Raw genomic sequence first — 72089 nt, forward strand, 5'->3', positions numbered from 1 at the left:
CTCCAATACTGTGGCAGCCAGCCCCGAGTCTGGAGACTCCCTTAACGGGTAGGCTGAATATTGCTGCCGACTGTGCCCCTGTGGAGTGTCCTGTTGACCGGGCTCCCATTGATGACCGCTTATGTTCACCCGCATATTTGGCTTGTTCGGGACTCTGTTACACCAGCGGTGAGTGGCCTCTCTTATTTAAGGAGACACAGATAATTCAGTTAAAAGGAAGAGTTATTTGCTACATATATTGAATTACTATACCCAGCCACCAGTATCACGAGGAACTTTGTCATCCAATAAAGGAACCTTATTAATTTCATTAGTCTTTTCAGCTATTTGACTATATTTTATTTTATATTTTACTTATGTGTCCAAAAACCTCTTGGTACCGGATATATCTCCAATATCAGATTCCATGATGTATGTATTCAATGATCTCCACAGTGGAAAAATAGTCCAGAAACAGAGTGAAAGTAGCAGTAAAAAATAACTGATCCAAAAATCAATATGCGTGGTGCAGCCTGAATATACAATAAACTTGCATATAATACAAAAAAGAGAGATATGTAGGACGCACACATTACTTGAAACAATCCATTTCAGGGTGCTTGGATAACATCTATTGATAGTAGCATGGCCCAACAAGGGACAAATCCAGCACACCAATTGAAAACATGTTTAATGAAATAATCACCATCAGGGGTAAAAACCAGCCATTGGACAATGATACTTAGCGCATAATGTCCAACACAGATAGCCTCCAAAGGGCTCCGGGAGACAGGCTCATAACCCGATAAGTCCCGACAGCAGCCGTTTCGCACCTCCTTCGTCAGGGGACTGTCAAGTTACAATACCACAGGCGCCAATAAATAGTGGTGAGGCGATGGTTCCGGCTGTTGTGCCATTTCCGGTGGTTCCTGGTGTCATGTGCTGGTTCCTGGTGTCACGTGCTGCTCCAGAGACACGGGGCTCCCGAAGGCTGCATGGCGCGGCGTTTGACCTGGTATAGGTGAGCTCTATTGGTGGGTTATTGGTAGGGGTATTTATTGGCGCCTGTGGTATTGTGACCTGACAGTCCCCTGACGAAGGAGGTGCGAGGCGGCTGCTGTCGGGACTTATCGGGTTATGAGCCTGTCTCCCCGACCCCTTTGGAGGCTATCTGTGTTGGACATTATGCCCTAAGTATCATTGTCCAATGGCTGGTTTTTACCCCTGATGGTGATTTTTTCATTAGACATGTTTTCAATTGGTGTGCTGGATTTGTACCGTTTTGGGCCATGCTACTATCAATAGATGTTATCCAAGCACCCTGAAATGGATTGTTTCAAGTAATGTCTGCGTCCTACATATCTCTCATTTTTATATATATAAAATAGTAGATAAACCACTCTGTGTGCGGTTGTGCTGATAAACGCATGCCAAGTCATACGTATATCAACGCAACTACACACCAAGGCGGTATATCCATCCCATAAAATGGTCTCTGTTGTGACAAAATAAGTAGGAAAAAAATAGTTCAGAAAAGGCTGTTTAATTTGAATTATTTTTAGTGAATAAACATTTAACTGTATAACAATGTATTTGAATAAAATATTATATACTAATAACATTTTTCTGTCAGAAATGTATATTTCTGAGAGGTGGTGATGTACTGCTGTCCAGGGGCAGATTGGGAACTAAGGACCTGATTCAGACCCGCTCGCAAGATGCGATCGCTCGCTGGCATAAAGGGGCCGGATATTTAAATTAAGCGCTCACACTGCGTCGTGTAAGGACGCCCACTATGTTTTAGCGAGCTACGGCAAAGTGTGCTCGCAAATGTCTGAAGACGCCCCCTTGCCACTCGCAACACCCGGTTGCCTTAGCCTGCCGCAAGCACAGCGATCAGTGCTGGCTGACATACTTGCAGGTGACGTGTACAATGACGCTACTTTGCTAATTATGCACGCCCTTTAAACGGCATTTTGGCAGCCAGACACGACTGCGTTCGCACATCCACTCCCCTGTTCACAAGCCCTTCCCCTGTTACCACCCACAAACGGTGCTATCTGTCAGTCAAAGCAACAACCTGATAGTGGCTTACGAGCTACCAAAATCAGATCGCAATGAATGGCTTGCGCACGCGCACTGCGAATTATACGCATGCGCAGATGGGCGAAATTCGCACAGAGCGAGTGATCGCGCCTTAGCGTGTGGGTCTCAATCAGGCCCTAAAAGTGGCCCTGGAATAATTTCTAGAAGTGGCCCCATGCGGGCAACACCAAATCAACTGTAGACGGAATTAACATTAAAATAGGCGGGATTAATACATCAATATCATAGATAGATAGATCTATCTATCTATCTATCTATCTATCTATCTATCTATCTATCTATCTATCTAATCTATCTCTGTTCCATCCATTGAACAGAGGGCCTGATTCAGAGCGCTCGCTCTGAATCAGGGTGTTGGTTTTTTTTTTTGTGGACCCGGCCTCCTGGCCACTTGTTAAGCTGTGGGTGATAACCCACAGCTTTTGCGAGCAGCCAGGTGATGGTCGCGATGGTCGAGACCATCGGGCTTGCGACGAGACCCTTGTGGTAGGGTCTCGTTCCCCCAAGCCCCAGTGAGCTTCCTGCTCACAAGTGATGTCAGTAGGGCCGCCCTCAAACAGCAGGCATTCCTTCGGGAACGCCTACGATTGTCCAGCCACCCCCATCTCCCCGCCTACAAAACGGGGTGAGCTGTCAATCAACATCCGCCCCGTTTTGTTGCAAGCCCCGGAGCAAGTGGTTTCTAGCTCGCTCCGGGGCGAGCGCACTCGCGGTGCGTGCGCACTGCCTGGCTATCGACCCACTTGCGAGCGCATAGCGCTTGCAAGCGGGTCTGAATCAGGCCCAGAATCTAGAGCTGCGGGTGGATGTTACAATGAAAAAGCAAATATCGGATTGGCTGATATGGCATAAACCATAAGGATGCTATTACATTACAACAAAAATGCACCTTAAAGCCCAAAAATAAGGAAGAGTTTGTAACTTTCCTCTCAGCCAATAGAAAAGTATAAAAGCTGACCATAAAACCTCTGCAGATTTGTAAAAGTGGCTGGGCAGGCAGTGAAGGAGTTACTGAAAGCTCTCCATCCGCTCCCACCCTATATATCTCTGGGGGCATATGGGGGCATCCTCAAATGTCAGCGGCTGCAGGGAGGGGATAGCTGCAATTCCTCCCAGAGACAGGATAGCACGGAACACACACAAAGAGGAGGGGCAGTTACAGGGAGCAAGGGGAAGGCAGTTGAAGAAGGGTAGTTACAGGGAGCAGGGGTTGCAGTTAGATGGAATAGGGGTTTTAGTTGCAGGGGAACAGTCACACTCTGCGGTAGTGGGAGGTGCGGTAGTGGCAGTTACAGGTTCCAGGAGTGAGTAGTAGCTACAGGGTGCTGTGGTGAGAGGTGCAGTGGTGGCAATAACAGGGTGTAGGGACAGAAGATACAGGGTGCAGAGGTGGAAGGTACAGAGGGTCTCATTCAGACCCGCTCGCGAGCGCAGGACGCTCGCAAGCGGGTCGATGGTACCCAAATGTGCATGCGCATGACGGAGGGAGCTCCGTCGTGCGCATGCGCGAGACCCGCATAGCGACACCCAAGCTGTCACTCCGGGTCTCGCACCAAAGGGGGCGTGCTGTCGATGGTGAGTGACAGCACGCCCCCTTTGGTGGGCGTGGCTGCCAGACAGAGGCATTCCCATGGGAACGCCTACCGTCTGGGTCCGGCCCCACTGACATCACTAGTGATGTCAGTGGGAGTGATTTTGGCTCTGATAGAGCCAAAATCACTCCAGTGCTTGCGGCAGCGAGACCCTACCGCAGGGTCTTGTCGCAAGCCCGATGGTCGCGATGGTCTTGACCATCGCGACCATCATCATGGACGCTCGCATAAGCTGTGGCTCGGCTTCCAACAGCAGTCCCTGCGCTCACGCTGTGTCCACATATGTGATGCTGCGGGTGCAGGGGGTAGAAGCTGGGCAGCTTATAGCTGGTCACTCGGAAGGTTCCGGCAAGGTCCAATATGAGTCCTCAGACCGGCAGCTATCTGCCGCGGTAACCACGCTCATGAGATGAGGAAGTACCAATGACCTATAGGAGATACACACAGAGGATGGGCAGTTACAGTGAGGAGGAGGTTGAACAATACTTTAGAGGGGGTGCAGTATCACAGCTCCAGGCACCAGGCCATGAACAGGGTCCCTGGTATCTTAAAGATAAGGGCACTGCAGGAGCCAAATTTTAGAAATCCCACAGCGAAAGCAGCAAAAGGCATGATGGAAACGGCCAGAGAGTGAACCAACACAGTTCTCAGAGGCTAGAGAGATCCGTGCAGAGCAGTAGGAGACCAAAGGGGAGATCAGCGCCGTACAGGGTCTGGGGGCAGAGGCTGCAATACATAGAGGCAGAGATGACAGTAGTCAGCCAGGACCCACAGCGGCAGGCAGCGTGCAAATGTAGCCGCACGCCCATGTAGGTCCACGCAACAGTGGGCGAGCGGCAGGGTCAGACACAGGCAGAAAGCAGTAACTAGCTATCGGCACCCTCCACAGATAATCACCGCCGTGACACTGCAGTGGCCCTTCCCTACACAGCAGCAGAAGGCCGCAGGTGTCAGACGGCACAGGGAACATCACTCACCAGGACCACGCAGATCAGGCATTGGTAGAGGCAGTCAGTCCGGCAGGTCCACAGGGGTGCAGGTAAGACCTCTAGCTGGCACACTCCAGCTCCACGTTGCTGCCGTCCACTGTCAGTGAGGCGGTGATGTGCTGCTGTCAGTGAGGCATTAATGTGCTGCTGTCAGTGAGGCAGTGATGTGCTGCTGTCAGTGAGGCGGTGATGTGTATTACTGTCAGTGAGGCAGTGATATGCTGCTGTCAGTAAGGTGGTGATGTGTTGCTGCCAGTGAGGCGGTGATGTGCTGCTGTCAGTGAGGCTGTGATGTGTATTACTGTCAGTGAGGTGGTGATGTGTTGCTGTCAGTGAGGCGGTGATGTGCTGCTGTCAGTGAGGCGGTGATATGCTGCTGTGAGTGAGGCAATGATGTACTGCTGGCAGTGATGTGTATTACTGTCAGTGAGGCGAGATGTGCTGCTGTCAGTGAGGAGGTGATGTGCTGCTGTCAGTGAGGCGGTGATGTGCTGCTGTCAGAGAGGCAGTGATGTGCTGCTGTGAGTGAGGCAATGATGTACTGCTGTCAGTGAGGCAGTGATGTGTATTACTGTCAGTGAGGCGGTGATGTGCTGCTGTCAGTGAGGAGGTGATGTGCTGCTGTCAGTGAGGCGGTGATGTGCTGCTGTCAGTGAGGCGGTGATGTGTATTACTGTCAGTGAGGCAGTGATGTGCTGCTGTCAGTGAGGTGATGATGTGCTGCTGTCAGTGAGGCAGTGATGTGCTGCTGTCAGTGAGGCGGTGATGTGTATTACTGTCAGTGAGGCAGTGATATGCTGCTGTCAGTGAGGTGGTGATGTGTTGCTGTCAATGAGGCAGTGATATGTATTACTGTCAGTGAGGCGGTGATGTGCTGCTGTCAGTGAGGAGGTGATGTGCTGCTGTCAGTGAGGTGGAGATGTGCTGCTGTCAGTGAGGCTGTGATGTGTATTACTGTCAGTTAGACAGTGATGTGCTGCTGTCAGTGAGGCGGTGATGTGCTGCTGTCAGTGGGGCGGTGATGTGTATTACTGTCAGTGAGGCGGTGATGTGCTGCTGTCAGTGAGGCGGTGATGTGCTGCTGTCAGTGAGGCGGTGATGTGTTGCTGTCAGTGAGGCGGTGATGTGTGTTGCTGTCAGTGAGGCGGTGATGTGTATTACTGTCAGTGAGGCGGTGATGTGCTGCTGTCAGTGAGGCGGTGATGTGCTGCTGTCAGTGAGGTGGTGATGTGCTGCTGTCAGTGAGGTGGTGATGTCTTGCTGTCAGTGAGGCGGTGATGTGCTGCTGTCAGTGAGGCGGTGATGTGTATTACTGTCAGTGAGGCGGTGATGTGCTGCTGTCAGTGAGGAGGTGATATGCTGCTGTCAGTAAGGCAGTGATGTGTTGCTGTCAGTGAGGCGGTGATGTGCTGCTGTAAGTGAGGCTGTGATGTGAATTGCTGTCAGTGAGACAATGAAGTGCTGCTGTCAGTGAGGTGGTGATCTGCTACTGTCAGTGAGATGGTGATGTGCTGCTGTCAGTGAGGCGGTGATGTGCTGCTGTCAGTGAGGCAGTGATGTGAATTACTATCAGTGAGGCGGTGATGTGCTGCTGTCAGTGAGGTGGTGATGTGTTGCTGTCAGTGAGGCGGTGATGTGTGTTGCTGTCAGTGAGGCGGTGATGTGTATTACTGTCAGTGAGGCGGTGATGTGCTGCTGTCAGTGAGGCAGTGATGTGAATTACTATCAGTGAGGCGGTGATGTGCTGCTGTCAGTGAGGTGGTGATGTGTTGCTGTCAGTGAGGCGGTGATGTGTGTTGCTGTCAGTGAGGCGGTGATGTGTATTACTGTCAGTGAGGCGGTGATGTGCTGCTGTCAGTGAGGCGGTGATGTGCTGCTGTCAGTGAGGTGGTGATGTGCTGCTGTCAGTGAGGTGGTGATGTCTTGCTGTCAGTGAGGCGGTGATGTGCTGCTGTCAGTGAGGCGGTGATGTGTATTACTGTCAGTGAGGCGGTGATGTGCTGCTGTCAGTGAGGAGGTGATATGCTGCTGTCAGTAAGGCAGTGATGTGTTGCTGTCAGTGAGGCGGTGATGTGCTGCTGTAAGTGAGGCTGTGATGTGAATTGCTGTCAGTGAGACAATGAAGTGCTGCTGTCAGTGAGGCGGTGATCTGCTACTGTCAGTGAGATGGTGATGTGCTGCTGTCAGTGAGGCGGTGATGTGCTGCTGTCAGTGAGGCAGTGATGTGAATTACTATCAGTGAGGCGGTGATGTGCTGCTGTCAGTGAGGTGGTGATGTGTTGCTGTCAGTGAGGCGGTGATGTGTGTTGCTGTCAGTGAGGCAGTGATGTGCTGCTGTCAGTGAGGTGGTTATGTGCTACTGTCAGTGAGATGGTGATGTGCTGCTGTCAGTGAGGCGGTGATGTGCTGCTGTCAGTGAGGCAGTGATGTGAATTACTATCAGTGAGGCGGTGATGTGCTGCTGTCAGTGAGGTGGTGATGTGTTGCTGTCAGTGATGTGTGTTGCTGTCAGTGAGGCAGTGATGTGCTGCTGTCAGTGAGGTGGTTATGTGCTGCTGTCAGTGATGCGGTGATGTTGATGTGCTGCTATCAGTGAGGCGGTGATGTGTATTTGTCACAGAGTGCCGGACACCGGCACACACTTACCGGGTCCGGCGGCACTGGTTTGCGAGGGGACAGCGGACGGGGGGTTCCCGGCATCTGCCGCTAGTCCCTGCCGCTTGTTCCTCTCTCTGATGCAGGCGGGTGCGGCTCCCTACGGGCGAGCAGGCCGACGTGCTAGGGATTTAAACGGCCATACACGCCCCTTTTAGTTATGTCACAGGAAGTGACTAGGATAGCTGCCTATATAAGGGGGACTCTGTGAACACTCCAGTGCCAGAGTATAGGCTCATTACCATACTCCAGCGTTCCGTGCATATCCTGATTACCGATTTGACCTTGGCTTCGTTTGTGACCCCGATTCTGTCTGATGCCTGGCTCTGCGTTGATATCTGGTTCTGACCTCGGCTATTCCCTGTGACCTGCTTAAGCCTGCTCCCTGGTACTGTCTCGTCTGTATTGGTTACTGACCCGGCTTGTCAACTACGCTAAATCTCCTGCACTCTGTCTAAATACACCAGTGCCTGTATAGGGAAACCTAACCTGAGGGCTGCGACCTGTGTGTCGGACGCAGCCAAGCCCATACCTTCTTGCGAGGGTCCCTGGTGAATACCGCTGGCACATTAGACTCCGCGCCTCTGGAATAGGTCCAGCCAATTCCCTGCATACGGGTTGCATCCACAATCCACCCGAGAGTTGTGACAGAATACTCTGGCCTAAAGAATATGGATGCCGCTGGTAATATTTCACTTCGAGATTTATTGTAAAACCTCCTTGTTAGAGTCCAAAAGCAGGAACAAGACCAGGCCCAAACTATGCAGTGCCTTCAGACGGTTATGCAACGGGAGGGACCTGTTCATCCACCTCCGGTGCAACCCGCTCCTTCTCCTGTGGTGTCCGTACAAGCTGCAGGTGCTTCGGCGCCATTACGAATTCTGAATCCCACCAAGTATGACGGGGATCCCAAAGGCTGTCGAGGATTTTTTAATCAATGTTCCATTCAGTTCGAAGTCCAGGCTGCAAACTTTTCCTCCGAGGACGAAACTGGCTTATATTGTGTGGCTACTGTCCGGACAGGCGTTGGCCTGGGCATCTCCATTATGGGAGAGAAATGATCCTCTGGTAAATAATAGTACTGAGTTCATAGCGGCTCTTTGGAAAAGTCTTTGATGAGCCCGGACAAGTGTCCTCTGCAAGTTTGGCCATTCTACAATTGAAACAAGGCGACCAGACTGCGGGGCAATACAAGGTACAATTCCGAACCCTTGCCTCGGAATTGGGGTGGAACAATGAGGCCAAGCCCATACCTTCTTGCGAGGGTTCCTGGTGAATAGACTCCGCTCCTCAGGAATAGGTCCAGCCAATTCCCTGCATACGGGTTGCATCCACAATCCACCCGAGAGTTGTGACAGTATTACTGTCAGTGAGGCGGTGATGTGCTGCTGTCAGAGAGGCAATGATGTGCTGCTGCCAGAGAGGCAGTGATGTGCTGCTGCCAGAGAGGCAGTGATGTGCTGCTGCCAGAGAGGCAGTGATGTGCTGCTGTCAGTGAGGCAGTGATGTGCTACTGTCAGTGAGGCAGTGATATGCTGCTGTCAGTGAGGCGGTGATGTGTTTTACTGTCAGTGAGGCGGAGATGTGCAGTGATGTTTATTACTGTCAGTGAGGCGGTGATGTGCTACTGTCAGTGAGGCAGCGATGTGCTACTGTCAGTGAGGCAGTGATATGCTGCTGTCAGTGAGGCGGTGATCTGTATTACTGTCAGTGATGCTGAGATGTTCAGTGATGTGTATTACTATCAGTGAGGCGGTGAGGTGCTGCTGTCAGTAAGGCGGTGATGTGCTGCTGTCAGTGAGTTGGTGCTGTGAGTGAGGCTGTGATGTGCTGCTGTCAGTTAGGTGGTGATGTGTATTACGTCAGTGAGGCGGTGATGTGCTGTCAGTAAGGTGGTGATGTGCTGCTGTCAGTGAGGCTGTGATGTATATTACTGTCAGTGAGGTGGTGATATGCTGCTGTCAGTAAGGCAGTGATGTGCTGCTGTCAGTGAGGCGGTGATGTGTATTACGTCAGTGAGGCAGTGATGTGCTGCTGTCAGTAAGGCAGTGATGTGCTGCTGTCAGTGACGAGATGATATGCAGCTGTCAATGAGGTGATGTGTTGCTGACAGTACGGTGGTGATGATCTGCTGTGAGGCGGTGATGTGCTGCTGTCACTGAGGAGGTGATGGGCTGCAAGGTCATCCGCCGCAAAGTGCCCGACACCGGAGGTCTGCATAAAGAGACCTCCTGCACTGCTGCTTGGCGATCGCCCTCCACCCACACCCTGGCGGTAATGGAATGCGCTCAGGGGGAGCGAGAGGGGCGGCAGTGCAGCACAGGGCACACTGCCGTCCAGATACGGCACTAAGTTTCTGCTGTCATTGAGACAGGGATGTGCTTCTGTCAGTGAGGTAGTGTTATGGATTGCCTGAGGAAGGTGGCCCCAAATTCTTGTCTTGCTTTGGGCCCAGTGAGGTGTAAATCCACCTCTGGGCTTGAGGCACGTTCTCAGGGGCAGAACTATGGAAGACTGCCGCGGGGCTCCAGCTCTGAAGGGGCACCACCTCCATTGTCCACAACATATTCACCCCACTTAGGGCTGTAACTATGTACCCGGAGTGTACCGTCATGGCCGCCCAATACATGGCACCCCTTTTCGGCACCCGAGAAGCCACCATACACTAGTGGAGAGCTCCATGTCAGACCATCAGCTGCTGCCTTCCTCTAGCTATAGCCTGTCTGCATGTGAATTGCTACATTACAGTGTCAGTGTCTGGGGGGGGGCACCAAATTATAACTTGCGCCTGGGATGAACTTAAACCACTGCACGTTCTGTCAGTGCAGCTGCACAAGGGCACCAGGACAGAAACCTGGCAGGAGTTATCGGTATAAGGGGGGGGGGGGGTTTGGTGTGCTGAGAAACCTAGCCCTGACCTGACCACCACCATCTAATGGTAAAAACTACCATCGTGAGAAAAACATTAAATTATGTTATGGTTACTTATGGTCTGTAATCATCAATGTCGTTCCCTACACTGCATTCAGCAAATCCAGATTGTTGGAAGCAGGATCAGATACAGGAGCTGGAACAGGACAGCAAACCACTGTGCCTGTACAATATAGCATCATGAGTGCAACAATTTATATGCGTAATTCCTGTGTCTTATGGTGCATACACACGATCAGATTTTTCCTTCAGATATGAACGATAACGATTTAAAAATCGTTCAGTCGTTCATATCTGAAGGAAAATCGTTCATATCTGACATGCCTGAACGATGGACGATCAACGATGCGCGTTCCCGTTTGTCAGATAACGATATCTGACATCTGATGGGTTTGCAGTCAGACTTGGAAAATTCCATTCATTTTAATGCAGTCTAAAATCGTTCAATAGTTCAAAACTTTGGTAAAATCGTTCAAAACGTTCAATCGTTCATCTGACAAGTCTGACAAATCTGACCGTGTGTACGCTCCATTACAGAGCATGACCCTCTCATGCTGGTCACGTTCACCCTGGAAGCAAGGCTCGGAGACTCCCCTCTGGAAACCCTGCGTCCATTACCCCGCAGCCCACACCATTCCCTTGTACACTGTCCGCACTTTTTCCTCTGGAGTCCATGACAATGACCTATATTTAGTTTGAATTTTGTGTGTGCGTGGCCAGTGATTGACCCGTATGTTATGTAACTGGCTTTGTGGCTGAAGAACGGACGAGGGTACCCATTAGCCCCAGCGTCGGGCACGTGTTCCAAAGGCACATACACTAGTCCGAATCACACACAGTAACACGGTGTGCATGTGACGTTGATGGGCGTGACTAGGTGGCGGTGGGGCGGGGCGTCAGCAAGCTATTTGTAGGCGGCGATCCAGCTCTCAAAGACAGCTGGCGGCATAGGGGCGGAGTCTCTGGCGGAGGGCAGGATCCTGAGCTAGTGGCTGTTCTCGCGAGCGTGTCCCGGCTGCTCCGCTCCGCCTCCGCCTCCTCCTCCTTACTCGGCGCTTGAGGGAGAGAGAGAGCTCCCGGTGCGGGGAGGAGACGCTGGACAGCAGCTGGAGGAGAGCGGGGAGCTCGCTGGTCCGAGCCATAGACCAGCACTGACCTCAGTAGGGGGTCCGTCCGTATACCTCCCCCACCCGGGGAGTGCCAGGGAGGGTCACGGCCCCGGTGAGTAAAGCTTATAGTTGATGGTTAGTATAGGTGGTGACCTGGCCGAGCCCTGTGCTCATCCTATAGGCCAACGGCACCGTCTCCTGCAGTAGCCTTGCTGCCCCGGGCAGCATGGGATGAGGAAGCACCTGGGCACGGCGCAGTGCAGCTCCATTCTGCAGGGAAGCTGCTGGGTGTACACTGTGGTTGGGGTTGCCCTGCCTGGTGCTCATGGGGGTTAGCTGCCCTGCCTGGTGCCCCTAGGTACACAAGTAGAGCTTATTCAGTGTGTAGTCTATACATGGAGCATGCCTTTCTATACATGTATGTGGTGTCTGTCAGACATGTATTATGAGATGCTAGTACTTTCCTGTGGCCTCACCTGTCTTCACATAACTGAGATATGAGATTGGACATATGTGTTCTGTATTTGTTTCCAGTGCTTGTTCTATATGGGTAACTATTTCACTTTTAATTTTTGTAATCGCTGCTGCTTGGCCAGGCCTTCATCTTACAGACTCCGCTGCTTGCTCTTTATTTTATCTTATCAATAGTCTCTAACCTGAATTGTTTATTTTAGGATTGGTGGCTGCTTGCTGATTAGATAATAGAACCTACATTTACTTTATGTTCAAATGTCAATATGGAGCATGATAGTGACCATTTATAAACTAGTTGAAGATTAGAGCAGCTACAGAAACTATATCTATCTCTTTTTTTTTTTTTTTTTTTTTTATTTCTGCCAATATTTAAGCTGGGTACATATTAGATGTGTTCGATGATTTGCCAGTTTTTGACCGATTGGAACGACAAGTTGTGAAATGTGTGTGCTCTTGCATGTCATTTTGTTGCATCTTCCGATCGGCCTGCAAGATTCGAGGAATGACACCATGCTTGTGAATGCAGTGGGGGAACGACCTATTGAGCGCTTGTACACCAGATCCTGTAGAGTGTATATATTGTTTGGTCGCATCATTCATTGCTGGTACACACACTGGGCACGATTCAATTAAACGCGAAGTGAATAGCGCCGTTGAATGAGCTCCCGAAGCTATGCAATCCATCGCAATGTTGGATCCGGGTAGGCTCTTTCTCGCGCCTTAAACAGGGTGTTTAGGCGTGAGAACGGGCATTCTCCGACTAAACGTCCCGGCTCGATGCTGTTTTCCCGGCGCTAAGGTCAGAAAACAGCACTGCGCCTGGACTTTTGTCGGATATCTGCTCGCAACCCCGGTGGGTTGCGATAAGAATTCCTAGTCGTGCTTAACAGCACATGAATTGAATAGCTCCGGGAGTTGATTCCTGGCACTATTCAATTTGCGTTGAATAGAATCGTGCCCGTTGTCTGATGTGTACCTAGCTTTATGCCGCATATCTGCTACACTATATCTCTCAATGAGCGATATTGTGTAGCATGTCTACGGCAGTGGTGTGCTCAATATCCTTAACGACATTGATCGCACACACTGAACGATATCATTCAGTGCCAGCACCCTCCCTCATCCCCGAACCTGCACAACTTGACGAAGTAGTCAGGTTGGACAGCATGTTCAGGCGATGAGTGACGTCTTCAACGACCAGCGGGAGTGTGCGTCACTGGTTGTTGATGACTTATCCACTGGCCGATATAATGAACGATTGAACAATATCGTTAATTATATTGGCTAGTGGATACGTGGCATTAGTCTTCTTTTCTGGAAAGATTGCTGACCTCATCTTTTTGTTGCATTTGACTAATGCAGATATTAAGGGATGGATGTATAACATTTAACCCAGGTTCTAATGGTGGCAATTATTGTAGTTTGCCCAGTTAACTGTTCAGTAGTTGCTATTACTTCCCTCTATCTCCTTTCAGTGCTCTCATGTTGATTTTATTCTAATATGGTTAATTTAATAGCTTGGGGCAGTAGTTCCCAAACTTTCTTGAATCACAGCCCTAGAGTATTGACTCTTTTTCACAGCACCCCTAGACCAAATAGAAGGGGAAGGGGGCTTAGTCCAAAGAAAATACTAAATACAAGGCATTAGCAGACACCATTTCTCCTTTTGCTGGAAGAGAACATGCAATGTGTAACACAGGCCTATTGCCATGCGCAATGAAAATGTTGATGTCACAGCTACTTAATGGCTGAAACCTCTATGTAACAACTTTTTAATGCCATAGTACCATTCAGAACCTCAAATTTGGTGGGTGTTGTAAGTTTGCTTTCTCAATAGACCTGTAGTTGCGCAACCTTCAGTGCTTAATGCTGTCTTGTATTACTTGTTCTCGTATATTGACGTAGTCAGGTAATGTTTTGTGCAAGACAACTTTGCTGTGGTCAATTCAATTTGGGTGCAGGTTGGGTTCTGTGAGCCGTTCTCACTGTGTTCTTGCTAACTGCATTTGCTATTCAATACCAAACTCGTGTTGCTTTTTCCGAGGAACTTTGCTGGGTTTTTGTGCGCACCCACTTTAAGCATATGAAATGGTAGTGAAAATCTTTAAGGTAAAAAAGGTTGGTCCGGGCACCCCTCCCAAATAATAATGTTGCACTTGGAGGGATTTAAATAGCATCATTTGGACAATTAAGACATGCCGGTTTTCATGCGACTTTCTCTAAAAAGCTCAAGAAGTTAAATGTGGGTCATGTAGGTAGAGATGCTGTATTAAGAGGGGTTTTAGAATTTGGAGATGGGAGCTAAAAAGCTTTTACTTTCCACTATTTTCAAAATGGCATTAACGCTGAGAATCCCTTTTTTAGAGGGGTTTTTTTTTTTCTGTACCCTAAAATGGTGGAAACACTTTAATTTGATAAATGCTTGCTACATTTTTCCACCCTTAATAATAAAAAAAAAAAGTTCAGAAATCATACATTTGACACCTTTCAGTACATATGTCTACTGACAGCCTTCTATATGGTCCTGCTATCTGTTTCCACTTTTTGGGAATCCAGGGTGGCTTCCCCACTTTTTCATGCATTTCTCCTAGGTTGCTTTTTGTAGAAAAGTCTAAAATTTTTGCATTTCTTGGGTGTGAGCATTCACACGATGTATACTAGTTTCATGAATCAAACTCGCTCCTAATTACATTGACCCATAAACTTAAACTGTCCTAGGCCAGAGTTAAAAAAAAAAAACAAAAACCATGGCTGAAAAGCACAAGAGACATTTAGGGCGCTATTCGTTTGTTAGCGCACTTGAACTCCCATCTAAAGTGACAGGAGATTGCGGAGCGCTATTCAATTGATGCCGATGTTCGTACCCATAGAGGTTGGGTTTAGCCGTGTAAAAGGGCTACCCCTGACCAAAGTGCTGGGCGTTATCGCGAAAAGTGCCATTTGGGCACCCAAACGGGTCACTTTTCGCCCATTGAAATGGTGTGCTGGCAGCTGATTGCTCCCACCAGGAGCAACAATTGAATAGCTCCGTCGGGTGCGAAGGGGGGTTGAAATAATTGAATATTGCCCCAAGAGAGAATCAATTGGGTTGGTTAAGTTAGCTGTGAGGGGATAAGATGCCATTGCAACAGTTTGTAAACTCTGGCAACAGCACCTCATCTTGCCCCTGGCTAGCAGATGTTTGGTCTGAGCCGTATAAGGCTACAAATAAAAATCTAGTCCAGAGCTACTGTATATTCAGTACTTGTGGAGCAAGCCGACTCGCCCTAAATTAATTTCTTCCAATGTATATAGTAAAAGCTATAGGAGAGCATGAATAACTCTGTTATCTGAAGGTAGAACCTTAAAGCTACAATCTTATGTTTATAAGGCATCTGTATGTTGGGTGGTTGCTTGAACAGTTTGTTTCATCAGGAAATTACTGGATGCTGTCATCTTCAACAAATTTGTTAATTTACCAGTCTCGGGGGTCGATCCAATTAGACTCTCTTGCTGTGAGTCCGTTCAAGTATCGCAGCTATATACTTGCTGTCGCACCGGACTAGTTGACTTTTTTTTGTTTGCAGACCCATTAAAAAAAAAGTCTGGGGTGAGATGAGGTGTTGCCAACGCTGTCCATGCTGTTGCAATGGCCTCTTACCCTCGTGGCTAACTGAATCGAGCCCTCTGACTTTAGGTGTTTGCATAAACTTTCCTTTTTGGCAGCAGTGTTTTCATTAGCAGGATGTTTAAGTCTTTTATGTTTACAAGGGCCATCATATCCAAGTATCTTTGTTATGGAATATTAATGTTAGCATGTAAAGCACAATTGGTTCAGACAGCATAGTAGCTTCCTGATTGTAGAGCTATGGTAACTGTTTACTCATACATAAGCAATGTCACTTAAATATTTTGACGTTCTTTTTTTTTTATTTTTATACTTGACCTAAATGCTTGTTCTAAAGAATGTTGCCAATGAGAGCAGACTACTTTAAGAACACCTTCTTTCTACACCCTGTGACAGAAGCAGTCTTGTGATGTGAAACAAAATTTGTGACTAGACAATTTACCACTTAACTGACTGTTTTTCAAAAACCACCCAGAAGTCCCTGGAGCTACTCAATTCAGCGCGCTGTTAAGTCCAACTTAAGTCTGAGAATGCCAGTGTTTAGTCGTGCTAAACTGCGTTCTCCAACTAAAGTGCTGGCCGTGAGGGTGTTAGCGCAGCGCTAAGCTGGCAATCAGCCTTGTGGCTGGCACATTAATCTGATTTTCGCTCGCACCATCAGGAGGGTGTAAGAAGAAATCCTTTAATCGGCCTAACAGCGCGCTGAATTAAATCTCCCGAACTGTCCATAGGCTCCTATTGTAAAATTAGCTTCTGCCCCAGTGTCAAATTTCCTGGTCACAGTAGATCCCCAGTGACATACCTATGGAGATGATAGTGGCACAACCTACCCACTAGTGTCTATAGGTCCCACAGCATTTGAACCCCCTCCCCCAGTGGCATTGCCCCCTCTCTCCTGAAGCAGAGCACGGTGGGTACAGCCCCCCCAGTAGCACAAGATCACTCTGTTGGCCCCCCTCTCTCCTGAAGCAGCGTGTCGGTGGTACCGATCATCGGTCACCCATGCTGCAACTGATCTCTGCACTTACAGATATCTGCTTACATTGCTCAGAGGGGGACTAGGTTCCCTTCTTTGCACTTGTACTTTTTGGCACCGTATCCTGGGGCATGATTCCGGCATTGATGATGGCCATCATAGACCGCAACATCTGTGCCTGGGGGCCCGAAGGTGGTCCGTTCGAAACATGTGGAGACTGGATCTGCTCTGAAACTACTGGGGGATGCAGCAGCGGACATGGTTGTGATGCGTTGTCAGCAAAAGCCCAGCTGGCTGCATTCTATGCGACCATGCCAGGTAAGTGGTTGGTAATATTGCAAATATTTGCCTTAATTATCTTTAGTGTTTTTTAGGCTTGATGCAGATTATTGAATGTCAGTCTTTATTGTATGTAGTACTGTAGCTTCTCTTTAATGAGACAAGCTCAATCTATAGTACAACATATTAACTTTTCATCCTTAAATCATTGTGTATCAGGTGATTTAGTATAAAATGTGTAGCTCAGAGCATCTCTTCTCAATCTGTGTCCCTACACCTTAAGTTCCCCATACATATGCGACGGATCGTCGTGATGTAGCGACGGGAGCGGAAATGCCGATCCGCCGGTCGGAAATGCAGACCGGGGACCATCAATGTTCAGCGAGCCGTCACAGTATTGCTGAAATTTCATTTTAAATTTCTCCAATTTGACAATCAATTTTTTGATCGTGATTGTCACATCTGTGAAATCCAACATGTTGGGTTTATGCGATCTTGCAATGCCGGGTTGCAGGATCACTGCAATACATCGCAAGATGGATGGGGGCCTTTAGTCTGTCATTAGTTGGTCCCCGGGTTGTCACGTGCAATAACAGCCCACTGTTGCATGCGACTCCCTAGGGACCAACTCATGACGGGGGGGGGGGGGGGGGGGAAATAGGCCAGGCCTGGCAGGCTGTGCTTTGGCCAATTAACAGAGAAAGGGGAGGAGTGAGCTTTCTCGCTCTAGCCAATTAGAGCAAGGGTTTTTTTCCCCACTACTTCATGGGCTACTGCATTGGCTTGTCAAAACAAAGTCCCATCCACCCCTTGGCTTCCTACAGCCTCAGAGGAGGTGGGAGCTGGCAGGCATCTGCAGCAATGCAGACACCTCCGCAGAATGACATCTGCCATGGAGAGGAGCTGGTATCGGGGCACGCAGTAGGATGGGAGACTCCTAAGTAATGAATAGGAAAGGAGTCCTAAGTTCAATAAACTACAATGGTTGGAGAACGTGGGGAAAAGGGGTGTTTGGTATGTAAAAAACATCAGGAAGTGTTATTTGCGTACAATAAGGTTAATTTACATTTTATTTTTATATCTTTAATTTTTTGTTACTGTTGTAGATGTGTCATGGCAGAAAAGGTGCGTACACTCTGGGCGATTAGGAAAGTTAGTACGATTACGACATCATAAACAGTCGTTCCTGATCCTAGCGTTCCCGCTAGGCTGTTTCTGAAAGGCAGAAAGCACACTGCCCTCCAGCGCGGCGCCCCTCTGAAACAGCCTGCAGGTTCTGTCCTCCACCTGTGGGCTGCAGTGTCCCGTGGGTGGGGAAACTGGCAGAGCAGCAGTAACCGCCGGTGAATGGACATGCACCCTTCATCCATTCAGTGACTGCGGTGCTTGGATGCTGCCCGGCACGCCCCCAAGAGTGACGAAAAGGGGGCATGTCACCTGTCATAAAGACATGCCCCTTTTTGCGCACGGGCACTTCCGGCGCGTGCAGATGTGCCCTGCCTGCTGTCAAACCTAGAGTGAACAATATGATCCCCTGTAGTGCCTACACTGAACAATCAGTTGTTGAGTGCAGGCACACTCCATCATTCCTGAACATGGCCAGTCTGTCGTTATCTGCAGATTGGACTGCATGTTCAGGAGATGGACAATGTCGGTAACTACCAGCAGGAGCGTGCATCGCTGGTCGTCTTCGACATTATAGTGCACAATTACTGAGCGATTCCGATGTCTTAATCGTGCAATCGCTCAGTAGTATCGCCAAGTGTGTACACACCATTAGAAACACTGGTTTAGAGAACTCCTCCTTTAATTTTCCCCCTTGTATAGTAGCATATTAGTGGATGTCTATATCTATGTATCCGTCCATGCATCTGCGCTCCTTAAGATGCGTACACTCTAGACGACGTGGCTACGCCGCAATGTGACCCCCCCCACCAACTGGCCGTTCTGTCTGTTGCCTGACTGCACGATACGTCGGCCCCTTCCGCATCCCGCTACATTGTCGGCTGCCACGTCAGCCTGCATGTAGTACTGACCTGATGATGCGGCTGACAACCACAGGGGAGCGGGCACCGCACAACACGGTGCATACGCATATAACTGTTTTAACGATTAGTCCTTCTGATCCGTCGGAATCTGGCAAATCGTTAAAAAAAAAAAAAAAAAAACTCTAGTGTATACGCACTTTTAGGGTAGACACTCGGCAATATTTAGGCCAATCAGATGATTTCAAGCTGCTTGGTCTGATGGTTTAAAAAGAAATCTCATCACAACAGCAGGGTAACTAGTTTATGGGTGGAGTAGCTCTTTAATTCATACTTGCTGCATAGGTATTTAATGTCATATTCACATATGGGGGCAGAGCAAGCGCTCTGTGGTATGAAGGATGTACTCTACTTTTGTACTTAGTGGGGGCGATTCAAGTGTTTTTTTTGGTCGTGCTAATTAATGAGCGCCCAGTTTGATATTCAACTGTTCTGGGCGCTCATTAATTATCGCCCTCTTTGCCGCCTAAAAGACAAGGTTTAGCTGTCTAAAATGGCTGAACCTGTCTTAATTTCTGAGTGTGCAGAAATGCTGGCGTCAGCGGCTATCGCGCCCTGACAGAGCAACAATTGAATTGCTCTGTTGGGCATCTTACAAAAAAAGCCGCCAGCAGAACATTTGAATCTCCCCCCAGAATGTGAGAAAATGATGGATAAATATGTAGATCAGAGTAGGTGTGTAACAAGCTACACACCTACTCTGATCTACATATTTATCTATAATTTTCTCATATACGAAGTACAAAAGTAGAGTACATCCTTAAGGGGGCAGAGCAAGCGCTCTGTAGTATTGTGTATATACTTTTATGTTAAGGAGGTTAGGACACCTTTGAGCCAGCAGCTAGTGGTATTTCCATAAAACTCCCCTTTTGGGGAAATTCTGTGAGCGCTAACTCCTGTCTAAATACCATTTAATGTCATATAGCTTGCATATGCGATATTTGTTTGGACTGTAGACACTTGTATCCAGATGCATTGCACCCAAAATTGTATCCTAATGTTGTACATGAGTTTGTTAATGTTTTTCAGATCTCTTCTAGTTTTCAGTTGAGAGATGCACCTATGTCGGTTTTTTTCTATTTGTTTCTCAAAAATGTAGATTTCACCACAACACTTTTCTGGAAAATCATGTAATTATCAGACAACATTGAATAGTTGTGGAGTTTCCAGGCATAGATGCAAGCAGAGCCTTAGAACGAACATGCGCTAATTCCAAAATAGTCATGCAGAGGCGAGAAGTGAAATAGGCATTAAGGGGGTTGTTCAGTTCTTAGGAGTGATATCTGTTTTGGACACACGTCTAAAGTGGCGGGAGCTCTTCAATTATTTGTGACAATGTACAGGAATAGCTGTGTAAAGTGGCTTCCCCTGTTCATAGTGCCAGTTAAGGCCCACAAAAGCCAGACATGCTGCATTTAAGGCGCATAAAATACATTCCCCCCCCCCCCCCTTTCCTAGAAGACTCACTGATTATCCTCAGCGAGATATATATATATATATATATATATATATGTGTGTGTATATGGATGGGGCATGCCTGATGCATGGCAATTGCATTACGCATGAGTGACTGCAGGCCAAAAGATCCCTCTCTGAAAAATATTGGAGTAATGCAGCCCGTCTGTTACAATGGGCGGATGCACTTTAAAAGGTAAGCTTTTCGGAGCCTGGTAAATTGCCCATGATCGCAGTCCCCATAGACCGATATTGGGGCTGCTTTTGTGAATAAAAGCAGAGGGACTGCAATAGATGACCTCATAAATGGGCCACGCTTCTTAAAAATTTGGCAAGCCTCAGAAAATGTTTGTTTACAGTACATTAACAAATATATGGTTTACTAAACAGATCCCCCATATTGGTAAATGTATCTCCTTGAAACTTTCATTCACAGGACTTGTTTGCTACACCTCTTGGCTGCTTGAATATTTAGAATGAGCTTGATCATTGCTGCATTAGTGAAATTAACCCTCAAATAAGCAATAAGGCATAAGTGTTAAGTGCCATAGTGGGGAGTAAGGAGTAGATGAAAGTATACGTAAGGAGAAGCACAAGAGGGTAGATTGCCCTGCTCATGAGTTTACATTCTAGTGGTGAGGAGCAGACAAACAGGTGTGACACAGATTGAGACAGTGTAAGGAGCATTTAGTAGCAATTTAGGATGAGATCTGCAAGGCTTTGATGTAGTGGGTCTTCAAAGCCAATTTATAGAGAGGTGGAAAGTCTGATGGGGATAGTTCCAGAGGTAGGGCGCAGCACGGGCAAAATCTTGGAGGTGGGAGGAAATCTGTTTGCAGGAGAGGTGGCATTCATTTGGTGATCGAAGAGGGTGGGCGTGGGAAGGGAGATGAGGTCAGATGTGAATGGGTGAGGGCTAAGTGAGTGTAAGAGCCTTGAATCTGGTACTGACGAGGAGCCAGTGGAGGACTTTATTTAGCATGCTCATTTGTACTATATCTACACAATGATGGTTAATGCTAGATCTATCACTAGTTTTATGGACATGGTTCATTGTTAAGCTGGGCACAAACTATACAATTATCAGGGCAATCAGCCGATAATGACCGGCCTGATAAGTGTATAGTGTATGACTGAGCGTTAGCCAATAAGCCGCTTCAAACACACTTGTAAAGTTCAAGTCAGGAACTGATTTGCTGCACACATGATTTCATTCCCAACCTTTCAACCCTGTTGAAGAGCTATGTAGGAAGTAAATACTGAGCTAGAAACTGCTCAATGTGTACAGGTGCACACCGATCTGATAATAGCAATGTCATATCGGTGCGTTTATAGGATTGAGAAAATTGCTCTGCTAGGGTGTACAAAGCATTAGCATGCATCTGCCCCGGGAGGTTTTCCACAAGAATAAATCTGTAGACTTAATGAGGGGGAATTCAATTGTTTGCGCAGCTGTTATGGTGCGTACACATGGTACGATCAGTCGGCGATAACGATATTGCTGACTCATCGTCCTGCACCTTCCCGGTGTGCTGGATGATCGTTATCGTTCATCCAGCACACCACCAACCCGCCAGCGAGAGTCCCTATGTAACCTGGTTGATATCGATCAGGTTGGCCTGCATGTACAGGCAATGGTCGAGATCGTTATCGTCCATATGTGCTCGCGCATCGCTGGTCGTTGGGCATGAAAAAAATGAACGCTCACAATGTGTTAGGTTATTGTGCATGTTTATCGTACCGTGTACGCACCATTAGTAATATGCGCTGGACGGAGTCCTTAAATTGTTGCTCCAATCATGCACTGTTTCCGCAGGTGAACAGATTTCTGCTTGCACCCTCCTGAGGTGACAATCGGCAAACAATGAAAAATCAGTTTTCGAGTGCCCACACTGCTGTTTGGGCGTACTAATGAGGACTTTGCACTGGTGATTTTGGGTGTGTGATGCATGACAAGGCATGGGTGCAAAAAAAAAACATTTTTGACTGGAGATCGGGTGCAAAATAACAATTGAATCACCCCCTATGACTCTTTGGGGGATATTCAATTCAGTGTGAATTGAATAGCGCTAGGAGGGAGCTCCTGGAGCTATTCAGTTCAGTGTGCTGTTTTGTCGGCTGAGGGTGCGAGAAGAAATCCAACTAAAGTGGCTGCTGCTTTCTGGCTTAGCGTGGCGCTAACAGCCTTGCGGCCCATGCTGTAGTCGGAGAATGGCGATTCTTGACTAAACACACAGGTTGTCGCCAGAACCAGCTTTCTCCAACTACTTTCTGACAAAGTAAACATTGTGGTGAATTGAATAGCTCCAGGAGCTCCCTCCCTACGCAGTTGAATCACATTGCACTTTTCTGGAAACATGGCTTTTTCCCTGTGCTAATGTAATTAGTCAAACATGAGTTTAAAAAAAAAAAAAAGCCTTGAGTGAAAGCAGGCATTATTACAGCTAAAGGTCTGTTCCGGCTTGGTGTGCGTTCTGGGGAACAGGCTTCAGACAGGATGCAAATACTCTTACATTGTGAGTCTGAAAGGCATTCTTAGCTTCCCCTTATGCTTAGTAATGCTTGCAGGTGTCTGGGTATTTTTCCCTGCTAGAGCTGTGGCTTGTTTTGTGGTGAAATTAAATTTCCTTATGTCCTCACTGAATGAACCCAACAATTCACATTATGGTTTTCGTATATCTCATTATAGGCCAGGTTGCTAGATGCTGTGACCGAAGTTGCAGCCTTGTTACATCTGTCTTTTTGGCTCTCCTCTATTATCCTCACCTCCAAACACAACCCCCCCTTCTCCTTCCAATTTCCTCTAATCTGTCCCCAACATGTTCTGTTTCTGGGATGGTGTTAGGGTGCTGTTAAGCCAGGACATTTTCCTCCTGTCAGCATCTGCAGTGCCCAGCCCCACTGGTGGGGCCTCTCTACACGCAGGTGATAAGAAACCGTCCTGTCCTAACAGCGCTGGGGAGAGTAGACAGAAGCAAGGCTGTGTTGGAGAGTCTGCCAACCAATAAGCTGAGGGAGTGGGGCCTCCCTGGAGCTTGAAAGGCAAATTATATAATGGGTCTTTTATTATTTTATTACACTTTATACTATGTTTATGGAATTTTTTAGCTTTTCTGTGCCCTTTTTAATTTGCCATGGCTTCTATAGCCAGTGCAGCTATGCACTATGGGCCTGATTCAGAGATGGACAGAATTGCAGACCTCCTTGCTGCGACCGAGGGGATCGCGATGGTTGCCCCTTTGACCAGGCTGCAGTAGCTAAAGCTTAACAGGTCCTGGCCGCTTGCAAAGCCAGGAAGTCTGCGTCCATGGACACAGTCCCTGACTTGAGTACTCCCAGAAAATGGGGTAGACGTGCCCTTTTCCGGTAACGCAGGCTGTTCCACACTGCCCTCCAAACACTTCTGCCTGTCAAATCAGGCAGAGACTTGATGTGCAAGATCGCAGAACGGCTCCTGCGCAAAGTACAAAAATCGTAGATGTGCACTAACTTTCGGTTAAGCGTCCATGTGCATGGGCTCTCATGAAATGGAAATCAGACTAGGAATTCTTATTAGGCCACAAGTAATCTGTTTAGTGTCAAAGGTGCAACGTGCCAGGAGTGCTGCTACAAATGTGCCCTCAAGCGAGACTCCTGATGCGAGAGCTGCGCAGAGTGGGCTCAGTCCCTTTTGCTCTAACGTGCATCTTATTTGGAACGCGATGCTACTAAACCGCTTTAACAGTTCATTGATTTGATATTTGACGTGTATGTGTGCGACTGTCTGAAATCAGATTCAACCTCAGTCTCGCACAGATATAAATGTTGCAGTGTCTTGTGAAAAATCGCTCTTACGCAAGCAGTCGCAAGGGACTTAGTACGTTGAGAAGGGCTGTTTGGCGTGTCCCAATAAAGTGTATGAGGTCACAGCTATGCACTGGAATAATGTTTCAAAATACTGAACCTTAAGCATTACAGCTGCTGCTACATTGTCTTATGATGGCTGAATCATGGGGGATGTGGTTGAAACAGCTGGAGTGCTAAATCTCAACGCATAGGCCTGGTAAAGTGTAGCCTGTTGAGTGCTCTTCCACATAATTGAGTGTATACTAGCCGCCACAAAACGAACTGACTTCTATGAAGTTCAATTTGCTGGCTTTCTGTCTAATCGATGCTCTCATAAGTTAAAATAGATGTCTTTAATGATGGGCGTATAAACTTCCTTGAAGGATTATCCAGGACACTATTCTTTCTAGAGACACAATTTTAAAGTTGCTCTTAAACATTTTAGTACATGCAGCACTAGACAGCCAAGGAATTGATTTTATAGCTGTTGTAGTAATGTGCTTTTCCCTAAGAATAAAAAAAAATGTCCTGGGCCTTCTAGGAGCCTTTTTGTCATTACTGCACAGACTGTGTAATGGTTAGCATTACTACCTCACAGCACTGAGGTTGTGGGTTCAATTTCCCACCACGGCCCTACCTATGTGGAGGTAGTATATTCTCCCTGTGCTTGCGTGGGTGTGCTCCGGTTTACTCCCACTTTCCAAAAATATGCTGGTAGATTAATTGGCTCCCAACAAAATGAAAATTGACCCTTATGCTGGGTACACACTGCCCGATATATAGGCCGATCAATTGATCAGCCAATATATCGTGCCCCCTATTTGTTAGTGTGTACAGATGTCTGTGAATGACTTAGTTCAGACATATCGCATTTTCTGTGCTGCACAGCCGATGAACAGATGTCTGCAGACGTATCTGTTCATCTGCAAGTGTGTACAGGCAGTCAGCCGATCACCCGTACACAGGAGTGCCGAGAGGGAGGGAGGAGCCGCGAGCGGGTATTAATTACCCAGGTCTGGCACCACTCCTCATCCCTCTTAGGTCACAACAGCAGTGTGCTGGGCTGCACTGGGAGACTGTCCGAGGCTATTAAAGCAACACCCGGAGAGTCTCCTATGCCAAAGGAGGGGAGCAATCACACTGATCGCGCCCCCCATTTGCTGAGGGGCCCACAGCAACCCCCTCCCCAGCGTGCAGCGCAGCAAATTGATTTTTTTTCAAAGGGGGTGTGGTCACGAGTTCTGCGATTAGGCCATGCTTCCTACCTGCACCCAGGCCGACCCGCTGCAGCATGCAGATGATGGTCGTTCAGTGTGTATGAATGATCATAATCTGCAGATATATCGCTATAGTGTGTACCCACCTTTAGTGAGCAAATGGTAGAGCATTTTCAGATTGTAAGCTCCACTGGGGCAGGGACTAATGTGAATGGGCAAATATTCTCTGTAAAGCGCTGTGGAATGTGTGCGCTATATAAATAACTGGTAATAAATTAATAATAATAATTACTGGGACACGGCGGCAGTGTAAAGCCTGATTATGGCGGGCAAGGACTGACCAGACTATAAAAGGTCTTCAACCATGTTTGTAATTTAAGCACTTTATGTTAATGTAAAGATCATTTTTATAAAAAAAAAAAAAAAAACTAACTTTACTTGTATTTTAGAAGTCCCTGCAAACATGACTTTTGTGACCAACATGTATGAAAAGTGTACCAGCTGCAAATGCCTAGTGTCTGATGTATGAGGGGGAATCCAATTAAATGTGATGTTGAATAGCGCCTGGTATGAGTGCATGGAGCTTTTCAGTTGGCCGCACTGTTAACCTGCAACTAGAGCATGTCTGCTTGCACCCTCCCCGAGATGTGAGCAGAAATCTGACTAAACTAGTGCCACACTGCTGATTGCGGGCGTGCACTACCAACATTGCAGCTGACGCCTATGTCGGAGAATGCAGGTTACCGTGACTAAACACCTGGCTTAAGGTGCTATAACCTGCCTTCTGACTTAAATGCGGGCACGATGGGGACAATTTAATAGCCCCAGGAACTCATTCCCGGTGCTATTCAGCACCGCAGTAAATTGAATTCCCCATGATTTGCTGAAATCTATGAAAGCCAATTCACCCTTAAACATACTAAGGAGGCATTTTCAGTGTATCTTAAACCATCTTCATATGCATTGGCATTGAGTTATTTTAAATACACCACTAAAACACTTCCATTTCACTCAAAGTTAAAATGCATATAAACAGCAGGGACAGGTTATTTGCCCATGGCAATAATCCTAAGCATGAGCTGAGTTTTTTATAAAATATATCCTGCAGTGTTCCCTCTTTATATCACAACCTCTTCATAACCCTCACTTCTAATAGTCTGTCCCATGATAATTTCAGACTGCTTCTTGAAAAGAATCCATATTAAAATGGTTAAAGGGATTCTTAAATGACTTTCAAACCTACCACCCATAAGTCATTGAGGATTTGCTTACCTTGGTGATTCCAGCAATGACTGCAGTATGCATGCTCTTTGTCTACCAGAAGCATGGAGACTTTGATTTACAAAGGTTGATGTGTATACAGATACTTATTATATAGCTATCTGGACTAAAAGGTTAGTAAAGTGTATCCAGATTGTTGGAGCAGTTATTGGCAGCCAAAAAGGACTTAATTCTACTGCACCATGTGATGTCTCTTCAGAGCGTGTCCGCTCACAGCTTCAAGCAAGTAGGCCGGGCTTATTGGGAATCCAGAACAATACCACAGGTTACAGTATTGTAGCTGACATAGAAAGCTGTAACATTAAGGCAGCTCAAAGATACACTCCTCTCCATATAATCCCCCTACAAGTTAGCTAACCTTCTCTTACCTTTCAGATAAAAGCTGTGTTTCACAGTAGTTTCAGCTAGGACACTTTATAAGATGTGCAATACAAAATAGTGATTGCTCATATCAGCAGTTTTTTTTGCCATGTGCTGGTAAAGGGAGGGGGGTTTACTCCGGACTACAGAAAGTTTCCCTCCAGCACACTGCAAAAAAACAGCAAAAAGGGTTGGACACTGCATGATGGAAATCCAGAGGTCTTTGTTGCTTATATTTGCAAATACATAGTTAAGCGCCAGGCCAGCGTACCTAATGCTACATAATAGCGTCCACTCTGGGTCATAATGGCATACTTTTTGTTCCACATGATAACACATACATAACTATATTTAAGTTGACAGCCAACTCAACTAGGAGGTACGCAAGAAACCTCCAAATAGCACTACAGGAACCAGCACACCTTCCCAATGCTTGTCCCATTCCTGCCTCTCAGAACAGCAATGCAAAATAGAGCTTTCTCATATCAACCTAATGGTTTTTCTCCTTCATACTTCATGGCAGCCTTAAGGGGCCTATCCATTACCCGACTTTGAACGATCTGACCAAAACCAGGAGGTCTTGGTCGCATTGTTCAGTCGGGTAATGGATAGCCGGCAAGGACCAGCGATGCGCGTGCACGCTGGGTCCTTGCCGACCCAGTCTATCTACTGAAGATGCCCGTGAACCTGACACCCGTCAGGTTTGGCATGTTCAGAGATGGGTCGGGCTCCTGCGCTGAATGACGTTCAGTGCGGGCACCACACCTGTGACCAGGTCGCCTAGTGGATAGGGGCCTTTACCCTTGAGATTACATCCCTTAGATTAGACAGTTTTTTTTTTTTTTTTTTTTCCCTCTAGGGACTGCCCACTCTGGGTATCTAGGTTCCCCCCTCCTCATTTTTGTCCAGCAAAATGCACCTCTGGTAGCCGCAGCTGAGGGGGGCAGCACCCTGGGGAGAAGTGGAGGCTTTATCTAATGGGTTCCTGTGGTGCCCGATATGGTTACTGATAGTGGCATATCTTTGAAGAGGGGGCTGGTGAGTGTCTGGTGGTTCCCCCACTACAGAGTCCACTAATTGCACCATTCCCTGCTGTTAGTACAGGAGCTGAGCTGGAGACTGCTCGCGGTGGGAGGAAGTCCCACTGATGCGGCCATCCCAGCTACCCAGTGGCTCCCAGAAGGAATTGTGCAGGGGACAGGAGGTTAAAATTGCGACACGCACCGGAACATAGTTACTGAGGCCTCCAGTTCACACATTAGCGGCTGTTGGTGCCTCACAAACAAGATGGATAAAGAGCCTTCTTCCCAAACAGCTTTGTGCTCATAAAGGGTATATTTGTTTTATGTTAGAATAGGGTCGTTTTTAAGTGTTTATTCTACAGTGGTTCTCCAACTTCAGGAGCTAGGAAGAAAACCTGCAAAAAAACATCTATCAAGGTTTTGCCCTACATGTGATATCTTTTTCTGCTAGCAAAAATGCTGAATTTTGTGATAATTGTCAGAAGGAATCTTCTCATGTGGCTAGTCAGTCTAAGCAATTGTAGCAGTTGATGGATTGGATGAGAATCTTTTGTTACTAAAGTTGAATTTTTACAGGCACAGGGTGCTAAGATTTAGGTCTCAAACTAGTTTGGACTTTGATCATGAATTGTTTTCACCAGTTTGTGTATAATGAGGAAAACGTGTCTAGTGAAGAATCTGCTGAAGTACATGATGATGGAACATTTAACTGATGTAGTGAGATATATATATATATATCTACATTTATTTTTGTTATTTAGTAAACTATCAATTATACTGATAAAGATTAAAAGTCAGAGAAGAACAGGATTTTCTATTTGGTGATAGCCAAGAAAACCAGCGATTTTACAGTGGAAGGGGTTATGAAAGAATTTGAGAGAGATTGGCAAAGTTTTGATAAGCGTTTGGGGAATGTCAGAGATTGGTAAAATGTATCCTATTTTTTTATTTTTTTTTAAAGATGAGCAGTTTTTGGCCTGTTGTACTATCCTTAAAGTTGATGCAGCAGTCGCTGAAGTTTTTTCTAAAACCACCATCCCTTTTGGAGGATGGAGCAGTCCTGAAAGACAGTATGGATAAGAGGGTTGAGAAATCTTTAAAGAAGTTTACATAACTCTGCGTCAGTATCCCTGAAATCTGGTGTTGCGGTAGCGTTGGTACCCAGAACTGAGATAATGGGCGGCTAATATGCACACTGCTTTAGAAGAAAAGTCCTATTCTTTACAGCAAATTATTAATATAAATCTGCAGAAAATTCTATCCTATCCAATGAAGCTTCAGTCTAGTGTTCACTCTAGCTCCAGCGGCAGGCAGGGTGCTGGAGCTAGAGAAGGCTTCGTCACTCTTGGGGGCGTGCCCAGCACTTGCGGACACGCCAGGCAGCCCCAAACTCTTCTGACAGGTAGAATAGATGCCGGGCGCATGCGCCCAGCGTCTATTCACCGGCGGTGACCGGGTCACCGCACATTTCACCTCCCGTCGGGACACTGCAACCCGTGGGTGAAGACTACACCCGTAGGCTGTGAGGGCAGGGTGCTTTTTGCCCCCTTGGGATTTAAATCTGGTTTTGAATGCATTAATGAAGACTCTGTTAGAACCATTACATCAAATTCTATTGACTTGGAAGGTGGTTTTCTTTTCGTTACAGCTATCACTTCAGCAAGTTGAGTGAGTGAACTTAAAGCATTATGGGCAGAAGAACCCTATTTGAATATGCAGATAAAGGTGTCAGGACAAATCCAAATTTCTTGCCAAAAGTGGTATCTTTTCATCTAAACCAAGAAATTATTTTACACTTCTTTTTTTTTTTTTTTTTTTTTTTTTTCTCTTCACATCCAAATAATGAGAAGGAAGAGACTACATATGTTAGATCTAGTGCAGTACATTTCTCTCTTTAGACAGTCAAATAGTAAAAAAATAGATGTTTAATCTATTTGTCCTGCATGCAGGTGTGGGGCTCCTACAAAACCAAACAATTGCAAGATGAAGAAAATGGGCATAAAGCTCCAGAAAGCTTGAAGGCACACTTGACCAGGGCAATGGTGGCCTCGTGGGCAAAGAGGGATGAAGTATCTAAGGATATTTGTGCAGCAGCTACCTGGTCATCTGTTCATACCTTTTTCAAGGCCTTATACTTTGGATATTGCAGAAGCACACTTCAGAAGCCATGTCCTCAAGGGGGCAGTGACTTGAATACATTTCAAGTATTTAAGCATCTTTATTGCTTTGGTCTATATTTCCCTCCTGTATGGTTATGCTTTGGTATATCTCAAGGGTAAGGCTGCCATGAAGTAGTGAAGGACTTCATGCCAAGGAGAGAAAAAGCTAATTATAACTTACCGATAATTTTGTTTCTTCTAAATTCTTCACGGCAGCCTAGAATTTCCCTCCCTTGTGTGTTTTCCCTAAATTTAGGAGACTTTTTTTTTTATTTTTTTTTTTTATTACCAGTTATTTATATAGCGCACACATATTCCGCAGTGCTTTCCAGAGACTATTTGGCTATTCACATCAGTCCCTGCCCCAAGCTGAGTTTACAATCTATATTCTCTACCACATGCTCCCACACATACACTAGGGTTCATTTTTTGTTAGGAGCCAATTAACCTACCAGTGTATTTTTGGAGTGTGTGAGGAAACTGGAATACCCGGAGGAAACCCACACAAGCACAGGGAGAATATACAAACTCCACACAGTTAGGGCCAAAGTGGGAATTGAACCCACCACCTCAGTGCTGTGAGGCAGTAATTGTAACAATTGCACTGTCTGTATAGCTCACTCAAGATATATGCACATGACCCTAGAGGAGGGAAAAAACTTACTGTCTAATCTAAGGGAAAGGGATGTAATCTCAAGTAAGACTGCCATGAAGTATTTTGAAGAAATGAAATTATCGGTAAGTTATAACTTAGCTTTTTTTTTTTTTTTTTTTAAATACATGTGCTTGTAAAGGGAGGGGTTTACTCTGGTCTACAGAAAACAAGTTTCCCTCCAGCGCACTGCAAAAAGCTTGAATACTACATGATAAATTCAGAGGTCTTTGTTGCATATATTTGCAAATACATGGTTAAGCGCTGGGACGCGTCAAGGCGCCTCTGTACTTTATAAGATGTGCCACGTGATTTAAAGTTTTTGCAAGAAAAAATAAAATGTTTGCTGCAAATATGTTTGCCAGCCTAAGCAATCTGTGCAAGTTCATCCTACAGAACACAACGCATTGTCGCATCTGCTATGCTGCACAGCTGATTGGCTGATGCGATGAACTAGGCCATGCTTAAATGCAGCATGAGACAAAACATCACACTGTCGCACACTGCACCATGCAGTATACGGACGGCGCAATGTATTCCATTGCGGCGTCCTGACGGCTAGGTACACAATCGTGTAGTGTATAGGTATGTGTGTATAATATTGATGAGGCTATAGTGAAATGATGCGTAGTCCCTAAAGTAGAGCTGGTCTTTTACTACCGCGTCTTCTAGATAGGCTCAGTATCCATTCTGGGCTCCCCTTAATCTATGTGGCAGCAACCATTAGACCCTCTAATAATGAAGTGATTGTACAGCATCATTTCTCACAACTTGGTGTCTAGAGCCCTTAAGTTATGATGAGTAGAATTGCTGCTTTAATAGATATTGTCATGTACCTTTTTTAAAATGGGCTATTTCTAGGTTAGTAAGTAATACATGCTAAGATTAATAGGCAAGAGGTACTAAGAGTACAATCTATAAGCTGTTCCAATTTGGGTGAAGGAGTCTGGTCACTGAAAGAACATCTACGTAAATGGCTGGATGTCTATCCATTTAGGCTCCCCTCATTATTGGTTCTATCCTCTACACACTGTCTGAGGGGCATGTCGTCCACACTGCTACTAATCTGATTTGAGGGGTCTATGGCTTATTTCCCCCCCCCCCAACCTTTGGTTTGCTCAAGTACAGCTCATTGTAATTGGATATGAGTAAAAAATCCACAGGTTTCACATGACATTTCCTTTTTTTTTTTTTTTTTTAAATACTCTATGGCAGCTTAAGATTTTCCCCAATGTTGCAATTTTAGAGTGCTTGGGAAGAGCTCTGATTTATACATACACCTATCTGGTACGGAGAGTTAACCATTGTAATTGGTGCCCTGGAGTATTTTGCAGAAAAGGAATAATTGGTGAGTGAGCTATACAGAGAGATCTATAACTTTTATACAGACTGTTCAACCTACCTCTATGGGGGGGCTATGCAAGTAGCCCTGAACTTTGTTCAGGCGCTAATGGATAGCTGTGATCGGGAACTCTTTTGACCAATTTATCCCCGTTTTCCAGCTTCTTTTTTTTTTCCCCATCCTATTTCTTTTCTTCTGAAAACATAGGTCAGGGAGCTTATAGCGGGTCTTATGTGTTCGCCATTTAAGTGGTGAGGAAAAACTGCGCTTATCGTGGATTATTTTTCGGGACATATCAGGTCCTGAAAACTATCCACGTAAGTGCTGGTGGCACTTCAGAGCTAATAGGATACGTTAGCCCTGCTAATTGGATACCCCCCTAAGTGTCTAAGCTTTTAGGTCTAGCTTAACTGGTTAATGGTCTCTTAATGTGAACATATCTTGTCCTCTTGACCTTGCTGTTTACATATGCAGCAACTTATGCAGTACACATTGTACACTCTGTTAAAATGTTGTAACACTGGAGAAAGTCAGAACTCTTTATTTTTCTATTGTCCAGCAGCATGTTGCCAAATGGCAACTGTGTTCTTGTTTCACAAGTACAGACTTCCTATGACTTGCATAATTGGCAGTGAATTAAGTTATGTAAACGCTTGGCGATGGGGTAATGTAGAAGCACTGCTATTTATTTCGGGTAAACTTGATGCAATGGTATTCCAAGTGTATTAAAACTATTTTACATTAGATGTCTGACTATGGAACAAGAATGTTAGATAACGTGGCTAAGCTGCAGACGTCTGTGCGCCTCCATCTGCCACTCTCCTTGGAAAGATGGTATGCTGTATCATGAGCACTTCACCACCACTTCTAGGTGCAAGCATGACCTCAAAATAGATGCCAGTAACTTTCAAGACTAATCTTTGGGGTCAATCTAATTAGGTGCTAGTTTTTCTCCTTCCTCCACTAGGGGACACTGGAGGCTTCAGACAGTGGGGTATAGATGTGTGCTAAGTGGAAGCTGGCACTCTAAATTTTTAAGTGACTAGCTCCTCCCCCTCTACCCCCCTACAAGGCCAGTCTTAGTTTGTGCCTGAGGGGAGCTGGTAGTGTTGTACACTTCTCCCATGGGTTTAGTATTTATTTTAATAGCGCTGCTGCACTGAAGAATAGAAGATTCAAGGTGATTCCTTCTAGACTCTTCCACTACAGACAGTTTTCAACTAGACCTTCTATCCCAATGGTCAGGATCCCATCTTTTTCTCCACCTGCGTGTGAAGTTATGTCCCAGAACTTGGATATTCCTACTCTGGTGGCTGAACTTGACGCTCCTCTTGGAGGGCAAGATATTTGGGATTGGACTCTCATGACCACGGACGAGTCTGTGAGGATGGGGGGGACTGTGATTCAGGAACATCACTTCCAGGGCATTTGAACCTCTCAGGAAGGGAGTCTGCCAATAAACTTCTTGGAATTTGGCCAGTGTTCTACGCTCTTCAGCTAGCACATCTCCTTTAGCGGGGCTGAGCAGTCCGAGTTCAGTCGGACTACGCCACGGCAGTGGCGTACATAAATCAGCAGGGTGGCACCCGGAGTCGGGCGGCAATGAAAGAAGTAAGCCGCATCCCGATATGGGCAGAAAAGTTCGCAGTGGCGATTTCAGCAATCTTCATACCAGGCGTCGACTTTTGGGAGGTAGATTATCTCAGCCGACAGGTCTTACACTCAGGAGAATGGGCGTTTCATCCCCAAGTGTTTTCATCAACTTGTCCTCCGGTGGGGTCTTCCACAAGTCAACTTCTTGTCGTCAAGACAAAATCTTCTATTACCTCGGTACTGCTTTCGGACAAGAGACCTCGAGGCAGTGGCAATGAACGCACTTCGACAACGTGGAAGTTCCGATTTGTCTACCTGTTCCCACCTTTTCCCCTTCTCCCTCCGGATTCTACAGTGCATCATACCGGAGAGGTGCAAGGTTCTCTTAGTGGCTCCAGATTGGCCTTGCAGAGCTTGGTATTCCATCATTCAACTTCTGCGGATCAACTATCTGTGGCCCCTACATCTGAGAAGATTTCTTAATACAGGGTCCTTTAGTCTATCCAGACTTAAAGCAGCTACGTTTGGTGGCATGGCTGTTGAAAGGGCCTTCTAAAACTTAAAGGGATCCCATGCAGGGTAATCCCTACTATGCTCAGAACCTGGTAAGAAGTTACTTCGAAACGTTACCACCATATTTGGAAGGTTTGTTTCAGGGGGTGAACGTAGTGTCTCCTCTTACAGAATTCAACCCAGCCAGATTTTTTTTTTTTTTTTTTTTTCTGCAAACAGGTGTTTCAGCCGGTCCGTGTTTGGGTTCTCTGAAAGTTCAGATTTCAACCGACTGTTTTCTTCCAAAAGAAGCTGGTATTTATACCGGAGGTGCAGACTTCTTTGCAGGGTATGATAAGGTTCCAACCACCAATTGTTCCTCCTATGGCTCCATGGGATTTGGATCTAGTCCTTTCCTTCTTATTGTCTTCTCTGTTCGCACCTTTTGGAGTCTATAAAGTTGATTCCTTTCGTACACTGTAACTCTTCTCGCACTGGCCTCAGCCTGGTGGATGTCAGAACTGGGAGCTCTATCCTATCGTCCTCCTATATGTGGCATTTAATGAAGATAGAGCGGACCTCCCGTATAAGAAAGGATTTTCTTCCTAAGGTGGTTTCGGCTTTCAACATCAACCAACCTATAATGGTACCGGTTCTTCCACAGGATTTACCTTCATCAAGGTCCTTGGATGTTGGGGCTCTTTGTGTCTATGTGGAGAGGACTGCAGCCATAAGTAGAACAAACACGATTTGTTTTGTAGGATGGTGCTAGTCATGGTTGGCTAGCTTCCAAACAGTCGCTGGTCAGCTGGATTCGTCGAACATCAGACAGGCGTATATGGCCTCATTTAGGGAGCCTCTGCCTTCTCTTAAACCCACTCGTTCAGTGGGTTACTCATGGGCGGCTGCTCGCAGGGTTTCCATGGAGTTACTTTGCCGGCTGACTACTTGGTCTTGCCGGCATGCAGGATTCGAAGCGCTCTCACGCCCGTGATGGCAGCTCTGGGACGTCCCCATTGTCTGAAGTCTCCAGTGTCCCCTAGTGGATAAAGGAGAAAACAGGATTTTGGTACTTACCGATCGCCTTTCTCCGATTCCATAGGGGACACTGGACGCCAACCCTGTGCTGTTCCTTCCCGCCAGGGTTGTGGTAATTTTTGTTATGACTGTTAGAACTGTTTCTCTTTTGTTATTTCAACCTTCTAAAATGTTCTATGTACTTGCTTCGCTGCCTCCTCTTCCATTTTTTTTTTTTTTTTTTCTCAGCTCCCTTTGGGTAGTTTCCTAAAGACTGGGTATAGAGGGGGAGTAGCTAGTCACACTTAAAATTGAAAGTGCTAGCTCCCACTTAGCACACGTCTATACCCCACTGTCTGAAGCCTCCAGTGTACCCTATGGAATTGGAGAAAGGGATTTATCAGTAAGTAACAAAATTCCTGTTTTCATGAAACTCGCACATTTTGCACAAGTGCTCACTCCTGAGAAACACACAATCCAATTACAAATGCCAACTACTTGCGGGTAAGGGGTGTGAACTTTGTATAGCATGTGATTTGCGAGAAAGGTATGAGTGGGGAAACCATCCTGGACCCCAACAAGTGACTATTTCATTAGCAGAATCATATAGAAGGCTGTTAGTGAGGGAATTATTGAATGTTTTTAAAATGTTTCAATTGGCTGATTTTAAAATTTCTTTTTTTTTTTTTTTAAATTCACAACTTTTTTTTTTTTTTTTGCCGTTTAATCTCAAACAAATATAATGAAAAATGCAAAAAAAAAGTAGAAAAGGTTTGTATTTAACTATTTTAAAAAAAAAATGGTAAATTAACTTTACATGTGGAAAAAAAAAAACTCTACACTTGGAGCTTAAACTAACAAAGTTGCTTTTGAGGATTTTTTTTATATTTTTTTAATTACCGTATATACTCGAGTATAAGTCGACCCGAATATAAGCCGTGGTACCTAATTTTACCCCAAAAAACTGGGAAAACTTACTGACTCGAGTATAAGCCTAGGGTGGGAAATGCAGCAACTAGTAGTGCCCCCAGTAGTAATCCCCCCCCCCCCCCTCCAGGGAGTGCCCTCAGAATTAATTCCCCTGGTAGTGCCCCCAGTAGTTCTAATAAAAAAAAAAAAACTTACCTGAAACCCGCTCCTGGTCCCGTCGCTGCTATCGGTTCCTCCGGCCGGTTTGCATTATGCAAGAGACGTCGTCATGACGTCTCTCCCGTTACCCACTGCGGGAGCCGGAAGATGGCTCCCGCAGTGGGAGCAGCAGCAGCCGATGAGGGTCTGACACTCATCGGCTGCTGATTACAACAAACACACAGCTGCTAGCTCCGGTGGCTGTGTGTTTGGCAGTGTGTAGTGCTGACCGAACTCCGTCCGGTCAGCGCTACACACGTGTTGCAGCTGTGTCACACACAGTCTGCACCGCGGCCTGCATGGTATGCTACTCAGCTGCGTACCATGTGGGAGAACCGGCATCACTCGAGTAAGTCAAGGGGGTGCTCTTTCAGCACAAAAAATGTGCTGAAAAACTCTGCTTATACTCGAGTATATACGGTACTATTCCAACTAAGCTAATTGAAAACTTCTAAATTCCTAATTATTAATTAGGGGCGTTGTCCTAGGGGCACTCTGCGTTGTCAAACATCGCATTTGGCATTGGATTGCAACTGCACTTCAGTGTGAGTTTGCTGTGAAAATGGCTCACATAAACCAACTCCCATCTAATTGGATTGACCCCTAAAGCTGGGTACAGACAGATATATTGGCCAGTCGATCGGCCAATATCTGGTGCCCGTCGGCCAGTGTGTAACAGTGATATGTCTATGAATGACGTCGTTCAGACATATCGCGTCGGCTGTGTTGCACAGCCAATGGACAGACATCTGTCCATCGGCAAGTGTGTGTGGGTGGCCTGCTGACCACCCGTGCAGCCGCAGAGAGGGGGACGGGACATGCCCCCACCTGCTCGACGGCCAGAGAGACCTGCGGCTGCCTGGAAGATGACCATCGCTCGGTGTGTATGAACAACCATCTACAGCAGTGGTCAGTGAACAGGGATAAATTACCCCATTTGGGGTAAAACTGAAATTCCTGGGGGTAATGGACATATGGCTCATTGCATGCCTGGCTGTCCATCCATTACCCCCAGGAATGGAGGTCACTGGCGTCGGGTGCACGTGGCATCAGTGACCTCCAGCCCAGCGCCGCAGGGAGGCTCTAAGCCGAACGCCTGCTGAGATGTTACCAGCGGGCGCCCGGCTCCTTCCCTGCAGCGCCACGTTAGCCAGAGGCTGGAGTTCTCTTCTGAACTTCAGCTTCCGGATCTCCATGCGCACTATGGGAGGGACGTCAGGACGTCTCCCCCATAGGTCTGAGGAGCAGGCGGACAGGACGGCGGCTGATGCGGGATAAAGGTTCGTGGGTTTTTTTTTTTTTTTTGTACAAGCGGCAATACAGGGGCATAACTATGGGGGCACTGCTATAGGACTTCCTTCCTTTCAAATCAAGGGGGTAACGTCAGCGTATCTAAATATATTTTGGGGTAAAAGGTAGTTACCTGACCCCTGATCTACAGAGATCTGCAGAACTTGAACTGCAAATATATCTGCTAGGTGTGACTCACCTTAAGGCTTCCAAGTATTTGTCTTGATGGTGGTGTAGAAGGGTTCTGCCTTAGGGTTGCTGGTACTGCAAGACAATCAAATATGCACAGTAGATTGTATTTTTTTTTTTTTTTAACTGACCATAATTGATAGAGATGTTTACAATATACTGCCATTGTGATGAGGCATGCTCCTGGTTAATGCTGGAAAGGTAGAGCTTATCTCCCGTTCGCACTAGGGACCTGGAGGGCAGAAGTACGGTTCTATGACCATAAAGGCCGTCTAAAAAAAAGTTGTCCCCTTGCAGGCTCTTTACGCTCGCCACAAGATTATATTCCCCCTCTATTTGCACATGGATGGTAGGGAATGACGTTGGACAGTAGCTGACGTTTGGGTCCTCTCCACAAAGGGAATCTAGACACTACCATGCTGGAAACCACTCATATTAACAAGGCCTTGACAATGCAATATTTAACATGCATATCCAAGTACAGCGCTTTTACAGCGTGTTACTGTCCACACCAGTCTGTAGGATTAGAGCCTACTTGGCCACAAAGTGAAGTACTTCCTGTGTGTGTGTGTGTGTGTGTATTTTAGTATAATGTATGTGTAAACTTAGAAATGCAAGTGGATTTCACCACACTTTATAGGTTTGTATTAGAGTTTTTATTTATTTAGGTTTTTTTTTCCCCCCCTTGTGTCCAATCTTAACCCAACTTCTCCCTTTCCTTCCAGGATAGCCTGGCCTCAACCATTGGCCTGCACAACTTTACTGGACAGCTGAATGATATTGCCTCTGGACCTATAAAGTACATCTCTGTGGAATATGGGTCAGAAGGTCACAGGAGGCATAAAGACAGTGGATATGAGGGATCCAGCATACAGGCCACTGAAGCAAGATCTCCAGGGTCTGGACTACTGTAAACCTGCTCGGCTTGACCTCTTGTTAGATATGCCTCCAGTATCTCATGAAGTACAGCTTCAGCATTCATGGAATAATAATGATCGGTCGCTTAATGTGTTTGTCAAAGAGGATGACAAACTTGTTTTTCACCGGCATCCGGTGGCACAAAGCACAGATGCCATTCGTGGCAAAACTGGTTACACGCGGGGCCTACATGTGTGGGAGTTAACATGGGTCATGAGACAGCGAGGGACTCATGCGGTTGTTGGTGTTGCAACTGGAGACGCACCCCTCCATTCTGTAGGATACACCACACTCATAGGAAGCAACGGGAAATCCTGGGGATGGGACTTGGGTAGGAACAAACTGTACCATGATGGTAAAAATCAACCAAGTAGAACATACCCTGTTTTTCTGGAGCCTGACGAAACCTTCATAGTGCCAGATTCTTTCCTGGTGGTTCTAGACATGGATGATGGTACTCTAAGTTTTATCGTGGATGGACAATATATGGGCACTGCCTTTAGAGGATTAAAGGGAAAGAAACTGTATCCTGTGGTCAGTGCAGTTTGGGGCCACTGCGAAATCCGAATGCGCTATTTAAATGGACTTGATCGTAAGTAACTCTTGCCCAAGATTAAAACTGCTTTGGTCTAAAAACTGTGTAAAAGTAATCATCATTTGACAGTGGGAGATATAAACTTTAACTTCTGTGGATAGACATTGAAATTGGTAAAGTTTATAGATGCAATCTGCTATTCTAGATTTATAATATAGCTTTCTTATATAAATTCTTTTTAGGGTGATTGCTTTGCATCAGATGTGGGAAATTCATAGCTCCCGTTGCATTATTCAATTGTGCTGCAGACTCCCATTTATGTTCGTACCCTCCTGAATGGCGAACAGAAACTTTCCAAAAGTCAGGCTTTTGGGTGCCCAAGCTCAAATTGCAATGTAGTTTGCAAAAGTTTAACCACTGTTATGCGGCTAATCCTAGTGAATTTGGGCTCGATAAGTAATGGGGACTTGCAGCCCATAGCTCAAACATTGAATATCGCCCATCTATTTAGATGGCAGCTGCGGTCGCAAGAAAATAACTGAATATTTCCCTAGTATGGCATGTATTAAAACCTGCAATTCCTTACAGAAATCGCAGCTCAATGGTAATCTTCAGTTTGGGGTTTTGTCTAGCTTGGTCCTGGAAAGGAAACTTTAAATAGAGACTTCAAACACTTATGTTTTTGGATGTATAGGAATTAGAGCACAAGTTTGTCATTAAACACAACATGCTGCATTTCCCATTTATACAAGACCACAGCTTTGTCTAATGACTGCCTTTATTTCCTGTCTTTCAGTCCGCTGGAAGGGACTGTTACAGGTCTTAGTGTGCAGAGCTATCCCCAGAGGAGTCTTTCACAAGACTCCTCCAATATGCCAGGGATGTAATTCGCAGGAATAGCAGCTACCGCTGTCCCTGTGCATTCAGTTTAGTACATAGCTGGCATATTTGTATTCAAAATAAAAATATCTGCCGCAGTTATTAATACATAGGCCCCATAGTGTGGCTGCACTTTGCCTAAAGTTAAATTTATTATGTAGATGCTCAACATATACTAGTGTCCCAACCTTGTCTGAGCCCAGGGTATGCCAGGTCTGAGTGTAAATCTGGTCATAATGGATCATAGGGTTAACAATATCCATTGAAGTATTTATCTTTTGTCTGCGTAACGGGAATAGGTTTACACACACTTTTGTAGTTCACATTCTCTGTTTATAGATCCCACCTGGGTTTAGGGCCCACCAGAAAAACATGCAGACTTTCAGGGCTAATGGCAAATGGTTTCAGATAATTGTCTACATACCAATGACACAAGAGCAATTAATAACGCATACATGATCTAGTTCTTGGAGGCCTCTGAATGCCAATGATCTTTACACAGAACACTCCAGTGCTTCAAAATGGGTGCAAACAGTGATAAAACAAAACCTAAGTATTAATTGACCTAGTATGTAGTATTGTAGTTCTGCCTTTGTTGACCACTTTTTTTTTTTTTTCTTTTTTCTTCTTCTAACCCATTAAAAATGTATTAAAACATTTTATTGGTGTACCACACCAGCCAGTGTCCATAGGCCCTTATTGTAAAATAATCTTAGCGCCATTAGCAATAGAGCCTCAGTGTCAATAGATAACCGGTTGTGCTGCCGCCCCCCACCCCCCAGTGTAATAGGTTCCCTATTGAGAGAGGATATTAAAATCCCCCCGATTGTTACTCAGGGCACTATTTGGCTTATCTTTGCAAGCATTGTTTGGTTCTGCATTCTGGGAAGCGGTTCCAGCAGTGATATTTGCGGTCACAGACCACTACATCACTGCCTGGGGGGGCTGGAGAGTTAGTGAAAATGTGCAGACTGGTTGCACGGGATGCATAAAACCCCTGCTGGCTTCAGTGATCTCATGTGACCCTCAGTTAAGAGGTAAGCGGGCCCTGCTCATATGTGTACAAACTGTAGTTTGAATTTAGGTGGCACAGATTGCATAATGTTGCCATGGGGAATCCCATTTTCAATAACATGAGAACAATTAAGTCTCTAATGAATGTAGCTCTATTAGAATGTTTTTGATGTACTGCCCTGAAATTTGTATCTTGTCAGACTTGTGTGATGTTTCCTTTTTAAGAATTTGCATATCAATGAGCAGATAATAGTGAGCAGTGGCCGTTCCTTGCTGTAACCTGTTGTCTACTGGCTGCACATTTTAATTAGTTAAGGAACAACAATTATTGTGGTGTCTTAACAAGCATCCGTCATAACTAGCATTGCTGTACTTGTAACCTTCTGCTTTCATTGCAGCGGAACCCCTGCCTCTCATGGACTTGTGTCGACGATCTGTTCGTCTTGCATTGGGAAAAGAGAGACTGAATGAAATTGAAGCGCTTCCACTACCAGCATCTCTTAAAGGCTACCTACTCTACCATTGACAAACTGTGCCGATTGCTTTTAGATGCTAGTCTGTGATGGACTAGTCTCCTTTTTAACCCAGCGCTATGCATCCCAAGGCTCCACTTTTTTTCCTTGATGCTTGCTGGTAGGAAGATGGTGATACAGTTCCTCACATGCATGCTTCCAACTACAAAATACCTCCAAGCTTTGATATATATATATTTTTTTTCTTGGGGTGGGGAGGGGAGCTTGCATCAATCGGGATTTTTCTATGAAGGATATCTGCAATGTTGTGTGTGTGACTTGTCAAGTGCGTCATGTTTAATGAGTTGTTCGACCAATTTTTAACTTCACTGTCTTTTCTGAAGATGAAGTAGACTTGTTTTCATATGCCCAAATGGGCCCTTCTGTATGTCAATCTACATTTTAAATGTGTCTTGTCCTTAACTGCAATTGTGCCTCAAACACTAAGATGTGGAGTGTTCACTCCTAGCTCCTGGTTTCCTCATGTGGCTGAAGGGTTGATAATGGTAACATGGCTTGTACAAACCTTTATTACGATGCTATTCTCTCCTGCTCAAATCTGAAACTCCAGGCTTCAGTTTTTTGGTCTCGCAGTTTGAAGGGTGGGTGTCTGTTCTATTTGGTAGAGGCTTTTTATTTGGGTAGAAAATGCTCTGTTAATAGGGTAGCCCTGACCCCCTCCCCCAATGGTTAAAATTGTGCCTGACCGTTCACAAGCTATGCTCTATAAGAAGAGGAAATCTAAACTGTGCTTTAGTCAAGTTTATTTTATTTTCTATTTTATTTTTTACTTTTGCTGCCTGTTGATCATGTCCTTTAGCTGCAGGAAGTTCTTTTATGCCTCTGGATATTAAAGTGCAATATGAAAGTATAGGAAGATTATCAATAAGCCTCCCTTTTGTACAAGCATAATGCTTTAACAGTTCAACCCTGATTATAGACTTGTTAATTCATCTTGCATGTAGGACTCTAATGTTAGGAGATTAAGGCTATGGATTGCACACCACTTTTGTTTTATGATTGAGCCCTAGAGTGGGTATAACCTGTTTTCATTACAGCCTGGGTAGCTGTAATATCGGACAGGGACACATTAGGTGGTATGATGTATGCGTGAGCACCTCTTACCCTCTCCCATACATCAGTCCACAGGTGCCTCTTACCATTCACTCTTACAGGCAATGTAGATCAAAACGAATGAAGAAAGCAATATATGCACAGGTACAATGACTTATGTGTGTGTTTTGTCATGTTTGTAGCTATGTGAATTCCTGTAAAGTGTTTCTGTCACCTGCACACAGTGGAAATAGTCTATGGGCTGAGATAATGTTCCTGAGATGGCAGCCTATCCATTCATCTAGGATCTATTGACATCACTCCCTCATAACTCAGTGATGTCACTAGTGCTCAGCCCACAGAATGGCTTCCTCTTCCTATAGGTGACGGCTACACTGTAAACACTGCTGCTGTAGGGTACTAAAAAAAAAATAATCTGACTAGATTTTAAAATAAATGCACAATGGTGCCAAGACTAAGAGGATGATGTACCACCATGGCTTGCCTATAAACTATTTTGTTTGCGGAGTGAGGACTCTTGCTTCTGTGCACATATAAGGGTTGTAGAAGACCTCTTGGGTCTTTCTGCCTTTTAATAGACTTTTTTTTTTTTTTTTTTTTCTGTGCAAGTAGTCTTCCACCGAACAACAAAGTGGCTTGGCGACTCTCCCTGCAGTCTACATATTGTTGCTTGTACAGTTTTAATCTCTTTATAATTCTGTAGATAATAAATTCTGTAATAAAGAAATAGTTTATTAAATATATACATGTGGTGGTGTGTGTATTTAGTTTCCCCCTCTATGATGGCTCTTGTGGTCCGAGGATTAGGACTTACACAGACACTGCAAATAGAGGTGTGGTGGGTTTTTAAATGTAAAATGCCATTAAACCCAAGACTTTAGTGAACACTACTGGGCAGATCACCATGCACTATATACCCATGCAACGTTTAATTTCCACCAGATACAAGTACACTGCAATATGCACTGGTTTCCGTCAAAACAGGTTAACCTATGCTTTGCTATACCACTGAAATCTTAACGACCCAATAGCATACTATAAACCTGAGTGCATCAATATTATTCCAGTCAGAGAATGGACCACATGGGACACTAACTGGTTTAGTAAGGCCATATGTGACCAGCTCTTTTGCTGACCACTGGCTGCTTTAACCTATAGGTACAGCTTAAGCTCAGCATGCAATTAGGTATTCAGCCTTGGCAAGCATTACCTATTTGGTAAAACAAGGGGTTGGTACCTTTTTTGACATGTAGTCATATTGACACTCAGAATTTCAACAACTGTTCATGTTGACATGCAATTTGTCCAGTTTGACAATGTCAACATGCACATGTCCACATTACGAACATAGCGTTTGGGTTGTGCTGCAGCCATGGTTAGGAAGTATTGACACCACCGGCATGCATGTGGTAGGTTTTTACATTTATTTATTAACAGTTTCTTATATAGCGCAGCATTTTCCATTGGTAATAACTCAGATACATATAGCTATATCTATCTCTATCTATCTCTCTATTATGAAGGCCCTGCTTGTAAGCTTAGGATAGGTGCTATATATTGCAATTTTGGTCCAGCCAGAATGGAGAGTTTCTTGGTGGGCTGCATGATCCAGTCACACAGGAATGTTGGCCAAATATCAGGAGGATGTGAAAGAGTGTGAGGTTGTGTGGTCTGTGAAAGGGGATGTAATTAGATATGGAAGCTATGAAGGTATGTGGGCGGTTCTGGAATCTGATAAGCTTGCCTGAAGAGGTGAGTTTTCAAGTAACGCTTGAACAATTGGAGACTAGAGGAAAGTCTTAATTGTGCATGGTAAGGCATTCCATAGAGTGGGTGCAGCCCGAAGAAAGTCCTGTAACCATGAGTGGGAGCAAGTAATGATTGGGAATGAGAGATGCAGATCTTCACTATGTTGACATGACAGCTATCCACTCTGAAACATTATGTGACTGTAAACAGGGTCGACTGTCTCGTGTCGACATCGTGCTCCCATAAATTACCAGGTTTTCATTCCAACCAGCCAGATTGGCAACATATGGTTTTTAAAGCTGGGCATACACTATACTATTTTCTGCCCGATATCTGTCAGTCTCCTTTTTAAAATGTTGCTCAAGAACCTCTAGCCTGACAAGCACAGGAAATAAGACTGACTAGGCAACAGTTGCATAGCTCTGCTTTTTGCGACTGGCTTCCCTTCAGCATAACCTTCTACCTATGTTCTAGAACTACAGCAGCTGGAGAGCTGTCTTTTGGCCCACCCTTGTTCTATAGTGTATAGTTACCTACTTACAATTGTAGGTAACTACATATTGACTAACCTATTCTCCCCCTAACCCTCCCTTAGGGGTGCCTAACCCTAATCCCCTCCCCACCTCCTAAACCTAAGTCCCCTGAGGGGTGCCTAACCCTAAATTACCATGGGGGTGCTGAACCCTAAACCTAACCCTCCCAAACCACAACCATCCCACCAAAAAGCTTAAATATTATTCTACCACAAGCTTAAACAAAAAATTATATAATTTCAGTGAAACTCATTGTTCACAATGTACATTTCACGTGCCCACTGAGCAGGGTTCTCCTTGAAACTTTGTTTAAAGACCTCCAAAAAGTATAGTTGCTCTGTATCCATAGACCTGCAGTGAGATGTCTGTATTGGAATGAGAGGGGAACGATCAACCAGCCAGTTCGTGGGACAGCTCCCCAATGGGATCTGATATATTTTTTTTTTTTTTTTAAATCACCAGCCCTACTGTTTGTATGAATTCACCCACCATACGATTTGGGAAAGCAGAATTGCCAGGGTCTGGGAGTTTCTGCTCTGTTATGAAAGCGTTCACTTTTCTATCTGGTAAAACAAAATGTGTGCCAAGCTACACTGATTACTGGTTGGGCAGCAGATAATGTCTCCAATAAAGCATCTTTTACACCCTATAGCCCAGACTCCAAACATTTAATTTTAGAGCCTGTATTGTGACTGACTTGTTTGGGGGGGGGATATCCTGAAAACGTTCTTTGTCAGTGTTGGTCCCTAAAATTGTAGTGTAGCTTTGAATTATGGGTTTGATGGTCAACCACTTCCTCCATAGCTAACCAGATAAGTGTTTAGCAATTTGTGGACTGTCAGCTTATGTGGCTCTAGAAGTGCAAGCTTGGCTGTCGGGGATTGCTGTAACTTGTATCTCAATGTCTGGAACACTGAAAAGTGTCTGGCGTTAATTTAGATTGAACGTGTATGGTGTTGATCCTCTCTCCTTTCTTGCAGCTTTGTAATTGTGTTATCCTCTGTACTCATGGAACCAGATTTCCTTCCAGTGCAATTTTCACATTGTCTCAAGACTTCTAATAGATTCCAAAAATGGAGTATTCACAGACAGACTATATCAAGGTAAAAGGGAAGTGTGTTTTTAGTTTCTAGTCTCAGCAAGTTAACCATATGTGGACTGTCTAGTGCATGTCGCCCCCCCCCCCCCCTTTTTCTATGGAATGTGAAGTTGGGCTATAAACTGCACTGAGGCAGCCTGTTCTCTGTGGGAGACTCGCATATAAGAGCTTGCTTAGACTAGACACCCAAACATGGTTCAGTTCCAGCTGTAGCGAATACTTAAAATAAATGAGGCAGGAGCTTACTGTGTTTATATGCTGGACCCTAGCAACCGTAAAATAAAGTCTCTGGGATAGGACACAGCTCTTGTAATCGTTAGTGAAGGATTGCATGCAGTATGATGTTCTCTCTCCCTCTGTGGATTAACGCTGGCTATGTGCTCAAGTGCTAAACCTGGGCAGAGGACCAGTCAGGGTTGTTCGCTTTTCTTTTGCTTTCCACATTCCTTCATTGTTAAAAAAAAAAATCTAGGCGTATAGGTGTTCATATACATGTTGTCTGGGTGCTGCCATGTTGGGCATACATTTGACACATGAGGGAAAAAAATAGGTGGCCTGAAAAGTTACTATAGTATATGCTATCGCTTGTCGCAGACCATCTATTTCTTAAGCTGCATACACTATTTTTTGGACAATTATCGTTAAACATTTTTGTTTAACGATAATCGTTAGAAAGTGAACGATTTTTTCAGAGTCAAGCGATGAACTATCGTTCATGTGCGTTCACGTTTGTAGTTCAGTCAGACTTGTCAACTGAATGATTTTCATTAAGGGAATATGCAAAAATCGTTTGTAGTTCAAAAAAATCGTTCATTACACTTTAAAAAATCTGACAGATAATCTGACAGAAAATCGTTCATAAAATAGGTTGTGTGTGTGTGTATATGCAGCTTATGTGTAGTCTTGATCTGCGAGAATGCAGACTGCATATAATTATGAGTAACACGTAGGTGTGCCGGACGGAGGCATCACTGTTGTCACACTAAGCTCTCTGGTAATTACTCACTAAATAAGATGCATTGACTTGAGTAAAGACTTTCAGTTTGCTTTCCTGTCAGTCCAGTATGATCATATATGTATTTTCCCTACAATACTAATTTCTGTGCTACCTATCACTTCTACCTGCCAGTACAGGTAGAGGTGTGAGAAATAACATTAAAGAATGCAGGTGCAAATAGTTTCTAAATTAGAGCTTTTAATAAATGTGAGACTATTCTATGTAAAGTTCTGCACACGTTACGTGCATTATTTAACAATAACTGTTACATGCTTGTGTAATGCAATAATTGACTTTATAATTGTGGGTCTGGATAAAACTTGTCGGTGAGAAGGTACTGTGCACTGAATGTTTATGGCAAGTGTAAATTACTAATTTTCCCCAAGCATTACATCATTTGAGCCAGAGAACAACAGAAGCTGATGCTGGATCATCTGGTAATTGTGCTACATTCTGTGCCCATTACCAGGGTTATTCGTTGATCTGAAGGCTCTAAGTATTATGCTACAGACTAACTGGTGTGATAAATCTGCAGCTTGCTCTGAGTGTCCAGTCCTGCTGTTTTCTTCAGAATACTATTACATTACAATTGATACTAGCCTAACCTGCATACAAACCCATGGCTTTCTTTGACTGCCTAATCCCACGTTCTTGAACAGAACTTTGGCCAGTAAACTAATCAATGTGAGCGGTTTTTCAGATATTTTTTTTTTTCTTTTTACTGCACTAAGCTACAAGTTAAGGTGCCAAATAGGTCTGTGCAAACAAAAAAAAAATCACGGTTTAGTGGATTAAAACCATATTATCCATGTATGTGCACAGGATGTTATGTGGCTTATGTTACATTTTGCATAGACTTTTAGCAATATTGATGTGTATTATAAACTGTCAATTCTTTCGTTACACTATTCTGCCTCCTTTTTTTTTAATTTTATTTTTTTTATGAAGTTTTGAAGTCACTTTTTTGGTTCCAGTTTTAATTTTGCAGCTATACCTCTTGTGATGTTTAAATGTCTCACTGAATGGCTGCATAAAGGTCTGCTTTGTACATAGAATAACATTGTTGTGCACTCTCTCAGAAGGCTGCCTATGGCAGGGATTCATGTTGGCATTCCCACAAAACTGGGCCTGCTGCCATTCTCAACCAAGGACCACTTGAAAGGCCAATATATGGCGTATAACATAATGCTATATTAGTGAATAGATACTACAAATATATATATTTTTTTCTTAGTGAGTTGCGTTTGCCACTCCGCTTAATGAATCCATACAATCCAACAGTCCTGAATGAGGCATGGGAGATGGGTGTGATTTGGGTGGATAAGGGATTTTGTGGGCAAGGGCATATTTTGTCACCAAATTACTTTTTACTAGGACATATGTGACTATAATGGATTGCAGACTTGTGTAGAATCCTAAACGCCCTTACCTGTTCCTTTTCCAGTCCTTCGAGCATGCATCACAAATCCTCTCTGGGGCAGCCTTGCTGAATGGAGGCCAGCTGCCTAGAACAGACTGACTAGCCAGTATGATAGGCTGGCAGCCCTCTACTGACAGTATAATATAGGTTTTGTATTACCTGAATTCATTCACTAATCCAGAGATTCCCAAACGCGGTCCTCAAGGCTCCCCAACAATTCAGGTTTTAGTGATATCCATGGATAAGCACAGGTGGTTAAATCAAATTGACTGAGGTATTAATTAAGTCACCTGTGTTCAACCATGAATATCACTAAAGCCTGGACTGTTGGGGAGCTTTGAGGACCGTGATTGGGAACCTCTGCACTAATCTATTGCTGTGTATGCGATCTACTTGAATGTAGAAATAACTGTCTGAAATAACTGCAGGTTTGCCAAACTGGACAAATTGTACAGTCTGAGATTCTGGGATGTTTTGTTCAACAGGAAGAAAAACATTTTGAAAAAAAAATGCCCCCTTGTTTGTTTGGTTGCAAAGCTTATCTATTTTGCAAGAATGCTCTATTTAGACATCTTGGCCACAAGTCCTCAGACTGTAGTCATTGCCTGACCCTAGCTGTATGCCAGCATTAGAGCTGGAATGGTTGCTGGGATAAGTCTAGAATTTCATGGATTAATCTTGTATGTGTGACTCCACAGAGCCCTGCTCATCAAACATATTACAGCAAGCAGTCAGCCAGTTGTTCCGGTCTATATATCTGCCAAAGATTTAAAACCTTTTAATACCTCAGTTTGGTCTATTCACAATATGCTGCTAAAAAATGTATGTGTGGAGCTTTTCCTTGAACAGTTGGCTTTTTATAAAGGGTGACCTCCCTTCCACCCAACCTGTAATGGGGAAACCTGAATCCTTTCTCACCATGCACCCTGCTCCATGATCTCCATTTCACAAATTGTGGGTGGTTTCTGGCATAACTGAGAGCTTAGTTTGTTACAAAAGTTAGTGTTTGTTGAACAAATACTCCAGTACATATTAACAGATTCCCTGTCACGCTAAAAGTTAATGCAGTTGCCAAATGGAGCTTGCTTAAACATTTCAAACCTCTGTCCCAATGTGAACAGACTGTCGCACAAGTCAACGCGATTCTTAGGAGGAATGTGCCCGGGGTGAATGGAAGCTGTGCACACTGAAACCATGTGTCTGGCAATCCAATGGTGTTTTGAGTTAGAGGGAGGTGTGGGCTGCCTAACTTATACTGGCTTTTTGGTGTGGTTTTTTTTTTTTTTTTTTTCGTTGTAAATGTGTATACAATAAGGACTCTTGGGTTCAGAAATAGCAAAGAAAAACTATCTAGTCTTCCATTTAAATACAATGTACCTGACTGGGTCAGTGACTAAGATAAACATTGATGGAGTAGTGGTTAGCATTACTGCATCACTGCGGTCATTAGTTATATTTCTGTGTGACGTTTGTATGTTCTCCCCATGTGTGTGGGTCTCCTCCTGGTGCCCTGATTTGCTAACATAGTGCAAAATCATTGGTAGGTTTTTGGCTTGTGACAGAAGAAAAAATTAAACCTAGCGTGTATATGTGATGGGGAATATAGATTGTAAGCTCTGAGGCTGGTAGTGATGTGACTGGCCTGAAATATTCTTTATGAAGAGCAGCATAATAGGTGTGCACTATATAAGTAATGGTTCCTAGATTAATCTTGCTTATGTTGGATGTCACTGCCAAGTAAACAACAATCGCTAATAAGTAATAAACGAAAACTGAGCTTTCCACACCGAATGTGTTATGGTAAACCGTTTACAAGTTATACTTTTATTCTTTGCATGCGCTTAGTGAACTTTCCTTTTTATAGCCTAAAATGTAACTGAAGTTTGTTTCCCTGTATAAATGTTTTTGTGGTAAAGTACTTTAGGCATCGTTGTCTCGTTTCGTAGATCAGCATAGGCAAACGCAGGGGGGGGTTCCGTCTGCCTGGAAACCCCCCTCCCCAGCCCAAACCATGACCACAATAGAAATAGAATATAATAGAATTTTACTAGTGCTGTTATGTTCAGGCTCCCATACATCAGCAATCGATTGCAAATTACAGAAATGCCACAATCAATTGTGTATAAATATCTGCAATGTATGGGCTTCCGAGATCGCAGGTTGTAACCAAAACGTTATTGGAATTGTTAAATCAGATTGTCCAACATGTTGGATTTCACAGATCGCTTGGGGCTGTAAATTGCTAGTGTATGGACATGATCAGCAGATTTGCAGACAGTTACCAGTAAAATGATGGGCCTTTCAAGATTGGCAAATCTGTGTTTGCTGCAATCGTTCTGCAAATCACAGAAAAAGATCTGTAATGTATGGGCACAGATTGCTAGATTGGGAAATCCTAGGATCGGGCAATAAATCTTCAAATTGTTCAATTATGGTTTTCAGATTGCTGATGTATGGGGGCCTTGAGAATAAAGACCCCCCACCTACATTACATTACAGGGGCTGATCTATTAGTTTTTTTTTTAACACCAAAAAAAAAAAATTGTTTCCAAATGTTCCTAATAAACTATAGGTCACCGTTGCACACTATTTTTTATTTTGCTAAACAATGTATGACAGTGATGGGCAAATGCAACGGACTTTGCAACATGCAGGCATCCTAGAACTCCTCTGAGCTGCTAGCACTCCCGGCTGCCCCAGCACAGACCAATGGCCACACACTGCTGCCCTAATAATAGGTAATGCTGCCAATTGGTAGCAGAGCAGACAATGCACTGCTGCATATATGTATGCTGGCAGTGGCAACTGGCTTTATACCATGCAAAGTATACTACCAGGTGTGAGTTTAAATTGCAGTAAATCACATCATACATATAGTATATAAGTACATGTAAAGATGAGGGGAGTTATGTTCTGGGAAGGATGTTTTTTGGGGTTGAAATTTGTGTGAGGAGCCGGCTGTGTGCTTGGCAAGGAGGTGCGTGGGAGGTGGAGCTGGCTGAGCGTTCACCCCTGAGGTGGAGAGGGAGGTCATGCTCACCCAATAGAGAAGGTGTTTGGTTTGGGGTTGATCACTCTGCTTACCCCTTTTTCCCCTGGATTTGCCACGGTGAGTGTCAGGATTTGAAGTTCCCTCCGTCATATGCTGCCTCTACTAGTATATCTGTAGTGCAGGTGCTCGCTAGGTAATAACTTTGAAGGGGCCACATCATTTGGATGAGGATACTCTCCTCTTTCAAGTAAGGATGCTGCTTAATTTCTTACAGGCAGGATGGGAGGGACCAGGAGATGATTTTTTTTCAGTGCAGGTGTGTTTTCTCTAGATCACTACAGTATAACTGCAGTCTTTATACCATTTGGGACTCCTGCTTTCAAACATGAGTTTGTGGGTTTGAGCATTTGTGTTTTGCCTTGAATGGGTGGGGCTTAAAACTGTGCATAGGGGGTTAAAAAGATATGCAGTGATGCAATATAGACTACAGTCAATAGTGGAAAATGGAATTCAAGCGCCTGCCAATTATCACAGCTGTTTTGCTGCAATTCCAAGTGATTTTCTATATCCTGTGATAAAGATGTGTATTCCATTTAGGCTTTGTGGCATTTTCTGCATTGACTGTGACCATAGGGATATTATAAATATATTATAAACTTCTATATTTTTAGAAATGCATATTAAATATATGGGTAGTTATTCTACACTGACTGTGCTATAGATTTGCTTGTCTACTCTCCCAGAATCGTCGGGAGGCTACCAAATTTCTGGGAGTTCTCTCTCCAGGCTCCTGCTTCTCTTTTGTGTGATGTGGGTGAGTATGGTCCATTGTGAAGCAAGTCCCTTCATCATATCCTTCTACCATTGTCGCTTGGAGAAGTATGTCTGTAGATTTCCTTTAATAAGCACAAGCTACATGTTTCTCACTCTGTAATCGGCAGGTGCAAAGTCCGTCTTGTAAAAGTATAGGGACCCGATCCAATTTCTGGCACCTAAGAGGTGCTGGTCATTTCAACTCAAAGCAGGGAACACCCCAGTCTATAACGCATTAATGGTATTGTTAAGTCAGTCACCTCTTTTCAGACCTGCCTTCCACAGGAATGAAGACATGACAAGCAGGCATTTGTTAAATAAATGTTCTCATTCCCTTTTCTGCAAGAAGCATATGCCCTCTCCTAAATAGGTCAGGCTGGTAGCATGCTGGACAACTTGTTGTGCTCAGCTCATTTACATTCATTAAGCATAAGTTTCTAGTGTGACGCATCACCTAATTTACTGTATTTGCATATGGCTGTGGGCAGAGCTGGATTAAGGTTTTTTTTTTTTGGGGGGGGGGGGGGGTGCACAGCACTTATGACTGTGGGGCCCTAAAGAGCATTATTTGGGGTACACAGATCGGGTGGCAGGGTGCACATGAAAAACGGGGAATGACCGCACATCACTCCCCCATTTCATGTCACGGGGGAGGGAGGTTGTAACCTGCCTTGAACAGCAGGTGAGTGTGTTCCCTCCTGGATTGCAGACCTGCCGTGGGGGGATATGTGTACATACATACATACATACATATATATATATATATATATATATTAGAGTTGGGTGCTGACCCCCCCATGTTTTTGTTTTGGAACTGGGTTTAAAAAAATAAAAATTGTGTGTAAAAATAGTTAAAACATGTAATTTTATGCAATTCAAAACCTGAAATTCGGATTTAAAATTCTGAACCACAGGAAGATCATAATCACGAATTGGACCTGTCTAGATTAATGAAATTCGGGTAGATTCAGATTTCTGGAGAACAAAACAGCATACCACAAGCATATATTAGTATACATTGTTGTACACCTATATAGTAACACAAATGCACACATATATACTAGCGTTCCCGCAAGGCTGTTTCAGCGGGACGCTGCGCCCTGCCCTGTTTCTAAAGGACAGAAAGCACCCTGCCCTCTGGTGAAACAGCCTGCGGGTTCTGTCCCATCCCGCGGTCTGCAGTGTTCCGTAGGTTGGGAAAACGGCGGTGCTGCGGTCACCGCCAGTGAATGGACACCGGGTGCATGCACCTGGCATCCATTCACAGTGACCGCAGTGCTTGGGCAATGTCTGTAAGGGCTGAGCACGCCCCCAAGTGTGACAAAAGGGATGTCATAAAGACATGCCCCCTTTTAATTGGTCCCGCCCTTTTTTGGGCACGTGCCTCCGGCGTGCACAGAAGTGCCCTTTATCTAGGTCCGGCGCTCTGCCTTTCGCTGAACCTAGAATGAACACTATATACAGTCACATACTTATACACATACATAGTCAGTCTCGCACATACTGACAGACCTTATGTTGTAGTGCCTCCCCCTCACCTTATAAGCTGGGTCATCCTTATTCCTCAGTCTTGTCCCAATGCTTGTAGCTCCTCCTCCCCTACTTTCTCCTGTGTTGCTCTGGCAGTGACTGTATGGGATATTAGGAGGGTATGGGAAAAGGAGCCATTGCACAGGAGTGTAAATAATAAGTGTAATAATAATGAAAAAGGTTTAGGATAAGCAGGGGGTGCTCTCTGAAGTTATGTATAGTAGAAACAAAGAAAGAAAAAGGGACTTCATACATGAGGCACACCCCAGACAAAGAGTATAGAAGAATATGGTGTAAATTGCTGAATGAGTGAAATAAAACAAATACGTTTATTAAATAATTCTAAAAATAGAAAACTAACACTAAACCAAAACACAAAATATCAATTGACGTATAACTACATAGCAAAATGACGAAAACAGTTATCAAATGGTTCAGAGTTGGTGACACTGTAAGTCTACTACCATTGGTATGTAGATAGAGTCTAAGAATAGGTATTGATGTACATCAAAACAATGATTTAATGAGAAGATATATATATATATATATATATATATATTAGAATAATATCTAAAATAATCGAATACCTTTTAGAGACCATCTGTAGTATTAATCGCAGAGACCATATAGCAGTAATTCAGTAGACTATTAAGGTGCCATACCTGGCAATAAGGCTAACAAAAAATAAAGTATACATATATTGTATATAGTGTATTTAGAGAGGATAAATCCTCATCACTAGGCGAAAATAAGACAAAGACTAAACATACATAACCAGACAAAATGACATATATAACATAGTTAAAAAGCTGCACATCCCACCCCAAAATTGGACCAGAGAAAATGCTGGAGTATAATAAAGAGGCGTCCCTCTATTCAATATAGGAGAGTGTATGATGATCAAACAGGATAAATATCTAAATAGATATGAAAGACAGGATAAGTGCTCTTACTGGCCAGACTCTGCTGTTCCACGTCATGAGATTCAGAGGACGAGGAATGAGTATCACTGTCTCATGGCACTCATAGAAACAGTGCAGCCTGCTTCTGCTGTTAGTGCCACATCCAATGTAGCATCCCTGTTGCTCAAAGCAGCGCAGGAATCCACATAGCGGGCATCTAATGAGAGAGCAGGGAAAAAAAAGATAAAGATAGTACCTGACAAGAACACTCTCCAAGGGGTGTAGGGTGAAGGGGTCCTCAGTGCGCACTGGGAACCCCCAGCTGGTGAGCCACAGAAGTGCCCTTTATCTAGGTCCGGCGCTGTGCCTTTCGCTGAACCTAGAATGAACACTATATACAGTCACATACTTATACACATACATAGTCAGTCTCGCACATACTGACAGACCTTATGTTGTAGTGCCTCCCCCTCACCTTACAAGCTGGGTCATCCTTATTCCTCAGTCTTGTCCCACTGCTTGTAGCTCCTCCTCCCCTACTTTCTCCTGTGTTGCTCTGGCAGTGACTGTATGGGGCCGTGTAGTCTGCCCCCTGCTTTTACTCCACCACTCTTTCAGTGACAGTCTCAGATTCTCTGTTTCTTCTTCTAGGGATGGCCATCGGTGATCATTGCTGGTATAAAACCATTCAAAGGTAAACCATCGATGGTCATCCCATCTCTAATATAGTGGACTGCCTGCCAATCAGAACTGAGGGGTGGGGCTTCACAGGTGCATTGGGGTGGGGGAGGTAGAGCTAGGCCCTGTGTCCTGGCATTAAGTGGAAAAAAAAAAAACACAATGAGGGTGCTCTGCGATGGTGGAGAACAATCAATGGTAAAACTGTCTGGCATGAGCTGCAGCTTGAAACCGTGCAGTACTTCTCTGCACTGCAGTGGTAATCTGTGCCTGGGGGGCCCCAGGAGAGAGAGGGGTGGCTGGAGCACATGACCCCTGGCCCCCCAGGCTGTGAGGTCCACCAACAGGAGCTACACGATTACAAATATTTGAGCTGCACAGCATTTTTTTTTCTAAGTTAAGGAGTCTATATGCAAAAAATGCATAGTAATTAAATTAACTGTACATCTGTTGTGCTGGGCATTTATAGAAAAGCAAAGGAGATGTAATTCCTCTATTTAAGAATAGGCTACGTGTTCCCCTGTCTGGGCAGCGAAGAACATGTTTAAATTAGGGGTGAGCGGGTTCGGATTTCTGAAATCCGAGCCCCCCCGATCCGAGTCCGATCCGAGTCAGGCTCGACTTTTCCCGCCTGACTCGGATCTGACATCGAGGCAAAACGTCATCATCCCGCCTTCCGAGTCTCGCGGGTTTTGGATCCTATATAAGGTACCCGCGTCGGCGCCATTTTCTCACTCGGCTGTGGACAGTGAAGAGGGAGGGTGGGAGTTAGTGCTGTGTAGTGTAGTGTAGTGTAGTGCTGCTGTTGTCCACTACTTCAAAGTCCATAGGGGCTGGCTGTGTTGTGCTGTGCTGCTGTTGTTAATAGGGGCTGTGTCCACTACTTCAAAGTCCATAGGGGCTGGCTGGACTGTGTTGTGCAGTCAGTTCTCCATAGGGGCTGTGTCCACTCCAAAGTCCTGTGCAGTGTCCCAGTCCTAAAGGGGTGCTGTAGTGTTGTCCAGGGGGTGCTCTGTCCATCAGGGGTGCTCCCCCCAAGTGCTAAAAAAATAATATATTTTCTGTGTTTGTGAATTGTGTGCGCAGTAGCCGCACGTGCATCAACAAAGTAGTGCCAAGCGTGCGCCTGTGTCATAAGTAAAGGGCCGGCTGGCTTGACCGTTAAGGGTGCTGTAACCCCCGAAAGTACACTCCAGTCCAAACCAAAAAAAAAATTATTTTCTGTGTTTGTGAATTGTGTGCGCAGTAGCCGCACGTGCATCAACAAAGTAGTGCCAAGCGTGCGCCTGTGTCATAAGTAAAGGGCCGGCTGGCTTGACCGTTAAAGGGTGCTGTAACCCCCAAAGTACACTCCAGTCCAAACCAAAAAAAAAATTATTTTCTGTGTTTGTGAATTGTGTGCGCAGTAGCCGCATGTGCATCAACAAAGTAGTGCCAAGCGTGCGCCTGTGTCATAAGTAAAGGGCCGGCTGGCTTGACCGTTAAAGGGTGCTGTAACCCCCGAAAGTACACTCCAGTCCAAACCAAAAAAAAATTATTTTCTGTGTTTGTGAATTGTGTGCGCAGTAGCCGCACGTGCATCAACAAAGTAGTGCCAAGCGTGCGCCTGTGTCATAAGTAAAGGGCCGGCTGGCTTGACCGTTAAGGGTGCTGTAACCCCCGAGAGTACACTCCAGTCCAAACCAAAAAAAAAATTATTTTCTGTGTTTGTGAATTGTGTGCGCAGTAGCCGCACGTGCATCAACAAAGTAGTGCCAAGCGTGCGCCTGTGTCATAAGTAAAGGGCCGGCTGGCTTGACCGTTAAAGGGTGCTGTAACCCCCGAAAGTACACTCCAGTCCAAACCAAAAAAAAATTATTTTCTGTGTTTGTGAATTGTGTGCGCAGTAGCCGCACGTGCATCAACAAAGTAGTGCCAAGCGTGCGCCTGTGTCATAAGTAAAGGGCCGGCTGGCTTGACCGTTAAGGGTGCTGTAACCCCCGAAAGTACACTCCAGTCCAAACCAAAAAAAAAAATATTTTCTGTGTTTGTGAATTGTGTGCGCAGTAGCCGCACGTGCATCAACAAAGTAGTGCCAAGCGTGCGCCTGTGTCATAAGTAAAGGGCCGGCTGGCTTGACCATTAAGGGTGCTGTAACCCCCGAAAGTACACTCCAGTCCAAACCAAGAAAAAAATTATTTTCTGTGTTTGTGAATTGTGTGCGCAGTAGCCGCACGTGCATCAACAAAGTAGTGCCAAGCGTGCGCCTGTGTCATAAGTAAAGGGCCGGCTGGCTTGACCGTTAAAGGGTGCTGTAACCCCCGAAAGTACACTCCAGTCCAAACCAAAAAAAAATTATTTTCTGTGTTTGTGAATTGTGTGCGCAGTAGCCGCACGTGCATCAACAAAGTAGTGCCAAGCGTGCGCCTGTGTCATAAGTAAAGGGCCGGCTGGCTTGACCGTTAAGGGTGCTGTAACCCCCGAAAGTACACTCCAGTCCAAACCAAAAAAAAATAATTTTCTGTGTTTGTGAATTGTGTGCGCAGTAGCCGCACGTGCATCAACAAAGTAGTGCCAAGCGTGCGCCTGTGTCATAAGTAAAGGGCCGGCTGGCTTGACCGTTAAAGGGTGCTGTAACCCCCAAAGTACACTCCAGTCCAAACCAAAAAAAAAATTATTTTCTGTGTTTGTGAATTGTGTGCGCAGTAGCCGCACGTGCATCAACAAAGTAGTGCCAAGCGTGCGCCTGTGTCATAAGTAAAGGGCCGGCTGGCTTGACCGTTAAAGGGTGCTGTAACCCCCGAAAGTACACTCCAGTCCAAACCAAAAAAAAATTATTTTCTGTGTTTGTGAATTGTGTGCGCAGTAGCCGCACGTGCATCAACAAAGTAGTGCCAAGCGTGCGCCTGTGTCATAAGTAAAGGGCCGGCTGGCTTGACCGTTAAGGGTGCTGTAACCCCCGAGAGTACACTCCAGTCCAAACCAAAAAAAAAATTATTTTCTGTGTTTGTGAATTGTGTGCGCAGTAGCCGCACGTGCATCAACAAAGTAGTGCCAAGCGTGCGCCTGTGTCATAAGTAAAGGGCCGGCTGGCTTGACCGTTAAGGGTGCTGTAACCCCCGAGAGTACACTCCAGTCCAAACCAAAAAAAAAATTATTTTCTGTGTTTGTGAATTGTGTGCACAGTAGCCGCACGTGCATCAACAAAGTAGTGCCAAGCGTGCGCCTGTGTCATAAGGGCCGGCTGGCTTGACCGTTAAAGGGTGCTGTAACCCCCAAAGTACACTCCAGTCCAAACCAAAAAAAAAATTATTTTCTGTGTTTAGCCGCACGTATATATCAAATCGATATAACATAAATGGAGGACCAAACTTTCTCCAATAAAAATAAAATAGAGAAAGATCAAGAACCACTTCCTCCTAGTGCTGAAGCTGCTGCCACTAGTCATGACATAGACGATAACATGCCATCAACGTCGTCTGCCAAGGCCGATGCCCAATGTCATAGTAGAGGGCACATACAATCCCAAATGGCAAAGTTCAGGAAAATGACCTTGAAAAAGACATTTAAATCAGCTGAAGAGAAACGTAAACTTGCCAATATGCCATTTACGACACGGAGTGGCAAGGAACGGCTAAGGTCGATCCCTAGTATGTTCATGACTAGTGGTTCAGCTTCACATGACGATGGAAGCCCTCCTCCCACTAAAAAAATCAAAAGAGTTAAGCTGGCAAAAGCACAGCGAAGAACTGTGCTTTCTAAGAAGATATCACAAATCCCCAAGGAGAGTCCAAGTGTGGTGGTGGTTGCGATGCCTGACCTTCCCAGCACTGGACGGGAAGAGGTGGCTCTTTCCACCATTTGCACGCCCCCTGCAAGTGCTGAAAGGAGCACCCACAGTCCACTTGCTGATATGCAAATTGAAGATGTCACTGTTGAAGTACAACAGGATGAGGATACTGGTGTAGCTGGCGCTGAGGAGGAAGTTGGCGAGGAGGATTCTGATGGTGATGTGGTTTGTTTAAATCAGGCTCCGGGGGAGACAGTTGTTGTCCGTGGGATGAAAAAGCCCATCACGGTCATGCCTGGGCAGAAGACCAAACATTCCACCTCTTTGGTCTGGCAATATTTCTATCCAAATCCGGACAACAACTGTCTTGCCATATGTACCATATGTAAAGGTGAAATAAGTAGGGGTAGGGACGTCAACCACCTAGGAACATCCTCCCTTATACGGCACCTGCAGCGCGTTCATAAAAAGTTACTGTCAAGTTCAGAAACTTTGGCTAAGACCGTAAGCAGTCCAGGGACACCTAAATCCCGTTGTCCTGTTGTATCCAAGCGCCTGCAAACCACACCGTCAACTCCCTCCTCGTCAATTTCCTCCTTAGTCAGGATCGGAAGTAGTCCTGCAGGCCATGTCACTGGCATGACTGACTCTCCTATCCGGGATTCCTCTGGAGGATCCTGCATTGCTACGCCTACTGCTGCCGCTGCTGCTGTTGCTGCTGCTGGGAGTCGTTCATCATCCCAGAGAGGAAGTAGGAACACCACTACTTTTACTAAACAATTGACCCTCCAACAGTCCTTAGCGAGGAGGATGAAGTACGACAGCAGTCATCCTGAAGCAAAACGTATAACTGAGGCCTTGACTGCTATGTTGGTGTTAGACGTGCGTCCGGTATCCGCCATTAGTGCAGTGGGATTTAGACAATTGATGGAGGTAGTGTGTCCCCGGTTCCAAATCCCGTCTAGATTCCACTTCACTAGGCAGGCGATACCGAGACTGTACAGAAACGTCAGAAAAAGTGTCCTCAGTGTCCTGAAAAATGCCGTTGTACACAATGTCCACTTAACCACGGACATGTGGACAAGTGGAACAGGGCAGACTAAGGACTATATGACTGTGACAGCCCACTGGGTAGATGTATCACCTTACGCAGCAACAGCAGCAGCGTCACCAGTAGCAGCATCTCAGAAACGCCAGCTCGTTACAAGGCAGGCTACGCTGTGTATCACCGGTTTCAGTAAGAGGCACACCGCCGACAACCTCTTAGAGAAACTGAGGGAAATCATCGCCCAGTGGCTTACCCCACTTAGACTCTCCTGGGGATTTGTGATATCTGACAACGCCACCAATATTGTGCGGGCATTACATCTGGGCAAATTCCAGCACGTCCCATGTTTTGCTCACACAATAAACTTGGTGGTGCAGAATTTTCTGAAAAGCGACAGGGGCGTGCAGGAGACGCTTTGGGTGGCCCGAAAAATTTCTGGCCACTTTCGCCATTCAGCGACTGCGTGCCGAAGACTGGAGCGCCGGCAAACACTCTTGAACCTGCCCCGCCATCACCTGAAGCAAGAGGTTGTGACGCGGTGGAACTCAACCCTCTATATGCTTCAGAGGATGGAGGAGCAGCAAAAGGCCATACAAGCCTATACATCCACCTATGACATAGGCAAAGGAGGGGGTATGCACCTGACTCAAGCGCAGTGGAGAATGATTTCCGTGTTGTGCAAGGTTCTCCAGCCCTTCGAACTTGCCACACGTGAAGTCAGTTCAGACACAGCCAGCTTGAGTCAGGTCATTCCCCTCATCAGGCTTTTGCAGAAGCAGCTGGAGAAAGTGAAGGAGGAGCTAAGACGGAGCGATTCCGCTCGGCATGTGGGACTTGTGGATGAAGCCCTTCATTCGCTTTGCCAGGATTCCAGGGTGGTCAATCTGTTGAAATCAGACCACTACATTTTGGCCACCGTGCTTGATCCTAGGTTTAAAGCCTATGTGGTGTCTCTCTTTCCGGCCGACACAAGCCTGCAGAGGTGCAAAGACCTGCTGGTGAACACACTGTCAGCTGAAGCGGAACGTGACACGTCAACGGCTCCTTCTTCATTTTCTCCCGCAACTGGGGCTGCCAGGAAAAAACTTAGGTATCCTAAGCAACCCGCTGGCGGTGATGCAGGGCAGGCAGGACCAAGTTTGGACATCTGGTCCGGACTGAAGGACCTGGCAACAATTTCTGACATGTCTACTGTCACTGCATATGATACTGTCACCATTGACAGAATGGTGGAGGATTACATCGGTGACAGCATCCAAGTAGGCATGTCAGACAGTCCATACCTGTACTGGCAGGAAAAAGAGGCAATTTGGAGGCCCCTGTACAAGCTGGCTCTATTTTACCTGAGTTGCCCCCCCTCCAGTGTGTACTCCGAAAGAGTGTTTAGTGCAGCCGGGAACCTTGTCAGCGAAAGGCGTAGGAGGTTGCTTCCACAGAATGTGGAGAAGATGATGTTCATCAAAATGAATTATCAGCTCTTCCAGGGAGACCAGCCTCCAGAAGGTACAGAGGGACCTGTGGTGGTGGATTCAAGTGGGGACGAGTTAATACTTTGTGAGGATGAGGATGTACACACTGAAGAGGGTGAGGAATCGGTGGATGAGGAGGATGAGGATGACATCTTGCCTCCGTAGAGCCAGTTTGTGCAGGGACACATTAATTGCCAGCTTGTTTTGTGGGGGCCCAAACGAACCAATCATTTCAGCCACAGTTGTGTGGCAGACCCTGGCGCTGAAATGATTGATTTGTTAAAGTGTGCATGTCCTGTTTATACAACATAAGGGTGGGTGGGAGGGCCCAAGGACAATTCCATCTTGCACTTCTTTTTTTTCTTTGCATTATGTACAGTTTGGGGCCTAGTTTTTCTAACTGCCATCCTGTCTGCCACTGCAGTGTCACTCCTAGATGGGTCACGTGTTTGTGCCGCCCACTCGTGTCGCTTAGCATAGTCATCCAGCTACCTCGGTGCAACCTTTTGGACATGAAAACACTATTGTGAGGTGTGAGGTGTTCAGAATAGACTGGAAATGAGTGGAAATTAAGGTTATTGAGGTTAATAATAGCATAGGAGCAGAGAAACCAACAAATTCTGTGATTTTAGCTGTTTTTATGCTTTTTAAAAAAAAAATACAGATCCAAAACACAAAACCCAGAACCCAAAACACGGAAGGGTGGTTTTGGCAAAACCAATCCAGATCCAAAACACGAAGAAAGATCCAGATCCAAAACCAAAACACAAAACACGAAAAGTGGCCGGTGCACACCCCTAGTTTAAATGAAGGACACAGAATGTTAATTGAAAGCCATGTGGGGTTGGGGGGAGGGAAAGCCTGTGACCGGTATGCAGCTATAAATTAGATGATGGAATTCCAGGCACTTCTAGTTCCTCCTGAGATAAATCTGAAAGAACCATGAATGAACTCTGGCATATGCAAATTAAATATCCTGAGCACCTGCTGGCTGTGGCCTATTCCTATACACTTATCTGGTTTTGTTGTGCAGCATGTACCATGTCCATCCTATCTGTCCCATTACATGCTGATCTAAATAGAAAAGATTTTATGGTACAGAACAGAAAATCACAATGGGTGGCCCCTAATCAGTATTTCCGTGTGGTGCCAATCTAGGAATGTGGGTCAGACCTTTGCTGAAATATTGGAGTGTGCATTCAAAAGATGTCACAAACCAATATAGTGATCAGCAAGTGGTGGAGAACCAATATTTCTATGTAAATTGTCTGAGATATAGATATATATATTAGGGGTGTGCACCGGCCACTTTTCGTGTTTTGGATCTGGATCTTTCTTCGTGTTTTGGATCTGGATTGGTTTGCCAAAACCACCCTTCTGTGTTTTGGGTTCTGGGTTTTGTGTTTTGGATCTGTATTTTTTTTTTTTTAAAAAGCATAAACGCAGCTAAAATCACAGATTTTGTTGGTTTTTATGCTCCTAATCAATTATTAACCTCAATAACCTTCATTTCCAGTCTATTCTGAACACCTCACAATATTGTTTTTATGGCTAAAAGGTTGCACCGAGGTAGCTGGACGACTATGCTAAGCGACACGAGTGGGCGGCACAAACACATGGCCCATCTAGGAGTGACACTGCAGTGGCAGACAGGATGGCAGTTTGAAAAACTAGGCCCCAAACAGTACATACTGCAAAGAAAAAAAAGCGGTGCAAGATGGAATTGTCCTTGGGCCCTCCCACCCACCCTTAAAGTGTGCATTTATACAACCTATTTATACAACCATATTCTATTTATACAACCATAACAAACCAATCATTTCAGCGCCAGGGTCTGCCGCATGACTGTGGCTGAAATGATTGGTTTGTTTGGGCCCCCACAAAACAAGCTGGCAATTAATGTGTCCCTGCACAAACTGGCTCTACGGAGGCAAGATGTCGTCCTCATCCTCCTCATCCACCGATTCATTGGATAAAACAGGAAAAAGGGATTTAGGTGTCCCTGGACTGCTTACAGTCTTACCCAAAGTTTCTGAACTTGACAGTAACTTTTTATGAATGCGCTGCAGGTGATGTATAAGGGAGGATGTTCCTAGGTGGTTAACGTCCCTACCCCTACTTATTTCACCTTTACATATGGTACCTATGGCAAGACAGTTGTCCGGATTTGGATAGAAATATTGCCAGACCAAAGAGGTGGAATGTTTGGTCTTCTGCCCAGGCATGACCGTGATGGGCTTTCTCATCCCACGGACAACAACTGTCTCCCCCAGAGCCTGATTTAAACAAACCACATCACCATCAGAATCCTCCTCGCCAACTTCCTCCTCAGCGCCAGCTACACCAGTATCCTCATCCTGTTGTACAGTGACATCTTCAATTTGCATATCAGCAAGTGGACTGTGGGTGCTCCTTTCAGCACTTGCAGGGGGCGTACAAATGGTGGAAAGAGCCACCTCTTCCCGTCCAGTGCTGGGAAGGTCAGGCATCGCAACCGCCACCACACTTGGACTCTCCTTGGGGATTTGTGATATCTTCTTAGAACGCACAGTTCTTTGCTGTGCTTTTGCCAGCTTAACTCTTTTTTGATTTTTTTAGCGGGAGGAGGGCTTCCATCGTCATGTGAAGCTGAACCACTAGTCATGAACATACTAGTCCTACTACTATGACACACACTAGTCATAGGGAAAGACCTTAGGCGTTCCTTGCCACTTCGTGTCATAAATGGCATATTGGCAAGTTTACGTTTCTCTTCAGATGATTTAAATGTTTTTTTTTAGGTCGTTTTCCTGAACTTTGTCATTTGGGATTGTATGTGGCCTCTACTCTGACATTGGGCATCGGCCTTGGCAGACGACGTTGATGGCATGTTATCGTCTATGTCATGACTAGTGGCAGCAGCTTCAGCACTAGGAGGAAGTGGTTCTTGATCTTTCCCTATTTTATTTTTATCGGAGAAAGTTTGGTCCTCCATTTATGTTATATTGATTTGATATATACGTGCGGCTAAGGCGCACACAAACACAGAAAATATTTTTTTATTTTTGCTGGAGAGTAGTGCACTTTAAGAAATGAGCCAGCCGGCTCTTTACTTATGACACAGGCGCACGCTTGGCGTTGCTCCTTTGTTGATACACGTGCAGCCACAGTGCACACAATTCACAAACAGAAAATATTTTTTTATTTTGTTTGGAGTGTACTTTGGGGGTTACAGCACCCTTTAATGGACAAGCCAGCCGGCCCTTTACTAATGGGACACAGGCGCACGCTTGGCGCTGCTCCTTTGTTGATGCACGTGCAGCCACAGTGCACACAATTCACAAACACAGAAAAAAATATATATTTTTTTTGCACTTGGGGGGAGCACCCCTGATGGACAGAGCAACCCCTGGACAACACTACAGCACCCCTTTAGGACTGGGACACTGCACAGGACTTTGGAGTGGACACAGCCCCTATGGACAACTGACTGCACAACACAGTCCAGCCAGCCCCTATGGACTTTGAAGGAGTGGACACAGCCCCTATGGACAACAGCAGCACTGCACTACCCTACACTACACAGCCCAGCCAGCCCTAACTCCCACCCTCCCTCTTCACTGTCCACAGCCGAGTGAGAAAATGGCGCCGACGCGGGTACCTTTATATAGGATCCAAAACCCGCGAGACCCGGACGGCGGGATGATGACGTTTTGCCTCGATTTCAGATCCGAGTCAGGCGGGAAAAGTTGAGCCTGACTCGGATCGGCCTCGGATCGGGGGGGTTCGGATTTCAGAAATCCGAACCCGCTCACCCCTAATATAAATATATATATAGCGCTATAACAGAGGGCAAATTGTGTATAAATACTGCTGGATCAATATACCACATAATTCCAAAACGTATGCATCCTGGTTCTCAGTGGTCTAACTATAAATTTTGCTCCCCCTGCCAAAAAAGTTTCTGCCGCTCCCTATATACAGTGTATGTATCAGTGTGTGCCAGGAGCTTTGTTATTCCCCCTCATATCACTGTACAGTCCCCTCTCATTTCTATAATAATAATACCACATATTAGTGTGTACTGATGTTATACCCTCCCCATATATTACTGTACAGTCCCTTCTCCCTTCTATAATAATAATAATACCACATATCAGTGTGTGCCAGGAGCTGTGTTATGCCCCCTCATATCACTGTACAGTCCCGTCTCCCTTCTATAATAATAATACCACATATCAGTGTGTGCCAAGAGCTGTGTTATTCCCCCTCATATCACTGCACTGTCCCCTCTCCCTTCTATAATAATAATACCACATATCAGTGTGTGCCAGGAGCTGTGTTATTCCCTCATATCACTGTACAGTCCCCTCTCCCTTCTATAATAATAATAATAATACCATATATTAGTGTGTGCCAGGAGCTGTGTTATTCCCCCTCATATTACTGTACAGTGCCCTCTCCCTTCTATAATAATAATACCACATATCAGTGTGTGCCAGGAGCTGTGTTATTCCCTCATATCACTGTACAGTCCCCTCTCCCTTCTATAATAATAATACCACATATCAGTGTGTGCCAGGAGCTGTGTTATTCCCTCATATCACTGTACAGTCCCCTCTCCCTTCTATAATAATAATACCACATATTAGTGTGCGCTGAGAGATGTCACACCCTCCCCATAAATTACTGCACAGCCCCCTCTCCTCTATATTATAATAATAATACCACATATCAGTGTGTGCCAGGAGCTGTGTTATTCCTCATCGAATATCACTGTACAGCAGTGGTCTCCAGCCTGTAGCTCAGCTCGCAGTCTTAATTTTGGTTGCTAACCTTGCTTCAGCACTGCCGCGTCAACTAGTAGGAAGTAACCTCTGATGTGTGCTCCCTCATGGCATCAACGCCATGGGTGGAGCCACAGGGAAATGTGCCTGTACTTAAATTTTATTTACAAACTACAACAATATCACTGTAATAATTAAATGCATTTTATTTTCTATGAAACATATAATTTATTTATTTTTTTTCATCAAATTACCTTCAATTGTTCTGTTATTAGCCAGATTTTTTTTTCTATAATTTTAGTAGCTCTCCAGGTTTAATTTTCCTAAAGTAGCTCACACCTCAATTAACGTTGGAGACCACTGCTGTACAGTTCCCTCTCCCCTATATAATACCACATAGTTGTGAGCGCTGAGAGGTGTATTATCCCTCCCTCATATATCACTGCAGACCCCTCTTCTCTATATGATACCACATATTAGGGTCATATTCAATTGGGGGCGAGAATAGCAAAAATCCTGCACCCGCTGGGTTTTCCTGCAGGTGCGGGTTTTTTGCTACTCAATTAGGAGTGGGGTGTTTTTTTGTTTAGTTTTTGTTTTTTTAGCACCTCCAGAGCACGACCAATTTTTCTTAAAATACACAATTTTAGGAAAAAAGGTCTAGGACCCGGCGGCACCCCTTCTTATGCAATTGGAAGTTTCCAATTGGCTTAATTAGTCAGTAATACCTTCCGAAGTGCTGTCTCCTACAGCAGTGCTGAGTATGTCAGTGCGAGTGTGCATGAGTGTGTGTGTGTGTGTCTCCCCCCCAGTGTAAGTATGCTCCCCCTGGGAGAACTACAACTCCCAGCAGCCCCCTCTCTAGTGAGAAGAGGAAGGGGAGCCGCGGAGACCCCTGGGCAGGTAAGTGAAGATTTTTATTTTTTTTAACGATGTACAGGGTTTTCAGAGCTAAAAACGCTGCGGCTGCTTTTTTTAAATTGGATACCGCGGGTATCGGGAGCGCACATACCTGCGGTAATCTAAAATTGGGCGGGAGGGGAGCGAGGTTTTTTCCTCGCTAAAACTCATGCCCAATTGAATATGCCTGCCAGTGTTGCTAGGAGCTGTATTATACCTTCCTCCATATATCACTGTGCAGTCCCCTCTCCTGAAAATAATAATATAACATATAACTGTGTGCTGTGAGGTGAATATTAAAACCGACTCTTAACTTCATCAATCCCAGTCAGAGGGTCCATTTGCCATTCTGCACTCCCTTAATTATTGGAGCTCCAGTGAGCTGATCACTGCTGCCACGCAGTGTGGCCAAGGCCACTTCTATACCAAGTACAGCCCAAACAAAAAGTCCCTTTGGTGTCCCCTTTCATATATTTTTTTTACAGCCTACCTGTTCCTCTTCCTTTCAGGTGTCTGGTCCTCCTGTTCCTGGGCATGTGATTGCTGGTGTGCCTGCTACTGTGGTTCGGCTCTTCCATTCTCAGCCACACAGAGTGCGCACGGAGTGACGTCACATCGCGCATGTAAACAGCAGGTGCGAGGCAGACCTCAGAACATGTCTGGAAGCATCAGCTGCTGCTAGCAGCTATAAGTCTTCTTCCTCCAGGTCCTGGCAGGGCAGGCAGCAGCCGCATTGGCAACCAGATTTAATATGTAACTATCTGCCTAATGGGAGGCCCGGTGCACACCCGGACAACCCCTTAGTTTCGCCACTGCCCCTAAGATAGAGGTGCCTGGGGCACTGTGTCTCCATACCCCCCCCCATTCCCCTTATTCTGGCCCTGCGGGTGCTCCCAAGCCACGCGGAGTCTGTGTGGACCGTTGCAACACCACTGCTGGTTCTATTCACCAGTTGTATATAGTCTGCCCAGTACTTTGAATACCCCCCATGGAATGGTGTTTATAATTAGGTGCGGGAATAGCAAACATAATTTTTTGAGCAGTGGGAGGTTTTTGTCTTTTTGCGCACCTCCAGGGCGCAACCAGTTTTTCCTAAAATCCATATTTTTAGGAACAATGGTTGGGAAATGCTCTGGGACCCCGGGGCACCCATTCTTATGACTAAGCATTTGGAAGTTTCCAATTAGCTGTAATTACTCACCTTCCAAAGAGCTGTCTTCTACCCCCAGCGTCTGGACCCGGTCTTCTGCAGCGGTGTGTGTGTGAGCCACCCGGAGGCAAGAGCAGGGAGGACTACATCTCCCAGCAGCCCACTCCCCAGTGCAAAGATGGAGGGCAGATGACCGGGAGTCGTGGAGACCACTGGAGAGGTAAGTTGTTTGTTTGTTTGTTTGTTTTTTCACACTTGGGCGTTTTCAGTGCTGAAAACCCTGTGTGCATTTTTTAAAAATTAAACCCTGCGGGTACTGAGAGCGCACATACCTGTGGTATTCCAAATTTGGGTGCGAAGTCCGCGTGATTTTTTGCGGACAAAACCTCACTCCCAATTGAACACCCCCCGCATATATCATTAGTCCTACAATAAAATTTATTATGGAATTATACAAGAGTAAAGGTATCGGCAACACTAGACAAATTCACGGAATTGTCAACCCTGTTTTTAGGTAACAAATGTTTTTATTTGTTTTTACTCTCTTGTTTGTGTATGCTACTAAAATGCATGTACTGTAAGTATGCAGTATTAAGGCCCATAGCTGTATGCAGGGGCGTGACCAGAGGTATGGTGGCCCCATAGCAACATTTCCTCGGTGCCCCCATAGGTCTACCTGTGCACCAGGCAGTGTCCCTTATGCAATGCCCCCTGTATTAGAGCCCCTTATGCAGTGCCCCTTCCCAGTGTAGCCCTGTGCAGTACTTACCCAGCTTCATGCTGGGCACCGCTCCAGTCCATGCCGTCAGCTTTCCCGTGTAGATGCTACTGATGACTGCGCAGGAACCTCTCAGCGCGAGTGACATCCTGTCTGTTCTGTGAGGGGGACAAACTCATGATGAAGTTTGTATATGCATCGACACCTTTCAGCCCAACTGGCGTTTATTTGTTTTTCTTTTCTAAAAAGGATGAGCACTAACATCACCCTGATTTTTATAGGGTGAATACTTTGAATAAATGTATTCATGTTTCATAAATAAATAAAATTGATATAGGACTCTGTGGGTGGCACTGTTGCTAACACAAAACCTTTGCTTCTGCCTAGCAGAGTGCCTGTAACGGCACCCAGCCGCCAGTATTGCTGTGGCAACGCTGCACATCCTTTGGGGGCATACACCCAGGGCTGGCAACAGAAATCTCTGGGCCCGGTACACCAATGTCTCTGGTAGGAATTAGTATGTAATGCTGCCGGATCTAGGGCAGGTAAGTACCCTAACCCTCCCCTCTTCTCCCCCCACCAACCCACAACCTTTCCTTAGTGTTACCTAACCCTAACCTCCCCTTTCTGCACCCTAAGCCTAACCCTCCTGGGGGGATGCCTAACCTCCCCCAGTGGTTCCTAACTATAACCCCCCTTTCCCCTAGCCTAAACCCTCCCCCGAGGGGTGCCTAACCCTTCTCCCCGCCCCTGCAGCTAACAGCTAGAAAGTCCCGGCTTACCTTCGGTCAGGATTTTGGTGTGGGGCGTCAGGATTTAGACGCCTATCTTTATTCCCTGGTCGAGTTTCCAGCATCTGGATTCCAATGGGCGGCATTCTGGGTGGCAGTATGTTAACCGTATTCCCTCTGGGGACCCCACTTTCTCACCACCACTCCCGATCCTGCACATCCCTCCCCTGCATGTGTAATTTGTGAAGCATGAAAGTGTTAACTGAGAGATCTATGCCAGCCTTTAAATAAAGAAATACACTATGACTTGCCACACTGTCACTGATGATGCAGCTGTAGTTCTTGTCAGCTGTCTCTTGCAAGATCTTCTTGATGACAGTGCTGTGGATGCCTCATGGGTAGGAGGGATGGTGGCTGCAACCAGCCATTCACAGTACTCCTCATCAAATTCAGCCTCTCATCACCATCCTCAGCCCAGAAGCCCCCATCACCTTCCTCCGTCCTCAGCCCCCATCACCTTCTGTCCCAGTCCCCTTCACCTTTCTCCATTCCCAACCCCCATCACCTTCCTCTACCCCCAGCCCATGTCACCTTCTACCCCATGACCTTCTTCTACCCCTTCATCTTCCTCCATCCGCAGCCGCCATCACCTTCCTCTGCCCCTTCATCTGCCTCCAGCCCCCATCACCTTCCTCTGCCCCCAGCCCATGTCACCTTCCGCCCCCATTACCTTCCTCTGCCACTTAATCTTCCTCTATCCCCAGCCCCCATCAGCTTCCTATGCACCCTTCACCTTCTTCCGTTCCCAGCACCCATCATCTTCCTCTGCCCTAGCTCCTATTCCTCTACCATCCCATATCCCCTCAACACCGCAGCGGAGAAGTCTGCTTGACATGCGGCGATGTGACCTATGATGTCACGCCGCCGCATTGCTCACTTAAAGGTCAGGCCCAAACTGGGAAGCAGCTGAGCCACCTGGAAGAGCCCTGCCCGGGACAGGCTACAAGGGACTTGGGGCTGGGCGGTGGCTATTGGTCTCGGGGGTGGTGGTGTAGTATGGTGAGCTGGTTGGCGCAGACTGCCTCTGCAAGGAATTTTTTAAATACAAATTGTAGTAAATAGAGCCCTAAATCTCTCCAAAGCACTGCATATTATCCAAGTGCTCTGTAAACAATCATTATTTAAAGGTAATATAACCTACATTTTGAACTAGTTAGTAGCCTTATGCTGGGTACACACTGGCAAATATATATTGGCCGATCAACTGATCGGCCAATATATCTTTTGTGCGTCGGCCAGTGTGTACCAGCGCTATGTTTGTGAATGACGTTGTTCATGGACATATCACGTTGGCTGTGCTGCAGAGCTGGTTTTTAATATATCTGCAGGGCTATTGGGGCATTGTGTTGTGTGTGTGTACAGGTGGTCAGACGACTGCCCGTACACCTGCAGCAGAGGCCGGGGGGAGGGTGGCGCGATGCCAGCGGGACCCGCGGACAGATGATGGTTGTTCAGTGTGTATGAACAACAACAATCATCTGCAGATATATCTGTTCGGTGTGTACCCAGCTTTGCACGAGATAGGGTAAAGCCCTTTAAGAGGCTGTAATGATCATTTACCAGGAATACTTTATCATTTTTCCCAGATATAGTAAGTGGCCTTGACATTGTGATATTCCCCTTGGGGCAGGTGTCTCGCTTTCCGGCTTCTCTTCAAACTGGTAGACGTGGTATTCAGCTAAATATAAGTAGTGGTTTGTGTGACCTGCAAGCCATTAAGAATGTTTTGTAGAGGAAGATTGTAATTTGAAAAGACTAGACTGCTGTGGCTGCTGGGTACAAGATAACATGTCTGGAACAAGACCATCTAGACACAGAAGGGGTTATTCATACAACCACAATAATACTGATTTGAGAGACTGGAGATATGTGATAACATTCTCAGATCATCACTAGTCTAACAAATATAGCCAGACACACTAAAATAGATGCTTTGAGGGTTTTTTTTTTCCTGTCTATCTATGTGAGCTTGTAAATATCTCTGAATTTCAACATAAATGTCCATAAAGGAGTTTAACAGAAGTGTGTGCATCTGAATCATGCACTTCCATGTTATATTGCATCAGAGA

The 72089-nt window shown here is 45.5% G+C and overlaps 1 protein-coding gene across 1 annotated transcript; it reads left to right on the forward strand.

Annotated features, from left to right (window-relative positions):
- Positions 1-11201: 11201 nt before the first annotated feature.
- SPSB1 (splA/ryanodine receptor domain and SOCS box containing 1) lies at positions 11202-43439 on the forward strand. The gene is made up of 3 exons (XM_088468231.1): positions 11202-11473; positions 38490-39274; positions 41509-43439. Exons 2-3 carry the CDS (start codon positions 38581-38583, stop codon positions 41634-41636), a joined length of 822 nt encoding a protein of 273 aa, XP_088324357.1. The 5' UTR covers positions 11202-11473; positions 38490-38580; the 3' UTR covers positions 41637-43439.
- Positions 43440-72089: the final 28650 nt, after the last annotated feature.

This window comes from Taudactylus pleione, unplaced genomic scaffold (assembly GCF_031769625.1).
Source record: "Taudactylus pleione unplaced genomic scaffold, aTauple2 ptg000082l, whole genome shotgun sequence".
Lineage (NCBI taxonomy): Eukaryota > Metazoa > Chordata > Amphibia > Anura > Myobatrachidae > Taudactylus > Taudactylus pleione.

Coding starts and splice junctions, on each gene's coding strand:
- SPSB1 (XM_088468231.1), top strand. CDS start 38,581: ATGGGTCAGAAGGTCACAGGAGGCATAAAGACAGTGGATATGAGGGAT. Junction 39,275..41,508: donor CTATTTAAATGGACTTGATC/GTAAGTAACTCT, acceptor CTTTCATTGCAG/CGGAACCCCTGCCTCTCATG.